Source organism: Quercus robur, chromosome 5, assembly GCF_932294415.1.
Source record: "Quercus robur chromosome 5, dhQueRobu3.1, whole genome shotgun sequence".
Taxonomy (NCBI): domain Eukaryota; kingdom Viridiplantae; phylum Streptophyta; class Magnoliopsida; order Fagales; family Fagaceae; genus Quercus; species Quercus robur.
In genome coordinates, this window is record NC_065538.1 from 47,003,732 (window position 1) to 47,075,820 (window position 72,089).

The window sequence follows — 72,089 nt, forward strand, 5'->3', positions numbered from 1 at the left end:
TGTGTTCCTGGCTGAGTACCAAAGGTTAATGTCAGCTAACATTTAGTGGGTGGTCAGCGCCTAAATTCGTTCTAGAGTTTTTAAATACTTTAAAGTGTCGTAGGGACAGCATAGGCCCACAAGATATTTTGCATGGGAATTGGCTTTCTTGGGAGCACTGCTGCATGTAGCTAGTGCTTCCCCCACGTCAATTTGCTAGTTCAGATTGACTTATACTTGTAATTCGGTCTTTTTCAGTTGAATAAAATTCTATCATCTTAGCTTCAAAAAAAAAAAAAAAAAAGGGTTTTGTATCGATTTCAGGAAATATGTTGACTAATCCAAATTTGATGCTGCCTTTTACGAGAAAATAGTCCATAAAGAACTTGCTAAATTTGTGGGAATTTGTTAGTTAGACATTTAGTGATCAACCCAACATGATTCTCATAGCTTAAGGAAATTAGGCCTAGATTGTGGGTAAATACAATAGATCAGTTAGGTACATATTTTTTCTTTTTGTGTTTGTGGCCAAGATGGTGCCAAGACTTTGAGTTAGGGAGTTGAAGTAGATACCACACAAAAAAAAAAAAAAAAAAAAAAAAAAAAAAAAAAAAAAAATCAAGACAATCCAAATAAGCATCAATTTTTTTTTTGCTAGAAAAAAGGGGGAGCGGGGGCGACCATTTGTGACTAACCCCCCAGGGCGTGACCTAATAGGGGCACCCCCGCTAGAAAATATTGGATTGAGCCATAGCTACTGTGATCGGGGCGCCACAGATCTCACCTTAGCACCCCAAGAGAGCCAAGAGGAGAGGCACAATGCAAGCTAGGAAACCCTCCTCCCACACGGTACCCGCCACGACTCGAACAAGGGACCTTGTGCTTGCATGTGGGATCTCTCCCAACTGGGCCACCCCTCTTGGGGCAAATAAGCATCAATTTAGTATTAACCATTTAGTGATAGCATTGTAAGTCAAAAGGACTATGGCCAAAAAACTATCAAGTGTGCTCTAGTAGATAGTAAGGGTCCATTTGGATACAGCTGAAAATTGAAAACTGAAACTGAAAACTGAAAAACACTGTAGCGAAATAATTTTTAAATGTGTGAATAGTATCGTGGGACCCATTTTTAATGAAAAAATTGCTGAAAAGTGAAATTTGTGGGTCCGTAAACAGTACACGATGTGCTGTGATTGGTCCAAAAAAATTTGAAAAGTCAAAGTTTGCGGCTACTGTTCATTGAACAGTGCATGAACAGTAGCCGCAACACCCAAAACGCTCCAAAACGCGTGAAAAAAAAAAAAAAAAAAAAAAAAAAAACAGACAAAACGCAAACGCAACAATTTTCAGCCGAATCCAAATGCGCTCTAAGTGTTTGTTGTTCGACTAGATCACACTTGTTAATTCCTTGGCCATAGTCCTTTTGAGTTAATGACATGAGTCTTGAAACTTAATCATCATTGCTTTTGCCATGTTGGTTACTTCAAATTGTCCATGCCTGAGAGCAGGGACGAAGCCACTGATAGAATGGAGGGAAGGGGGAGGGGGGGGGGGGGTGGCCTCCCTAATTTTTTTTTAAAAAAAATGTTATTATATATATGTGTATTAATTTTAGTATTTTTTTTATTATAAAATTACATTTTACTCCCCTTAAACAATATTATTGTTTCTTTCAAGAGCAATGCTATACTCACAAATTTTTTAACAAACTGTTTTGGTAGCAAATTTTTATTTGTTTACATATGGGCTCACCACTTACATCATTTTTTTACTTACCAACGACCACTTATGACATCAAAAATTTATAAAGAAATTTGTAACTTTAACATTTTTCTCATTTTAGTGACCATAAAAAAATGTATAGATCTAAAATCTAGAACAAAATATACAAGCCCAAAAAAAAATTAGCTCCACAACAAAAATTACTAATAGTAAAACTAAAAAAAAATTAAGCGCAATCAACTAATTTTATCCAAAATAAACAACCCTGCCCTATAAAAAATTCTAAACAAAAATAATTTTGTTCTTACCCATAAAAAAAAAATAAATAAAAAAAAAAAAAAAAAAAAACATTAGCGGCTAAGTAGTAGCATAGTCAAAGGTTGAAATTGCTGTACACAATCAACAGTAAAGTCAACTCCCTTAACTCAAAGTTCTGGCTCCGTCCTTGCTTGAGAGTAACCAGGAGATGAGTAATGACTCTTAATTCCCAATTATGAGCAAAATTCCCTAAACTGGCTGTTGTTGATTTGCTTCTTGTTATCAAAGACTATCCTATTTTACCTAAAATAAACAACCCTGCCCTATAAAAAATTCTAAACAAAAATAATTTTCTTCTTACCCACAAAAAAAAAAAAAAAAAAAACCTCAACGGCTAAGTCAAAGGTTGATGACTGTTAATTCCCAATTATGAGCAAAATTCCCTAAACTGGCTATTGTTGATTTGCTTCTTGTTATCAAAGACTATCCTATGTGGGATTCCATTTCTATATATGATGGATTTCCATATAAAATCATTCATATTCTACTCGATTATTGTTACTAAGGGTTTTGTCTCTACTAATTTTTATTTTAGAAAACATCATATGCATGCATATAAATTAAATGAAAAACTTTCTTTTTGTTTGTGGATGACATAGTAGAACATATGTCAAATCTTTAACCATAAAATTCATAAAATCTTTTCTTAATTTCAAAGTAATGCTACAAACACAATAATTTTCAAAATATATGAGTTTGTCAAATTTTATTGGTTTTTATTTGAATTGCTGCTAACATCGCTTAATTATTTGTAGTTACCAACTTTAAATCTTGCTAGTTGGACATATTTTGTGAAAATTGTGACTCTAGCAAGGGAAAAAAAAGTCCATGCATTCCTATATCTCTAACAATTTAAATGTAAAATGAAAAGGATTTTTAGTTGGAAAATAAAAAGACTTTTTACTTATATAGTTCGGGAACATATGTTTTAGGGATTGATAAAGTTAATGAATAAAATTAGGCAAAAAAGTGAATATTAAAAAAAATTTACATTAAATTATTTTTTATTGTTTTTAATATGAAAGGGGTTATTACCTAAAATTAAAAATTTTGGAAAACTAGACAAAAATTCCATAGTTTTTTATTTTTTATTCTTTTACATAGAACACAAAACCCCCCAACAAAATATATATATATATATATTTTAAATTGATCTATTGATTACTTTTTTTTTAAGTTTTATTTAAATTTTAATTGAACCAGTGGTTTGAATGGAGATCAATTGAATTAGTGACCCAAAATCTTTATCAAATCAATTCCGATATAGATTTAATGTGGGCATAAAAGTATAAAACATTACTATATAGGATTAAATACTCAAAATCTCAGAGGTTTAGGGAGATTAGTATATATTGTTTTTCTTAAAATTTTTAGAAAAGTAATATGTCTACAACATTTTTACAACAAATTCTAAATGACAGGTTGTTACTAATGGTTATTGTTGGGGTAAAAAAGTAATCTTAGTGTTAAGTTTAAATTTGAACTAATGATAACTAACCATCTATGATTTGTTGTAAAAATGGTGTGGATATAGTATCTCTCGAATTTTTATCTATAAATACAAAGCTCATTCAAACAGAACCCTTCCATTTCCTTCTCCACTTCATTCATTCCAAAAGCTTCCGTACTCGTTTTCCTTCAAATCAAACAGCCTTTCTTCTCAGTTCTCTTCTACTGCAAAACCAGGCAAGTCTCTCTCTCTCTCTGTGGAAACTACGGATGTGAAATACTTCATAATTTTGCAGTATTGATTGCGTATAATCTAGGTTTTTGGATCTTCAAGTGATCCATTGCTTTTCTGAACTGAGAAAATAAGAAAGAATTGAATTCGTTGTTGTTCATGTTCCTGTAATTGATTAATTTCTAGCGAATTTGCAGATCGACTTGATTCTTGAATGAAATTGATTTGATTTTGTTTTCCTTTAAAAATTTATACTTCTGTTGTGCCTAATATCGTGGATTTAGGTCATAGAGTTTGTGAATTGTTTGAAAATTGAGTTGTATGTTGATCATTTTTTACATCGGATTTCATTTGAAGCATTCTGTGGTTAGTGACATCTTTCTCATTTTCCATTTTTGTTTGGTTTTGTTAATTAAATCAGTTCGATTCCACAATAACTTACAGTTTGGTTTTGATCTAGAAATTCTCTGAACAGTAACTCTACATTGTGTATAAGGTAGATTATTTTTTGGTAAGTGAATTGAATTCTCTTTCACCTTTAACTTTGAAGCTATGATCAAAATGAGACCAGTTCCTTAAAATATTTGTAATTTTTGCGAATCTATTTAGTTCGTTTGTATATCATTTTGATGGTTCCTGAATAAATTGATTTATTCACCAATTTTTTAGAAACTATCTTAGTTTTTCTCATCGTTGAATTAAGCGTCACTGTTTGGATTTGAGGTCTCTGTCCTTTTCCCCTTTTTTTTTGGTTGTAAAAAATAATTTGAAAGCATGTGTAGCATCGGAATATATTTCACATGCAATACTTTGAGAGTGAACATGTAGAGAAATAGAAATAGAATACACTTGATTTGTTCTGAGAGTGAATTAGTTCTTGCGCATGCCTCTAAATTTCTTAACTGATTTAGCTCTTTGTTACTGCATATCCAAATATCTTTCAATTATGAACTTAATGCATCTTTTAAGATGGATTTGTTTCATAATTGATAAGTTATACCTAGTGGGTCTTAAACCCACAACCTCACCATTCGCCTTGCTCCTACAATATGACCTATAGCTAATTCGTATCATTTCAGATATATAAGACTATAATTAAAAAGAAAAAGAATATATATATATATATATATATATATATATTAATATGCCAACCTTTCATTGATAATATGCCTTCCCCTGGTTTTTATTGATGAATGTGGGTCTCACTAATGACTTTCGGGAATGCTTAATGCTTCACTGTGTGGTTTCTTTCAAGTAATATCTTTGTTATCAAATTTTGAGAGCTTTGTTGTGGTATCTTAAAATGGACAAATTTCGTCAATTTTTTTGGTTTTACCCTTTCTCATCTTTTATGCTCTTAATTATTTTTTTAAAACTTTGTTGGCTAGGTTGGATGGTCCTGTAGTTCTGCATTCTAATTGCCTCTTTTTCAATTGAATCCATATCTGAATGTTTCTGGCTGTTTTCAGACGTCAATCATACCTTTAGTTATCTTTTCAGATGGCAGAGTCACAGAAGGGAACTTCATCTATCAAATCAAAAGAGAAAACGTCACTGCTAGGTATCTCCTTGTCCTAACGTATGTAGTAAGATTTTCTAACTTAATGGATTTAGGCCCCTTATCACATAAATAATAGTGTACGAGAATTAGAAATTAAATGTTCTGTCATGTGCATGACTTAATTTTGTAATGAATTAGTTGGCGATTTTCAGACATCATGGTGTATGTAGAGGGTTCCAAATAAACAAGGCGGGATATAATGTAAGCGTAGGCTAGTGAAATCTGAATTAGCACAACCATGAGTTTTTGCTCCAAAGTGTGCCAGAAGACAAGGATCAGTGTGGCCAACCCTATATTTGGTTGCTTAAATCCTCAAGTTTTGACATCTTGTTACATATAAATTTACCTGAATTAGTTGTTTATTAATGACATGCTCATTTACACATTATAATGAGTCCAATATTCCTTTTTAAGCAGATGATGAAATTGGAAATGAGTTCCTCAGCTCCTGGAAATCAATGTCGGTTACAGAAGATGATGCTATGGATTTTAACTTTGACACAGTACCCAAAGGCAAAAAGAAGGCATTCAACTTTGAGAAAATGTGAGTACTGGAAAAACATTGTGGTTCATTTGGATGGAGGTGTTTGAAGGGAAGGATTTGAGTTTCAGTTTTTATTTTGAATGAATTGAATAAAGTGTAACTGGGAAAAGTTTTCTTTGGTAAAAAATTATAGATGGATTAAATCTTTATTAATATGTGGATTTGAAATGATTAGGTGTAAGATATTATATAAAACCCATATCATAACAAGTGTTTTTGTTTGCGCAAAATCCTCAAAGCTCAAATCCATCATGTGTTCTTAAATTCATACAAAGTAATTTATACTAGCAATTGGTTTTCAAATCACTTCATTTGAAATCCTCCATGCAAATTTAGTTGTTGCAAATTTAATGAAAGTAAAATATCAATTTAATGGTGATATCTTAATTGTGAACACCTTATTGATTTTCTAAACAGTGAATTGCATTCTGATTTTGAGTATTTATTTAAACTCCTTAAGCTTTGCTTAATGATTTCTTCTCATCTCTTCTTTTTTCTTATTTGTATTCTGCAGCATTATGCCCTTTTTGAGAATATCTGGTGAATTTTCTGTTTTATATTTACTAAATTGTATTTTTTTCAGAAATTCTGGCTCACGGAAATGTTTGTTTCTAAACCTGTAGATATATTACTGATAATTGCGGCTGCCCTTGCTGCATAATACTTTGAGGAATATTACTTAGAAGCAATGTTTTTTCTTTGGATATATTTCAGGGATATGGATTTCAATCTAGATGGTGATTTTGACAAGTTGTCATCATTCAAAGTAGACATGTCAGACCTTGATTTCTCATGTTCACCGAAAAAAACTGCAAAGCCCAAGGGAAGAACAGGAGAAGAACGTTCCAGTGGAAATAATAAAGGGAAAAAAGATGGCTTTAATTTCTCTTTTGATTTTAGTGAGTAAGTGGACAATTCTTCCAAGATGTCTTTGGACCTTTTTATTCTGTTCTATTATGTTTTTGAATTTTATACCAGTAATTCAATTGGACTTATGATTTCATTTTCAAAATTGCTTAACCTGGCACATTTCTGTTTGTATTTAGTTTGGATGGTTTCAATTTAGATTCAAGCTTAATGAAAGAAGATAAGAAATCTAACAAGGCCTCAGAAAGCAAAGGAATTGCTTCAGAGAGAAGTCAGTGTCAAGGTTCTAAATTAAACCTGACTGAAGGCAATGGTAGCTGTGACGAGTCAAGCTTAATGAATGAAGATAAGAATTCTTACAAAACCTCAGATAGCAAAGGAGTTGCTTTAGACCTGACTGAAGGTAATGGTAGGTATGATGATAGCTCTAGCATTAAAGTTCCAGCAACCAAAAGTGCAGTCACTTCAAAGGTTGAGACTTTAATTGGTGGTCAAGGGGAATTTAATTCCTTCAATGATGATTCTGCTTCAAAATCTGAAACCTTTGAAAATTTGGTTCTGACACATGGGGGAAGAACTTCTCCAGGGAAAACAATAATGATGAGTGCAGAAGAAACTGATCAACAAATTTGCTCATCTCAGAAGTCAATGTTCACAGAACCATCTTCTCAGCTGGTCAAAGATGATATACCTGTCAAACCTGTACATGACAATGAATCAAATCAACACACTCTTTTGGATTTTTCAAAAGTACAGACACAAATTTCTTCATTGGGCACAAAAGAAAAAACTGCTTCAGGGGGAGAGCAAACTGATGCTGACAAAATGATTTTTAGTATGGGATCTCATCATGAAGATTCAGCATGCAAGAATTCACCTCCAATGCACATCACTGCATCAGACAACAATGATGCTGAAAGGAATAAGACTGGTGGCAATGAACCAATCAGATTTATGGATGACATGGAACCAGCTGAATCAGCTGAACAAGATGTAGATATGGAAGACAACACCGTCACAAATATCTCAAGGCAAATGCCATATGACACCAAGGGGGTCAAAAAGAATGAGAGTTCAACTTCCAACTTTTCTTTGGCTCCATTGGACAGGTAAGAGAATTCAGAAATTTAGGAAAGTTCTTTTTTTAATGAATTAAGATAATGAGAAACCATTCAGCACTAATCTTCTAAGATGGCTTCAAGTGAAAATATCACAAAATGTACTACTTCTGTTAGAGAAACTGTATATGAAGCTTATAAATCTGGAAATTAGAAGGCCTTTTTGGTTTATGAGTTTATATCTATCTATCTATCTATATATATGTAAGTTCTTTGGATTTGTCACGTTTTCATGCATTCTGTTGAACAATATCTATTCCATTTTCATCCATTATGTTCATAATCTGTGATGATTAATCTTTGACACTGCATGTTAACTTTGAGGTTCCGTTTAGAGCACATGTTTTGTTTACTTGATGCAGGGTAGTTGATACGAGGACACTGGTGAAAGGAAAAGAAGATGGAGACATCCACTCTATTTCTTGTAAGAGGCCAGAGGAAACTGGACCTAAAGATCATCAGCCATCTGGGACAAAGTTTCCCTCAATTGGCAGCAAAAGAGTTGGGGCCATGCATCTATCTCCTTCCAGTGAAAAAGTGTGAGTAATGCTTTATGTAACAATTGCTATTATTGGCCTTCAAATGATCGTCTATTTGATATATTCTGCAACAGGGAGGGCTTGAATGCTAATGATGCACAGACTGGAAGCAAATTGGTTCATACTACAATTTCAGTTGCTAGAGAATTAACAAAAGACCGACCTCTTTTGTTGGGAAGTGAAAATAATGTTAAAAATCTTAGTAAAATCAGGTGAGGCATCTGTACCAGATAGTTCCATTTTCAGATAAAGCTTCTACACTTGGCATTATGTTAAACATTTGTCCCTCCAGATTAGATCATTTAAGAACTGTAAAAAGAAAAAGTTCCCCTATTGAAGATCAAATGACAATGCCCCTCACAATCTTTAACAGGGAGGGCATAAATTCTGATAATGTACCAATTGGGAGCAAGCTGATTGAGAATTTACGGCCACAAGACAAAGAAGTAAAAAAAGGTGAATTTGTTTTGCTAGGAAGTGAAAAGAGCGTTAAAGACCATCATTCTTTGAGGTAAGCTATCTATACTTTATTTAACTATTTTATATACATACATACATTCATATATATATATATATATATATATATATCATCTTGTAATTAAGCTTTGCTGTTTGACTTTATGTTGAAGTTCTTTATATCAGAGGTACATTACTTTGAGCTTTGAGTTGGGTTGTTTGGTCATTCAACAACTGAAATATCAATTGCTTCAAATAGGATTTTCCTAAGTGTTTTAGCTGAAATATCAATTTCTTTACATAGGATTTTCCTAAGTGATTTAGAGCTTTAAAAGTTCCCTTTGTTTGTCCCATCCATGTAACGTAAGAGAACTCTTTTGTTGGTTGTATTTCAGTCACTGTGGAAAGTAATATCAATTCATGCATAAATGCTTAAGAACCTTTGTGACAATGCCTATTCTAAAGATGAAATTTGGCATGCTTATACGATTATTATTGTCTATTGATGTCAACCTTGTGTTATTGATCTTAAATAGAGTTAAAAAAAAAAAAAAACTGTAAAGTGTTTGGATAAGAAGATGAGGATCCTAAATGTAAAATTGATGAAGTCAAATGATGGAAAACTAATTATGGGTGGAACTGACAATGCAATATATATGCATATTGGCATATTTTTTAGATGTTTGTACATCATCATTTTTTTGAAGGAATCTATGTTCAATACAAGTTTCCTCATTTAGTTGATTTTAGATAATGATTTTTCAAAAAGTTACCCTGTTTTTTGGGACATGTGCTAATTATACTTCAGTCACTCCTCACTATATTCAACAGATAAAGTTCTTTGAAAAGCCTTGTTACCATAGATTGTTTTTATTTTTTGGATTTTAATCTTCTGTTTTGAACATGACTGCTTAGTCTCCTAATCTCTTTATGATAATGCTACTGTAGTAAGTTCTCTCAGACATATATTCTGTTTTGTAATCTTTTCATAAGACCTTATAGGGAAATATTATATTGTTGAGAGAATTTTGTGAATCTTTCCAGCCTAACTGGTAAGACAACTGAATGTGGTGCCCGGACAAGCGTGAATTCTAAACTTGTGCTTTCGAGCATGGAGTCTATGCGGCACTTGAAGAACGTTTCGGCTGAAAGGAATAAACTTTGCTGCATAAAAGCTGGCAAGAGGACACCTGATCTCTCTAGCATTAAAACTTCAAGGTATTATTCCCATATAGGTATAAGTCTTCTTTAATGGCTGCCTTACTATCTGAAAATAGTTTACTAGTCTTTAAATGATGTATGTCTTCAATGTAGGATTACAGAGGCAAACAAAGTTCTATCAAGTTCTATAAGTCGGAGAGAAATTAACTCCTTGGAAAAGTCAGAGAAAAAAATGAAAGTACAGGGAAATATAGCATTGAAGACTGAGCGTTGTGTTGACAGTACTGAGAAACAGATGTCTCAGAGCCCATCCTTGAAAAGGAAAACATTTGAGGTTTTATATTATTAAGCCACTCCTTGTTATTCATAAAGATCTCTTGAAAATGATATCACAACAATAATGATCTCATATGAAGCTTCAGTAAGTTATAAGAAAATTATCATGACTTCCCATCAACAATATTGATAGGAAGCTACTTTGCAGGCATCAAATGCAGATTCAGTGTACTTAAAGCCTCTAAAACGCCTCTCTGCATCACCTAGTGAAAGCAGGTATGATTGTTCTATTGACAATAATATGTTCTAAACTTACTGGAATAACATGTGCTTTATCAAAAATCACCTGCAGCAATTCAAAATTACCTTTGGAAAGTGTCCTTGAAGAACAGGTAGATATCTATAGAGTTCGTTGGTTTATTTATCAACCCTAACTGCTGAACTTTATATGAAAACATATAGATGGTTGAAGCCTTATTAGGTGAACATAAGTTGCTTCACTTTCCTTTACATGTGCTCCAGGTTTGCATTCATGGGATTCAGGCAGAGAGTAGTGCAAAGCATGTCTTTACTGACCACCGGACCTCTGGACTTGAATGTGCTCGAGAGGTGAACATGATGGACTTGGAAATTCCTTTAGTTATGGAGAATGATGGAAATGTTGAGAAGGCTGAGGCATATACGAAGGATCTTGATGATGTGAGTAAACTAGGATTTATTTATTAGATATTAAGTGATTCATACAGGCTTCACACAATAGTTGCTCATCAAACCATGAACTTGACAGTCTCTCAAACCTGTATGTGACTTTGAAACTGTGAACCTGAAACTTGAAAAGGACTTGCAGTTGTTAAATTGTAGAGGTACACATCTTCATTTAGTGAAATGCTGACTTTGAGATTCCCAATGACCAAAAAATTCTTTCCAATTCAAACCAACATAGCACTAATGACTCTCCCTGGGTCAAAGTTTGGACTTTGTCTTTACAAGGAGGATGTAATCAGCCCAAAACTTGCAACTGATGCAGGAGACTTAAATAAATATTTAATTTAATTTTTCTAGTCGTATGTAGTTTATTTTTAGGTCCTAGTATTTAATTAGGTTTATTTTTATTTTTAATTTGTCCTTATGTTTTCTATCTTGCAGATTTGCAACATGCTGAGAAAGAAGCATGAGGAAGCCAAAGAAATATTAGTTCGAGCTATTGTCAACAATAACAATTTGCTGATGCTTAACCATCCCATCTATGACGAGAAGATATCCTTACTTTCTCTGATGTTAAGTTCTTTTTTTCTTTGTTCGGTTTTTATTGTGTTGGAAATTCCTTCATAATTGAGAACATCCGTAAGATTCAGAGTTTCGCTTCCCAACTGATGTCCAAGGAGCTTCAAGCATGATCAGTGGGTGGCAGCAACAGTTTTCATATTAAGGTTTGTGTAAGGCATTTTCTGGCTGACTTAGCCTAATTTTCTCATCCACCGGATTGCACATTTTTATTTTTGTATAGCTAAATTAAAGTAGACGAGTTTGTATTCTTGTGTTAATTTCAGGGAAAGGCTAGATGTTCTCTTTCATCATGGCTAAGTGGTGACGGCACGGTTGGACACTCACGTGTGATGCTTCATAGGTTGAATTGGATTTATCATTTGAACTGCCTACTTGCAAATATTCTCAAGCTGATTTCTTGTCAGCTCATGCATGAGCAATACCATTTCTGATAAATAAATAAGGCTAATTGTTAGTAAACACATTGTTGCACACACTGTACACAAATTATTTCTTGAACTGAAATTGTGTTTTGAAGTCAAGATTTGAGTTTTAAAATTTTTGAATTGAAATCGTGACTTCAAGACATGTTTTCAGTTCAAAAACTGAATTGTGTATTTTTTGTGTGTAATAGAGCAATGTGTGATAAATACTGCCCAATAGATAATAACCATGATTTGAATGCTTACAAGGTACCTATTCTTTGTCTCTCTCTCTTGTTTTTTGGTGGGTTTGTCACATGTTTTGCCTTGTGGTTGGGGCCAATTTGATCCAAGTTCAATTCTCCCTAAAATATAAAAATTTAAAATTTAACAAAAATGGCATGGAAGTGAACAGAAGCGAGCTGAGGTCCAGTTGGTTTGTAATTACTTGATAGCAATTTCAAGCAACCGCATAATTTGTTTTCTCGTGTACAAGACTGCAAGTTCATAAATGTTAAATCTCACATCGTGCAATTTATTACAACATTCATACAAGTTGATAGCGGTCACGTTCTGAAAACAATTTGTATGCAAAAACGAAGCATGTCATACAATACATATATATATATATATATATATATATATAATTTGAAACTTTAGTAAGAGTGTTTTTGGTTTCATTGAAATCACCCTGTTTTTTAGTTTTCATTTCTTGTTTTCTGTGGGTCCCACCACCTCAATGTTTGTTTGGTTTCAATTTTTGTTCCTAGTTTTTTTGGAACTCTTCACCCAAAAGAGTGAGAATGAGATTATGAGAACAAAAAAAGAGAATAACATTTTGGAGTTTTCAAAAATTTGAGAACCGACTTAAGTAAAATTTTCATAATAAAATGGACATAATGGTAAACCACACAACACGTGCCTTTAATTGAGCCCAATGACTCTTTTCTTCCTTTTTACTTCAATCTCTCTCTCTCTCATGCTAGATCGCTAGCTTGCTATGTTGGTGGTCGCACTAGATGATGGGTGTTTTTTTTTTTTTTTTGGTTGTGTGGCTGTTGGTGTTGTTGATGGTGGAGGGGGGTTCTGGGTTAGCTATTGGTGGTGATGCGTTATTAGTTGTTGCTGAATTTGCTACGTTGTCCTTGTAGATTATGCCAAAGTGATGAAGAAGCTCAATTTTTGTGGTTAAAACATTGGGCTTCCACAGTAGGTGATGCCAATTTCCTGGACTTTAAAGAGGGAAAAATTCACCTCCAACTTTTTGCCTTTTCGTGCTCTCCTCTTATTGCTTGCATTTCAATCCCGTAATCAAGTAGGTTGTAGAGTAGGGGTGGAGTTGTTTTTCGGTTGGTGTGGGTGTGGTTTTATATTCCTGCTATGATAGATGATATTGGTGTGGCGGTGAATTTTTAATTGGAAGATAACAGGGGTAAAAACACGCGAGACCAAAAGTTGATGCCAAGCGAATGTGAGTGGCTTTTTGAGTTGTGAAATGAGTTACGAGAACAAAGTTTTGAAAATGAAAATTGAGAATAAAACGTTGAGGAACCAAACAAAGGCCAACTTGTTAAGAAAGATGGTCATCAATGATGATTAAACACACTCCAACATTTTTTTTTTTTGTGAAACAATTTAGAATTGGCACACAATTTTAGGGGCTTTCTCGAGGGTGTGAGAAGGAGCAAGGAACCTATGCTGATTTTTTTCTTCCTTAAATTATTTCCTCTCGAGTGAATCTTTTATTAAGCTACAATTTTGGGTCCTTTTTAAATGGAGGCTTTGGGCTATAGCAAGTGACTAACCCTACTTTCGATTATAGGTGGATCCATCAAGGTGGTGTTAGAATTCTACAATTGTGTCAGTTTTCTCTATGTTCCCACGCGTGTCTAAAATACTAATTTTCACATGTTTTGTGAGCACAAATTCTTCGTTGATTTACAGACAACGATCTTGGAGACTTGTGAATTCTGAGGGCGAACTCAAACTAATGTTGGAAACCCTTACTTGATTTATTCCATTACAGTCAGCAGTGTGCTCTTTGGTTCTTATCACCATTAGTATTAATTTTGTTCCACCAAATTTCATGGCATTCATTTCACTTTTGGTGGCAACTATGAAACAAAAAAGTTCAGCTTAAAAAACATTAGGGGAAATGCATAGATTAAGAACTTTGTGATAAATGTAGGAGGGCACTGGGCACTACCGGTTCGCCAATCTTGTGAGCAACATTAGATTTTGAAGATCGCAAAAGCCAATAAGCACCGAAGCTGAACTTAAATAGACTAAAGGGAAGCATATTTGAGAGAATTTTCATTGGCTTAAAATATTCTAGGAATATATTGCTGAATTTTTAGGGATTGTTTGAATACTGCTTATTTTGCTGAAAACTGAAAACTTATTGCTGAAAACATTGTAGTAAAATAATTTTTAAAACACAAAACACTGTAGCAGTGAGTGATTACTGCATTTTTCATGGGTTTGGTGATCCATGAATAGTGTCGTGGGACCCCAAGAAAAACGTAAAACGCAACTTAATTGCTGGGCAAACGCGCACTTAGTATAATGGAATCACATTAGTAGAGATGGAGTTAGGACTTGAAGTTATGGCGGGCCGCTCTGACCGTTGGCTTTGCTGCTTCTTAGCTACCGAGGTTTTTATTTATTTATTTATTTTTTTTATTGAGTTTTTGATGTGTGCGTCTTCTGCTAGGTAAAGACAATTATTTTATTTAAATTTTTTTAAAGGGCTAGTTGTTTGTTTTGAGTAAAATTGGTTAATTAGGCTTAAATATTTTTACCTTTACTATTAATAATTTTTGTTATTCCTCTAATTTTTTTGGGCATGAATATTTTGTTTTAGATTTTAAATCTATAAATTTTTTTTAATGGCCTTTAAATGAGGAAAATCTTAGAATTACAAATTTTTTTACAAATTGCTAATATGGTGAGTGATTATTGACAAGTAAAAAAGTGATGTAAGAAGTAAGTTCAAATGTGAACCAATAAAAATTTGTACATAACAGTTTGTAATAGTGTTATAGATAAGTTAATAAAAACATTTGGTAGGGGGGGGGGGGGGTGTGGGGCGGTAGTCAATATATGCCTCCGTCCTGCACATTAGTGTTGCATCCTAACTGGTCACTATTTGTATTTTATGTGACTGGTGCATATATAGTGGTCTTAGTTTCGTACAAAATCGTGTTTAGTCCATTGTGTATTGGAAGTTCCATTTTTTCCACTTGAATTAATTAATATAAGAATGGTATCAGTATATACATATATAACACCGTGCAGGTTGTGTATCTACAACTACAAGCTAGCCTAGCAATTTCGAAACCTAGAGATTAAAAATGGTAAAAATGGATAGGTTGAGATTTTGCATGTGCCTTACACTGCTATTTCTTTTGTTTTTGAGGTCCGAAACTCGGTCTCTTAATCCAAACATGGATGGAAGCAATCAATCCAGGTCAATCCCAGCATTGGTCAAAGGTGCTAATAAGGAACTCCTTAACTGTGATATCAAAAATGAAGATCCTACCACAGATCGGCAGATTCCAGGAGGTCCTGATGCAAAACATCATTATGAACATCAAAAGTAAAGTACGTCAATGAGAGCTGGAGGCACTCATCGGTATCTCACTTCTTATGTAATAAAATGGGTAACTTTTACATTTTCTCATGACTCTAAACTGTGAGGTCAGTCCTAATGTCTTTTCTAAATTTAAATTTGAGCATTCAACTCTCAAATTTAAGTTTAGGAGGGATATTGAAAATGGTCTTATAAATGAGAATGAAAAAAAATGTAATTTATCCTTATTAAAAATGAATAAATTTCTATGTTCATGCGTGCATGTACTATGACTAAGAAGTTTGGCTACGTTTTCCTCGTGGAGGAGAGAATTGTTCTATATATAATGATATATGCTGAATATGGCTTTTTAATTTGATGAATGTAGTACCAACGGTTTAGTGATTAATAATTTGTTTTCCTAAATCGTATAAGTGTTGCAATTTTTATGCTTGTTTGGGGATAATTCTACTGAAAGGAGCGTACTAAATGTGCATTTTCCCAAGTTACAAAATAAAGAAAGGGGTAAAAGAGAATATCGTTTTCACGATGTGGTCTAAGTGCAAAGAAGAGATTTATATTGATTAGCTCATAACAAAATGTGTAATATAATATAGCCGCAAAAAATAGCTAAGCCGTGCTTAAGGAAGACTGAGGATAACATAAACAATGGTATAGGATAATATCTAACTTTCTCAATTGTGAATACTCGAGGAGGGTTATAAATATATAAGAACTAAAAGTTAATGGCTAATGATTGAGAGTAGTAGGGCTCCAGGAATTTTTTTAAGATTGTCATTAAAAAAAATTAAATTATACAAAATTTAATAAAAAGAGAACTTGATTATATTGATATCAAAAGGGAAATATATATATATATATGAACTTTTACAATTCTTTTTACTAACACAATTAAAAAGCAAAAATGACTTGATGAGAGATAAAGTAAGAACTACAAATGTTGAGATGAGAGTAAGAAAGTGAGTAATGATGATACATAAGAGGGAATATATATATATATATATATATATATATAGATAGAGAGAGAGAGAGAGAGAGAAAGCATCAGATAATACATGTTATGATTGCGAGCCAAGTTGTTAAGAAGAGCAGAGTTACAACTATTGCAAATTTGAGGAGAGCAAAGTTATTGGTGCTGTTGAGAAGAATTCATGGCCACATTATCTCTTTTGATACCATTTCTTTTTAGGAAAAATGAAATTATAAAATATTTTATGTAATGGGTTGAACGGGTTATGAATCCAAAGGAGTAGGGGTTTTTAACTTTTTTTTTTTAAATGAGATTTTTATTGAATATACATAAATATATATATATATATATATATATTCATTTGTTATTGTTTGAGCTAGTGGTGGCTCCATGATTTTATTTTTCTTTAGAGGGGTCATTCAAATTCGTGTTGAAGGAGTTAATAAGGACCTTTTTAAAAATAATATTTTCTTATTTCATCTTGATCATTAGGATGATAGGATGAGATATTGTCTCGTAACCCATGATCCAAAAGAAAATCAAGTTCTTTAAGAAGATGAATCATTGGGAGGAGAAGAATCTTAATACATGTGATTTCCTTATTAGAAATTTATCCATAGTAATAGCGTGGTGGGCCTTTTTGTACTCTGGGCTGGGCTATTCTTGTTATACTGCGGCCCAATAGTTCTAGGTTTGGAGACTCGGGACTGGCTCAACTGAAACCCACCTTAAGCCAGCTTGTGCACAAACTAGGACTCCTTTACTTAGATCTTTGATCACGTGCCCACGACAGAGGATGCTGTCACAGAAAAGTTATGGCAGGAGGGACATAATATAACTTGATAAAAAAGAAAAAGAAAAAAAAAAAGAGGCATTCTAACTAAAGTGTTTGCTGTCAATCAAAGATAACATTTAAATAACCTTGCAACAGGAAGACACGACAATATGAGTATGGCAGAAATAAATTAGCAACAATGAAATGTTAATGCTTAAACAACCATGATAAAAGAGGGAAAGGGGATTAATCTGTTGAACTTGGCTTCTTAACAGATTTGAGTCCAAGAAGGGAACCAATCTCCAATGTGGGCAATCTTATAGGGAAATCTTCCATAGAAATTGCCTACTTTGAAAGAATGGACCTAAGTGGCTTAATCTCAAATCCTTTAACTTGTTAGGGAGTAGGCTATTGAGAGGGAGAGAAGAGAGTAGCCTATTGGTGCATGCCCTATCACACCTCTTTGTTTTCTCACTTCGCTTCCTACTTTTTTTTTTTTTTTTTTCTTTTCTTATCCTCTCTGTTTTTTCTTTTGCTTTCTATTTCTCTCTTCTTTCTATGTTTCCTGCTGTTTTTCCCTTGTTCTCCGTTGTTGTTTACTTTGCATGGCTAAGGCCTTTTTATACTGTCTGCCGTGATAAGACTTATCATTTTACTCCTCAACTAATTTTGGCCTATTGCAGGGGTCCTTCCCGGGCCACCCACTGGTCTGCTGGTTGCTCAGCCTCCACCACTACCCTGTGCTGGCTACGCCATGTTCCATTCCCAGACAAATTGAGTTTGTTTTATTTTCTTACTTTTCATAGCACTCCCATTCGGATAAGGGTTGGGTATTCTCTCTTACTAACTCCTATGGTATGCACTTAGTGATTCTAGCTCAGCTTCCCCTATTTTAGGTGGTATGTCATCACAGCAGGACATTTCCCCTCAAAGAGCTTGAGCAGGAATCCTAAAATAGACTTCCCCCTTCTCCCCATCGCCAGACCATACCTTTTAACCCATGACCCACCGCCCCTATATTGGTTGGGTACAAGTGGGTGGTGTCTAAGCCTTATGCGTGCTCTACTTTCATGTGAGTCCATGGCTTGTCTGCTGTTCATGCGTTTGCCATCACCTGCGGGTTTTCAGGTCTTGCTGCTCGTTCTGCCGCTTATTTTTAACTCTTTATGGCATGGATGAGTCATTGGGTCTTCATTCTTTGCATCTCCTTTCTTCCCTGAGTTGGGTACTACTTGGGTATGGGCCTTTTCTTCCTTAATTCAACTCCTATCTCCTTTTACTTATGGTTTATGGGTTGACTAGTATTCCTGCCACGCCGCTCCATTACTTCTGCCATGTCATCACTAATTAACTCGTGCTTGCTGGGCCTCCTTTGGGCTTGCCAAGTACTTTTCCTTTACTCAGTTCACGTTGCCCAGTATTTTTGCTGGGTTAATTCTCATACCGTCTTAGGCTTCCTTAGCCCATTTTATTCTTTTGGGCATCCTTGGCCCACTTCATTCCTTTGGGCATCCTTGGCCCATTCCATTCTTACATTCCCATGGGTTTTTGCTAAATCTTTCGGGCTTCCCTAGCCCAATTACTATATCCTTTACTTTTGGGGTTTGTTAGCCTTTGCACCAACCCCATTTACTAATTCCTTTCTTTGGGCTTCTCTAGCCCATTTTTGCTTGTTTTCCATTTCTTATGATTCTTATGGGCTTACTACTTCCTTCTCTGGGCTCCCTTAAGCCCGTTTGCTTTCTTTGAGATCTTTTTTTTTACCATTTTATAGGCATGCAGACCATTATTTCTGCCATTTGGGTTTAATGGTTTTTTCTTACTTTGCTAATTCTTCTTCCTTCATCCCTTCTATATTGTTGAGCTTCTTCTTGTTATTGGGCCTTTTTACCAAAGTAGGCATCAACAAATAGCAAGAAAATAAATGATAAACTATAAATTCATTGGACATTTTGTTTCTAATATAATGACAATATTAATTATTATTATGAAGATTAAATATTGGAAATCATCTATTGTCTCTTACTATAATAAAATTATTAATTACTGTTTCTAAAATTAATTATTTATTATTGCTAAGTGAACTTTAATTTAACATTTATTTTGTCTTTATGCTTTTCAATTCTTTTATTGAATGATTCAACTCAGCTTTGACTATTTATTAGTTTTTGTAATCAAGGATGGACCCAAGGGGGCTCGAGCCCCCTGGCCCAAAAATATTTTTTTATTTATTATATTTTTCATTTTTGTAGTTGGACCATCTCTTAACAAAAACAATCAGCCTAGCTAGCCTAGTCTAACTAGTAACTATCCAACTTAAAAACTTAACAAAAACAATAAAAACATTCACAATGGTGATTGTATTTTAGCTAAAATAGCTTTTTTACCACCAAAAAACCATGTGTTATTTTATTTCTTTTGGAGAGATAATTACAATATGCTGCTAACCTTGCAACTCGAACCCTTTCCCCCCTAGAATCCTAAGCACTTTATGCATGGGGAGGTGCCAATTCTATTACAAGATCTTTGGCAAACCATGTGTTATTGGAAAAGCTAAAACTAAATTTTTTACACCAGTTGATTGTAGCAAGTATTTTATTAAGATTATCTCTCTTCCTTTAATTAGAAAACTCAAATTCTCTCTCTTCCTTTATTATTTTAATGAGTTATTTATTATTAATTTTAAATGAAGTGGAAAAACTTCATTTAAAACTTAATAATAAATAACTCATTAAATTAATAATGAAGTGGAAAAAAAATAGAACATTTGATGTTGGGTATATTGTAAAGTGATATGGAAAAATAGATAAAATAACTTTAAAAAAAAAAAATCCTAGCCAGCCTAGTATTAAATAAAAAATTATTTTGTATTTTTTTTATTTGTTGGTAGATAATTGCATTTTAATGTATTAAGAAAAAATGATTTTATGTATTAAGAAAAAATGATTTTATGTATTTATAATTTGTTAATACTGCATGGATGCCTATTTGAAAGTTTTTATTTTTTATTTTTTTAATTATTTTTTACTTATACTCCAGTCCCCTCTAGCTTGAAATCCTGAGTCCCTCCTTGTTTGTAATTTATTAAAATAATTATGCTATTAAGAATTCAATACAACATTGCAATCATTAAAAAAAAAAAAAAAATTGTCTTTACTCCCACTGTTCAACACCCCACTTCCACTACCTCACTTCATTCATGTTTACAATTTATCACCAACCTTTTTTTTTTTTTTTGAAGGGGCACTTTATCACCAACTTAATTGTCCTTGATCAACAAATTGCTATCAAATGGGTTATCGTTTGTTGTTGGGTTTATTCTTTTTGTTTATAAAGACCAAGATAAAGGTTGGTGTTAAATTGGTTAGTTGTTGGGCTTAAGTGTTCAAATTTTTATTTTAAAGTGGTCATAAAAAAAAAAAATAATAATAATAATAATTTTTTCCCAATTTAGGGTGGGCGGGTTCATTTGAACACTCTAGATATGCTGTGGCATTGCCGCTAGTTTGGGCTATGTCTGCTACTATTTGTGCCAAATTTTTTTTTGATCAGATTTGTGCCAATTTTTATTGTTGTATTTGAGGATTTAAAATTTATTCAGGGGCTAAGGATTATGTTTGATGGGCCAAGGTTATTTTATTGATAAATACTAAGGACACAACAAAATGTTCAATATATATATATATATATATATATATATATATATATATTTGGGGTAGACAAATTAAATAGATATAATTATATTTATTAAGGATGACAATTTTGCCCCTGTCCCGCTTAACCCGCCCTTCCCCACTTCACCTTGTGCGGATTTTCCCCACTCTGTAAAGGTAGTGGGGCGGGGATGGGGCAAGATTTTAGCCCTGCACCACGGGCGGGGCAGGGATGAGTTTAGACTTTTTAAACCCATCCTGCCCCCCTCCCTCCCCCCGCATTGCTAAGAGTTATAATTGTAAAATTTTCATACCCTAAAACCCTACTATTTAAACAAACATATTAATATTAGCTTATTTTATTATACCCAATGTGGTTCTCTACTTTTATTTTATTATGTGTTATACTATGAGTTTTTTTTTTTTTTTTTTTTTTGTGATTATTTTGTTAAACACTTGGATATATTATTCAATTTTTTCTAAAAATTGATTTGATTTTACGGGATAAATTTAGTTGTAATTTCAAGTATATTTTTATTAATGAAATAGGTTTCATTAAAAAAATTATACTAGTTATAGGGCAAGTTAACAAAAAGTAGAGTTTTACGGGGTGAGGCGGGGCTTTGTGGGGCCCCAAGGGGCAGAGAAGGGGTGAGAAAGTTTTCTCCGTCATGCAGGACGGGGTGGGGCAGGGTGGGGATGGTGTAAAACAAAACCATGCGGGACGGGGATGATGACCCCAACCTTCAGCCCTCCCCCCATTGCCATCCCTAATATTAATGCATGTAATTTTTTATATTTATTTATTGCAAATATGAATTGTTTTTTTTGGCAAGTGGTGTTCGTGTGAACATCCACCTTGGCTTCTATCTATGTAGAGCGACCCTTGATGGAGAGTCGTTGAACTAGAACCCATGGATAAGGGCGGATAATTAAAACTACTCATATTATTTTAGTCCAAAAATTCCTCATATAGGTTGTGGTTTGAGTAGTATGCATCACCACTCAAATGAACTGCCACTGGCTTGCTCAAGTCGGAGAAACCAGATACTTGGTTTAGGGTAAGGTATGCGTTGAAGGATGATTAATCCATGCAAGGAAAACGAGCATACAGTGAATAAAATGCCCTCTGCTACTGTGGGTCACTTGCGATGCAAAGAATTGTTATCCACTTTCAGGTGTATTATGCGTGGAGCACTATCAATATTTTTTTTAAACTTTAAAGTACTCTATCAGAACAAGTAAAAAAAAAAGTTTAAAGTAATCAAAGTGAATATAAAGCAAAGGCAACTATGATAATGTTTTCATTAACAGAGTCAACTGAAAAGAGAAAAAAAAAAAAAAGTTTAAAGTAATCAAAGTGATTATAAAGCAAAGGCAACTATGATAATGTTTTCATTAACAGAGTCAACTGAAAACTCTCTTTTGCACTTTTAAACTAGAGCACATTCAACCGACTACCGTCCAAAATGTCCTTTTGAAGACAAATGTTTTGACTATGAATTTTATATAAGTTCATTCAGTAATTAAAGATGTCCAATTAATAGAACTTAAGGATTTGAACAATTAATATAAAAGGCAAATAAGTCAGTATTGGCACAACCGTCTCAAATGCTAAATTTTTAGTATTAGACACATCAAACACTAAAAACCATACCTCATGAAATGTGTTAATTTTAACAATAGCACTTGTACGATACATGTTGTATTTATTTTTGGTGTATTTTTTAATCAACTTTCTATCTCATCAATTTAAAAGTGGTAAAAAGAAAAATATTTTATGTAGAGCGTATTGTAAAGTGGTGTAGTAAAAAATGATAAAATAATAAAATAATAATAAATAATAACAAAGAAAAAATATTTAAATAAATTAGTAAAAAAAAAAAAGAATATATAATGTAGGATATATTGTGTAGAGTGACTTGTTAAAATATATATATATATATAAAAAAAAAAACTTTCTGACTTGTTAAAATAACTCTCTTTTTTTTTTTAATTATTATTATTATTATTATTTTTAACAACACCTTATGCTAGTTAACACAAGAAGGCATGTGGTTTGGCAAACAACCTCAAGCTCTCTTACATAGCTTTCATAAAAGGTGATGGGACTAACGAACCCTTTTGCTTAGATAAACTAAACAGACATTTCCGTTCACCTCTCCACAATGGAGGAAAGCCATTTAATGTTTTAGACAATACGTTGAATGGTTACAAGACTAGCTGTATAGACCGTTGGAGGCTGATCAAAACCTACATTACTGAGTATAAAGGCGTTACCAAGAGAGGCATTAAAGCCACAATAAAAGCCACAACGGCTAGATGCTGCGGAATCATATATAAACACTCCACAGAACCAATATAAGGTACACACAATCGAAAATACAAAGATACACCGTAATTCTAGTCTTTGATACTTTTTTGAAACTTCCATACGCTGACTTTATCATCGGAGACTCTTTGGCAGGCACCATATCAGTGACCACCTAAAGAGGGCTTTGTGCGACATTTTAATTTTTCATCATTTAGGAGTTGAGACTTGCATGGTCCAATGGATCAAGGACAATATTTATTACATATAATTTATTATACACTTGTATCCATTTAAGATGAGCTAAAAAATTTAGTTTATTTACACTTTTAGCTTATTTTTGTTTTTATTTATGAATTTTACTACACTTTTTGATATTATTCATAGGCTCTACTGTACTATTCAGCTTATTTTTTAACCTATTTTTTACATTTTTAGTAAAAAAATTTCAATTTTGGCTAAATAAGTGGTCCCTGTATAGAAACCGTACGCACTATTTTTTTTTTCCCATGGATCAAAATAGTGTTAAATGTATTTTGATGCGGTAGCTACTAGCTAGTTACTATCTAGTAGTAACTAGTAACTGCTAATTGTTGAAGGCAATATGTAGGCAATAGTTTTCTTCCAACCTGTTGAGATTTTATTTATAATTATTTATTTTATTTGAAAAATGGTATAAAAATACATTTGTATTTAAAAAAATAACTCCACCTACTACGGCGAAAATAGAGTCACATGGATTGAGATGTGGTGGGTAGCTGGTAGCCAATAGTTAGTATAATATTTAGGACGATATAAAAAAGCACTTAGTGCACTCACAATAAATATGTTAAAATAACTCAAAAGTTATTTTAACATCTCAACCACACAAAAAAGCCCTCCAATAAAGCTACTATAACTAAATTATTTAGCTATATTTTACCTTCATGCTACAGTGAGCTACTATTGATAACAGCTCATTGTAGCACGAAGGTAAACATAAAATTCCTTTTTTTATTCCCTCCTTTCTCATAAAAATCTATAATGGCTCCTCTCTCTCCTCTCTGTTTTTGTTCTCTCTTTTCTCTCTTTCCCGTCGGTGGTTTCGTGGGTCAATTGGTTTGTGGGTATCAGCGTGGGTCGGAGTGGTTCATGGGTCGATTTGTGGGTCTGATTGGTTTGTGGGTATTAGCGTGGTTTGTGGGTTCATGGGTATCTGTGTGGTTGTGTGTGGGTTTCGACGTGGTTGTGTTGTGGTTCGCGGGTATCAGCATGGGTCAATTTGTTTGATTTTTGTTAAGTTTTGCTGTGGTTTGATTTCTAATTTGGTTCGTTTGTTTGTTTTTTTTTTTTTTTTTTTTTTTTCGTTTTTTTGTTTTTTTTTTTTTTTTTTTTTCTGTGGTTGGTGGTTGCAAGTTGAGAAGTGGAAGGTTGTTGGGAGCTTTTTTTTTTTTTTTTTTTTTTTTTTGTTGCTGTGATTTGGAGGTGGTTGTTGCTATTGTTTTGGTCTTTGTGGCGGATGTTTATCATTATTTTAATGAATTATTTATATTATTTTAAATGAGTTGCTATATATAGAGTCTTTGATGTTGAGTGTATTATAAAGTAGGTTGTTAAAATAAATAAGGTTGCTTTTTAAGTTGCTAAAAGCTATAATTTTTAGCTTGCTTACTGTAAATGCTCAACCAACAGTTTGTTTGGATTGCCATGTTTTTATTGGTTCATTTTATTTGAAAATTTTTAAAATTTTTTAAATGGTTATATGCTTGACTCAAAGAATGAATGCTTATAATCTATATCCATATATATATATATATAGAGGATTAATCCCTTCCAAATATTTTGAAAAATCAACTAAAAGATTGGTTTCTGTTAATGGTACTCAAATAAAAATTAAATATGAATTGAATAATGTTCATGTTTGCCATGATAATGTCTGTTTCAAGGTTCCTTCTATTCTTGTTAAAAACGTGACTGATAAAGTAATTCTTGGACTTCCATTTATAAATGCTTTGTATCCTTTTCATGTTGAACATGATGGAATTACTACTGATCCTTTTGAGCAGAAAGTAAAATTCAAATTTGCTTCAAAGTTTGAAATTGATACTGATGATGCTTTAAATTTGATTCATGCCAAAACCAAACATCTTAACTTCCTTAAGCAAAAAAGTTAGATACAAGAAATATATATATCGGTGCCTCAACTCTCGGCGGGTCTCTGGGTCCCAACAGACTCGTCCGATCCCACACCGGTTCGACCGAAACCCGAGTCGCCCCACGAGCCAACTCGGCCATAACGTTGAAGAACTGAGTCGCGCCGAGTCCATCACACAGCGAGTGGTGTATTGCGGCCCCGAGAGTAAACCCACCACACTTGAACACCGTGACCTGTAGCACGCACGGGTTCACAAGCCTCTCTTCCTGATCCGGGTCGGGCACCAACTGCTCCAGAAAGTGGGTATCCGGGTTGTCGTCGAGGTAGTTGAGAGATTCGAGGGTGGTGTCACCCACGGTGGCGTGGATGAGCGGGACGGTCAGGTTTTTAACACTGCAAAAGAGGTGGTTTTGCCGGAGAGTGGCAGCGAGAGGGTAGTAGCGGACGAGAGCGGCGGAGAGTGCGGCGGAAATGACTTGGAAAGGGTCGTTAACGACGGCGGCGGCGGCGGAGGTGGCGGTGTTGAGGTAGGTGCGGAGGTAACGGAAGGTGACGTGGAGGTTGGGGTCGGTGTCGAGATGGGAAAGAGGGAGGGTGTGGTCTTCGTGGAATGGTGGTGTGGTGGGAGATACTAAGGCGGTGTGTGAGATTTTGACTTGCATTGTTGCTGAGGAGTAGGAGGTGAATTCTTTTTAGTTGGTTGTTGGTGTGAGTGATGAGTGTGGTGTGAGAAATTTATATATGTGTTGTTGGTTGTCACGTTTTCAAACTCTCGAGATTTGGTGCGTTGAAGTTGGAGGTGTGATGTGGAACTTGCTGCGACTAACACCACCATTTATACGTAATCTCACCCATTTTTTTCTTTACTAAAAAAATTATACTCTGCGACGTTACCATTGTAGCAAGAAATTATAAAACATTTTGTGGTCTAGACTTTTCCAACGAGGCGGCTGGATATTAAAAAGGATGACCGAGTTTTGACGTTTTGGATGTCCAAAAGTCTGGACCCAACAACCACCGGGCGATTTTTCCTTATAATAGTGTTTGTTACCGTAATACTGTGATTTTACTTTTGGTTGCTTTTTTCGATGTTTGACGGTTTCAATTACTTTTTTTTTTCCTGTTAAACGTGGACGTCAGGACGTGATATTTTCATTTGACTTTTTTATTTAAAAAATAAAGGTATAAAATAAGATTTTTTTTAGCTAGTTTGGGATTTGCAGAAATTTTCAATTTATTTGTAATTTTAGTTTATTTTTACTATTATTTATAAATTTTATTATATTTTTTGATATTATTTATGGATTTAATTATACTGTTCAACTTATTTTTTTAACTTTTTTTTCTATATTTTCAACAAAAAAAATTTTCTATTTCAACTATATAAGTTGTTCCTAAATAAATCCTTAGCCTTGATAATATTCTTAATTGATGAACAATTTTTACATAAATTTTCTATTATTTTATTTTAATTTTTCATCATTTCGGAGTTGAGACTTGCATGATCCAATGGATCAAGGACAATATTTATTACATATAATTTATTGTACACTATGTATCCGTTTAAGATGAGCTAAAAAATTCAGTTTATTTACACTTTTAACTTATTTTTTTATTATTTATGAGTCTTACTATATTTATTGATATTACTTATAGGCTCTACTGTACTATTCAGCTTATTTTTAATCTAATTTCTACATTTTTAATAAAAAAATTTTAATTTTAACTAAATAAGTGGTTCCTATACAAAAACCGTACTTACTAATTTTTTTTTCCCATGGATCAAAATAGAGTTAAATGTATTTTGATGCCGTGGCTACTAGCTAGTCTAGTAACTGCTAATTGTTGAAAGCAATATGTAGGCAATAGTTTTCTTCCAACCTGTTGAGTTTTTATTTATTTATTTTATTTGAAAAATGGTATAAAAATACATTTGTATTTAAAAAAATAACTCCACCTACTACGGTGAAAATAGAGTCACATGGATTGAGATGTGGGGGGTAGCTGGTAGCTAATAATTAGTATAATATTTAGGACAATATAAAGAAGCACTTAGTGCACTCACAATAAATATGCTAAATAACTCAAAAGTTATTTTAGCATCTCAACCACACAAAAAAGCCCTCCAATAAAGATGCTATAGCTAAATTATTTAGCTATATTTTACCTTCATGCTACAATGAGCTGCTATCAATAACAGCTCACTATAGCACGAAGGTAAACATAAAATTTCTTTTTTTATTCAAGGTTTTCAAATCCGGACCGTTCATTGAACCGTAAAAGAGAGAGGTTCAAGATTTTTGAGGTCGAATCGAGGTCGAACCGGGGTCAAACCAAGATGACGTCATAATTAATTTAATAATTATTTAAATATAAATAAATATATTAAATTTGTAAATATTAGCAAAATTTACTAAAAATATCTTAAAAATTGAAACAAAATACATAAAATAGTACATTATAAGGTTAATAAAAAATAGTACAACATAAATAAGCATAAAAAGAAATTTTTATAATAATCCTTTAAGAGAAATCATTTCAATTAACTAAAAATGACTTTTAAAATAAATTCATAAATTGCATAGGTATTATTCTTAAATAAAAATTTAATTTAGTAATATTTAATATGTTGAGAAAGATGACATAGAAGTTTAGAAACTATAAATCATGTAAATTTAATATAAATTTAATAATATTGCATATTAGCTCCCAAGAAGAGCACTTCGTCCGTTGGTCATAGCTTTAGTCTTACTTACAAGGTGTGAGAGCTTAGGTTCGAATCCTGGGAGCCGCATTTTTCTTTAATTTTTCCCTATTCCATGATTGGTTAAACCAGCCTACAATTTGTCCGGTACCCGGTTCTCTAGGCTTAAAAAACCAGATTTCAGTCCGATTCCCAATTTTTCTGGTAGAACCGCTCGGTCCAGTCCAGGTTTCAAAACCTTGTTTTTATTCCCTCCTTTCTTATAAAAATCTATAATGGCTCCTCTCTCACTTCTCTGTTTCTGTTCTCTCTTTTCTCTCTCTCTCTCGTCATTGGTTTCGTGGGTCGATTGGTTCTTGGGTATAAGTGTGGGTCGAAGTGGTTCGCGGGTCGATTTGTGGGTCTAATTGGTTCATGGGTATCAGCGTGGTTTGTGGGTCCGTGGGTATCAGCTTGGTTTGTGGGTATCAGTGTGGTTGTGCTGTGGGTATTAGCGTGGTTGTCTGTGGGTTTCAGCGTGGGTCAATTTGTTTGATTTCTATTAAGTTTTGCTGTGGTTTGATTTCTGATTTGGTCCAATTGTTTTTTTTTTTTTTTTTTTTTGCTGCTGTGATTTGTGGTTGTGGTTGGTGGGGCAACGATGGAGGTGGTGGAGGTGGTTGTTGCTATTGTGTTGGTTTTTGTGGCGGATGTATATTATTATTTTAATGAGTTATTTATATTATTTTAAATGAGTTGCCATATATAGAGTCTTTGATGTTGGGTGTATTATAAAGTAGGTTGTTAAAATAGATAAAGTTGCTTTTTAAGTTGCTAAAAGCTATAATTTTTAGCTTGCTTACTGTAAATGCTCAGTCAACAATTTGTTTGGATTGCCATGTTTTATTGGTTTATTTTATTTGAAATTTTTTTTAAATGAATTAAATGGTTATATGCTTGACTCGAAGAATGAATGCTTATAATCTATATCCATATATATAGAGAGAGAGAGGATTAATCCCTTCCAAATATTTTGAAAAATCAACTGAAAGATTGGTTTCTGCTAATGGTACTCAAATGAAAATTAAATATGAATTAAATAATTCTCATGTTTGCCATGATAATGTCTGTTTCAAGGTTCTTTCTGTTCTTGTTAAAAACATGATTGATAAAGTAATTCTTGGACTTCCATTTATAAATGCTTTGTATCCTTTTCTTGTTGAACATGATGGAATTACTACTTATCCTTTTGGACAAAAAGTAAAATTCAAATTTGCTTCAAAGTTTGAAATTGATACTGATGATGCTTTAAATCTGATTCATGCCAAAATCAAACATCTTAACTTCCTTAAGCAAGAAGTTAGATACAAGAAATATATATATATATATATATATATATATATATATATCTAAAAACACATTTATTGTTGCTACTTTATTATTGAGCCACATAAGCATCACGTTATTATTTTTTTCCCATCTTTAGAGCATCCACAGTAATGCTCTTAAAATAGCTTTTTAGTTATTTTATAGCTCCAAACAAACAAAAACACCACACAACAATGTTGCTAAACTTAAAATATTTTACCAACTTGCTACAGTGAACTATTAGTAATAGGTTAGTAGCAACTCACTGTAGCAAGTTACTACAAATATTAAATTATTTTATCTTTCTTCTCTCATTATTAAATTAGTTTCTCTCTCTCTCTCTCTCTCAAGTGTATCCATGTGTAGTGTTTATTATATTTATTTTATTTGTTTGTTTATATTATTTTAATGTGTTGTTTGTTAAAATAAAACTTTTGATGTTAGGTGTATTGTAAAGTAAGTTGTTAAAATAGATAAAGTAAATTTTTAAGTTGCTAAAAGTTAAATTTTTTTTTTTTAATAACCTTGTTGTGAATATTGAGTATTGCAAAATTAATTATGTTTGGCCAACGTGATGCACTACACACCATCATAAACTCTAATCGTCTATTGTTTACATTGAAAACTCCTTTCAACATTGAATGTTATTTTCTTTCCATCATTATATATGTGTGTGTGGGTGTGTACGCGTGCGTGCGCGATACATTTTGTTACACAATTATTGGGCCACATCATCCACTTATTTTCTACTTCTTCTTTTCTCTTTTAAAACTTTCTTCTCACTACTCCAAAAAAAAAAAAAAAAAAAAAAAAAAAAAACAAAACAAAACAAAAACCTTTTCTACTCCCTATTAGTCCACACCTATGGTTACACTTACTCCAACCTTTCACTTCCCCCTTTGCCTCTTTACCTCCCCTGCTACTCTCTACTTCATCGTTACACTTCATTCACCATTTTCTCTTTCTTATAATTTGTTTCTTTTCCTTCCCATTTTATTTTGTATAAATTTGATATCATTCCCTCCATTCAATCCATATTTTTCCCATACAAAAACTATGAGTACTCTCTCTCTCTCTCTCTCTCTACTTTCTTTTGGTGAATTTTTGTTCTTTCTTATAATGCTAATTAAGGTTGATTTTTTAAAAATTTGTGTTTTGGTATTGTGTTTCAATTTTCCATCACAAAATCTTCCCTCTCCCTTTTATAACTTTGGTTGAATTTTGGTTTGGGTTAATACTAGTTATTTTTTGAAAACACAATCTTGAGCACTTTTCAAGGAGACTAGAATCTTATTGAGCACTTTTCAATAATATAAGCATTTGTTTTGTTAAAGCTGTGACCCTATAATAATAGTATTTGTCTTGTAGATGTATAATAATATAAGTGTACCGTAAAAAGTAACTTTAGCAAATTTTTTTTTTTTGTGCTAAACTTAATAGAAGAAAATGTTTAATAATTAACTTATTTAGTGTATTTTTTTCATGTAACCAAGAAAAGAGTGATAGAAACAAAAGAAATCACAAAGAAAATCAAGCTATCATTACGACTACAGGTTTTGTACCAATGGCTTGATTTTCTTTGCGATTTCTTTTGTTTCTATCACTCTTTTCCTAGTTACATGAAAAAAAAAATACACTAAATGAGTTAATTATTAAACATTTGCTTCTATTAAGTTTAGCACAAAAAAAAAAAAAATTGGTAAAGTTACTTTTTACAGTACACTTATATTATTATACATTCACCTGTTACGTAGTTAAAAAGAAAGCCACATCTTTGATAAGTTGTAATTATTTAGTCAACAAAAACATAATTAAAACCAAGGACCATATTACAAATATCAATATAAAGATTAAAAAAATTTGTGATAGATAAACTTATTATAAAAGTTAAAAACTAAAAAACTAACTTAACAACACCACCTCAGAATATATTGTAAACTAACTAACATGAAAAGCTTAATCAAATTTTAGAGATCCACTAATTTAATTAAATAATTATATACAAAAAACATGCATAGCTTCGACAAATTGCTAAAGTTTAGCACACAAAATAAAAATGCTAAAGTTACTTTTTACGGTACACTTATATTATTATACATCTACAAGACAAATACTATTATTATAGGGTCATAGCTTTAACAAAACAAAATGCTTATATTATTGAAAAGTGCTCAATAAGATTCTAGTCTCCTTGCAGTTTTACACAATCTACATGACTATGAATTTGAATATGCTTACCCATTGTTTGAAATTTTGAATAATAAATTATTATAAAGTCTATCTTTTATTCATTCGGTTTCATTTTAATTTTGGTTAAGATAACATTGTAATTTTGTAATGAGTTTTGATTATTATGATAATTTTCTTATTCCTTAATAAGAGATGAGAAATTTGAATAATAAATTTGAAAATTATAAAATTTAGTTGTATATTAGGCAAATATAACATTTTTTTTGAGGAAATAGGCAAATATAACATAGTACAACAAAAGTTAGAAGGATATGGTTCACATTAAAAAATATTAATTAAACACACACAAAAATAATAGCATGATATATTTGTAAAGATAAAAAGATATAAAAAAATACTTGTAGATTTTTTTTTTAAAAAAAATTGACAATACTTGAAGTAATTGTTCATTTTTATATATTACACCATATTACATAATATTTATATATATTTTCACGCAGCGTGTGGGTATGTGGCCAGTAATATTAAAATACCTCCCAATAGAGCACAAATTTTACAAGAAAATTAATATATAAAGCATTCTCAAATTTCACAAAATCAAAATTTAGAGGGAACAAAAAAAGGTGGACAAATTAAGGGGGGTAAAAATGAAAATCGGACAAATAAAACTAATTTATTTATAAATTAAAAATGATGGAAGTAAAAGAAACAATTCATTTGAGTGTTTGAAAGAAACAATTCATCCGACAAACATCTCACATTAGCATCCATCCAAATCCAATGACTTCTATCTTCTTACTTTGGCTCATTTTGTTGTTATTAGAATATTACCCCAACTTATAAGGAAAAGACCATGTACACTGGGGATCTATCTACCAGTGGAAATTGGGTGTACGGTTTCGCACAACAAATTAGAATATTTCCTTTGTGTCCTCTGAAATTTTCGCTTCTTTTTTGAGTTGGATACACTTTTGGTGGTTTTTTTTTTTTTTTTTCACCACTAGTGCGGATGCCTTGGCTTCTCTGGGGAGATCACAGTTTTAAGTATTTTTCTTTGTTTGAAACTCCCCTTACTTCTATGTTTAATATTGCCGTTTTTGATAATCAGAAGATTATACCATCAGCTTTATTCCTACTATTTAGTTTACGTATCTCCTAAATTACGAGAGAGAGAGATCAAAGTTACTAGTAAAAGACTTGAAGAAGGCCAAGTACAAAAAATAAAAAAAGACTTTGAAATGACTCAATGCCCGACAGTATTTACCTTATTAATGACAAGGGCCAATACATTATCAATGGAGCAATGGGTATTTAACTATAAGTTGTACCTGCCTGTGTATGAATTAGAGTCTGGCCATTCAGTGCAGAACCCAAAAAGAAAAATTGAATATTAAAACTTGGCTCATATGCCTAATGCTAATGCTTAAACTCACAAGTCACATCCACTAGCTTAATGGAGCATGCAAATTAGCTCACATAAACCTTTCAAGGGACTCAAAAGCTAGAATTGTTTAGGTCACATTCCTATCAATTTCAGCCAAGCAAGCCAGATAGCTCAAATTGGAAAATGCTAGAAAATTTGGGTGTGTTCTTGTGTTTGATATTTTTTGGGTTTGTGTTAATGTTAATGCTGTGACCAGATCTTAATTCATGTGTTTTTTAGTCTTTAATTTTTTTTTCTTTTGTTAAAATTGATAATTTTTTTTTAAAAAATTAGATGCTAATGTGACATTTTTTATTATAATTTTATTAATTATGTCAATGTCTAATATTGATTACCAACCGACCTCTAGTCGAAATGGTACCTCTAGTCAGTATTAACTCCCTTTTAATGTAGTCCAACATTTAGTATAGCTAAAGGAAAAAGTTTGATAATATCAATTATCACATACTCCATCCAAGTAAATTTGGAGTATTAGTAAATAGTAATGTAAAAAAAAAAAAAAAAAAACAAAAAACAACATGTCTCTTAAGATTTATTGTAAAAATATTGTAGCATAATTTTTTTTATTGGATTATATTTGGGGCCTAATTATTAATATTATTTTTTTTTTGGTAAACCGGGAAAGTAATATTAATTAAGAAGTGCTATTACAAGAACCAAAAGGGACCATCCTAGTCCGAGCTGTCCCCAGTGAATCAGCTAACAAAAAGGGGATTACAACAGGGGGAGGGGAATTAAAACGATTACAAACAGAGGATATATTAGCTCCTAACTTGGCTAAGGCATCAGCACAACAATTTGCCTCTCTATAGCAGTGAGTCATCCTAGCTTGAGGCAGCTGCAGAAGAAACTCACTGCAATCATCAACAAGAACCGAAAGATCCCTAATTATTAATATTATTATTGGTATGAAAATATGTTAAATTATTAGTATATGTGTGTGTGTGAGGCCATACACTTTGTATTGAATATTTGTGTATTTTATTAAAATAAAAAAGCAAATAAAGTGGGTAAATTTTGAAAATAAATGATAGGTGGGCCGGATGTCCTGGCCCATAAAAAAGAAAGGGCTAGTTGCCTAGTTGGAACCCGATTGCGTTGGGGAATTTGAAAAAAAAAAAAAAAATGAAAAAAGAAAAAAGTGACCGTTGGAAAATAGTCGGTGTGGTGTCAAATAAATAGGACCAGGTTCAGAAGTTTCTCTCTCTGTTCTCACAGACACTCTGAAACAAAGAAACACAGACAGAATACACTCAGCGTTTTGAATTTAGGGAGAAAGAGAAAGAAGTGAAAGATTTTGCTTTTGAATCTGAAGTGTGTTCATCTCGAACGCACGCACGCTCGCTCGCTCGCTCTCTGTGTGGAAGAAGCAACTCCAATTCTCTCTTTTCCAGTAAGCCTAACCCTAACCCTAACCCTAACCCTAATACTAACCCATACCCGTGTTTGTGTTTGTGTTTGTGTTACCGTTTCAGTTTCCGTACACCAAACCCTAACCCTAACATAGAAAAGTACAAGCATCACATTTTAATCTTAATCTGTTAAATTTAGGAAAGAGCATCCATTGTTAAATGACAATTAACTCTCTTGTCCTAAAATGGAAAAGGGAATACGAAAGCATGCATGGTTCCAAGGCTAGTCCTATTTCTTTAGAAAAATAAAAAGAAAGAAAAGAAGGCAGGGCCAAAGAAAAGAGGATGATATGATAAAATAGACATGTGGTAGTTGATCTCGCTGCACATACGTTTTCAATTTTTTTAATTTTTTATTATTAGTTCTATTATAGGTTTGGCGAATATAGATGTTCTGCAGGACAGAGATGGATTTCAGTCCTAGTCCTCGGTCAAATGTAGTTGGTTTCAAATTTGACCCCAGAGACCATGAGTTGCTCTCATACTTCCTCTACAAGAAGGTTAATGGACAGTCATTGGATCTCTACTGTGGTTTTATCTCTGATTTTGATCTCTACGGAGCCCATCAGCCTGATCAGATTTGGGATCTTTTTGGCGGTTCCTTTTTGCGAGAAGATGAGGACCTCTATTTCTTTACCACTTTGAATTTTAAGGGTAAGGGTAAGGCCAAGGGTAGCCGTGGCAGCCGCATTTGTCGCACAATCAGCTCCGGAGGAACTTGGAGTAATGAGGGCTCTAAGGTTATATATGACGCCCACAGCAGCCTACCTATTGGATTAAAGCGTTGGTTTCACTATGAGAACGCTCAGTCGCCACAGAATGGCTGTTGGATCATGCACGAGTTCACCCTTGATGTTGAGGGTTCCTCACTGCGGTTGCCTTCTTCTGATCAGGCTGTTGTTGCCTCCTCTGTATTGTGCCGGCTACGTAGAAACGATCAAGCCAAGACTGCTTCTAGGAAGAGGAAAGTTCAGCCACAGCCCCTCCCTCAACAAGATTGTCCAAGAAAGAAGCAGCGGGCTGCCGAGCATGCTACTACCACTGATGCATCTGATGACACTCTTCTGCCCCTGATTATTCCCGTTTCTAACCAGCATTCTGTCATTCACATTGATGCCATTGCTTCCCCTGCTGCTGCTACTGCATCTGAGCAGACTCTTCCACCGATGGTTACTATATCTGATCCTGTTTCAGAATCAGAATTTGGGCCTGATATATTCAATACTAATTTTGAGGATGAAGATTTCTGCTCGGATGATCTGGATCAATTTTTGACTGAGTTTTTGGGGGATCTTACCGATTGTGACGACACCCCACTCTTATAGTACATTCTTGTATTTTTATTTTTTTATTTTTGGTGGACTAGCAAAGCCAAACTCCCACTGGCTCATTGTTTTTTGTGCCATTAGATTAGATTTACTTATGACTTAGAATAGTTCAAAGTGAGTGCAATTGTAAATTCCTTTTCTTAAGTTGGAATCACTCTACTCTTTATCTTTTTTTTTTTCTTCTTTACAGGTGTCAAATATCTTTACTTGAATTAAACCCCTATCTTGAATGTTATTGGTTCAATATTTACAAATTTTTTTCATTAGCTGAGATATTTTGTGCTATTTTGATGACTGGCTCTTGGAATCTATTCCAAAATTGGCTTGTTTTGCAACCATATTTTCTAATAATTTCTAAACTTCTGTGCTGGCTCTTTTATTTATAGAAGTTTTCAAATGACCTATTTATTCGCCTAAACATTTTTTTTCCATCATCTATGACATTATTCTATTCCCATTTCCCGCAAATTTGGTGAGCATATAGGTCATAAATAAACCAGTGCCTATCAACTTTAAAATAAAATAAAAACTATTTATTAATGTGCAGGTTTAGAAGGAAACTTCTTAAACTTGAAATAACAGGGCATGGACCTATTCAGTCTACACTGCTACTGTGTTAAATGTTTGTTCAATCTCTGAAGGAATCTAGAAGATTGAGTGGTTTATTTACCATCTGAGCTATGCGTTGAATACTTTTTGCATTGGTTCTGTGTTCAATCTACATTGTTACTTTGTAAAATATTTATTCAATCTACATTGCTATCGTGTAAAATGTTTGTCCAATCTCTGAAGTGTTCACAACCAAGAGGGTAACTTGAATTGCTATCATAGGAGCTTCAATACTTTTTGCATTGGTTCTGTGTCTTTGTGTGTTTAGATGTGTGAAAGGACAGGTGTATATAAGGCCTCTAGAGAAAAACCTAAATACAGTAAATCATTGGCACAGCAGAATTCTCCAATGGAGAAAGGTATGTCTTTTATTGTCCATTCATCTTTTTCAAACTTGTTAAAATTTCCTTATCTCTTTCATTTTGGTCTACTTGAAAATTGTCTTATTAAATATCGTTAGCTGCACCAAGAAGGGGGAGTTGCAAAACCACCAGATGGTTATGTTGAAGACAATGGAAGAACAGATGTATTTCCAAAGCTTCAGAATGCACAGGAGGTAGATGTGAAAACAACACCTGCAGTATCACTGCCCAAGATGTATCACGATTCAGACATGAGCAGCATGGATATGGAATTCTTGCCAACACCACCTCCTCCATTTTTTTCCTTTTGAGAAGGTCTTTTGGGAACCGATGGTACCTTTCAATGTAATTACAAGTAGATATCCCTTCTAAGAGTCCGAATGTAATTTCTGCAAAAGCTTTCACTGTTGCGTTGCTTCAACAGCATACAAATAGCATTTCACATGAGCTAACTGATGGAAAGGTAAGATTCTTTTAGCTTAATAAGAACTAATTACCAGGATGACAATGTGGCTGTTTGATTGTGTGGCTTCTACTTCAGAAACAGTCTCATGTTGTTGTTGTTGTTGTTTTTTTTTTTTGTTTTTTTTTCATCTTTGTCATCCTCATTAGGAAAATTAGTTTTGAAGTCTTAATCACATTTACCTCCAAGTGTGAAAATAAAGTACATTCACTATTTCCCCAAAACAATAATGATGAGTGCAGATGAAACTGATCAACAAAGTTGCTCATCTCAGAATTCAATGTTCACAGAACCATCTTCTCAGCTGTTCAAAGATGATTTACCTGTCAAACCTGTACATGAATCAACAGTGTTTCAGATTTTTCAAAAGTACAGACATGAACTTGTTCATTGGGCACAGAAGAAAAAACCACTTCAGGCGGAGAGCAAACTGATGCTGACAAAATGATGTCTAGTATGGGATCTCATCATGAAGACTCAGCATGCAAGAATTCACCTGCGATGCACATCACTGCATCAGACAGCAATGATGCTGAAAGGAATAAGACAGGTGGCAATGAACCAATCAGATTTATGGATGACTGAACCAGCTGAGTCAGCTGAACATGATTTAGATATGGAAGACAATCCCATCACAGATATCTCAAGGCAAATGCGGTATGACACCAAGGGGTTCAAAAAGAACCAGAGTTCATCTTCCAAGCTTTCTTTGGCCCCATTGGACAGGTAAGAGTATTCAGACACTTTACAAAATTTCTTTTTGAAATGATCTAAGGTAATGAGAAACTGATAATCGTGAAGTTAAATACTTATCTGCTTAAATGGCTTCAAGTGAAAATGAAGAAATATCACAAAATTTACTACATAATCTGTGATGATATAATCTTTGACACAGCATGTTAACTTTGAGGTTCAGTTTAGTGCACATGTTTTGTTTACTTGATGCGGGGTAGTTGATACAAGGACACTGGTGAAAGGAAAAGAAGCTGGGGAGGGCTTAAATTAAACATTTGGCATTAAGTTAAACATTTGTCATTAAGTTAAACATTAAGAAGCTGGTGAAAGGACACTACCTAGTAGTTTCACTTTCAGATAAAGCTTCTACACTTGGCATTAAGTTAAACATTTGTCCCTCAAGATTAGATCATGTAAGAACTGTAAAACGAAAAGTTCCCATATTGAAGCTCAAATGACAATGCCCCTCACAATCTTCAACAGGGAGGGCTTAAATTCTGATAATGTACCAATTGGGAGCAAGCTGATTGAGAATTTACTGCCACATGACAAAGTAAAAAAAGGTGAATTTGTTTTGCTTGGAAGTGAAAAGAATGTTAAAGACCATCATACTAAATATTTTTTTAGTTGGATGAGAATTTTAACAAATCCACGGTTAGATTAGATGCTCTTCTTATATTCTACATGCTTACAAAATTTCAAGATTATATGAGATCGATAACTATGTCATCGATCATTTGTTTAAATTTCAAGTTTTTGTACTTGAGCTTTGTTGTTTGACTTTGTGTTGAAGTTCTTTATATCAGATTTACATCATTTTGAGCTTTGAGTTGGGTTGTTTGGTCATTCAACAACTGAAATATCAATTGCTTTACATAGGATTTTCCTAAGTGATGTAGAGATTTAAAAGTTCCCTTTGTTTGTCCCATCCATGTGAGGTAAGACATGTAAGGTTATAGCCAAAATAATAATTACTGGCAGAGTAGGCTTTAACTCTTTTGTTGATTGTATTTCAGTCACTGTAGAAAGAAATATCAATTCTTGCATAAATGTTTAAGAACCTTTGTGACAATGTCTATTTTAAAGTTGACATTTGGCATGCTTATACGATTATTATTGTATATCGATGCCAACCTTGTGTTATTGATCTTAAATAGTGAAAAAAAACTGCCAATTGTTTGGATAAGCAGATAAGGATCCTAAATATAAAATTGATGAAGTCAGATGTAGGAACTAATTAAGGGTGGAACTTAAAGACAATGCAATATATATATATATGCATATTGGAATTTTTTTTTAGATTTTTATGCATCATCATTTTTTTGGAAAGAATCTATGTTCAATACAAGTTTCCTCACTTAGTTGATTTTAGATAATGAGTTCTCAAAACGTTACCCTGTTTTTTGGGACGTGCTAATTATACTTCAGTCACTCCTACTATATTCAACAGGTAAATTTCTTTCAGAAGTCTTGTTACCATAGATTGTTTTGATTTTTTGGATGTTAATCTTCTGAGTTGAACATGACTGCTTAGTCTCTAATCTCTATATGATAATGCTCCTATGGTAAGTTCTCTCAGACATATAATCAGGCTTGTAATCTTCTCATAAGACCTTCTAGGGAAATATTATATTGTTGATTCAAGTTTTGCAACACTCAGAGAATTTCTTGAATCTTTCCAGCCTAACTGGTAAGACAACTGAATGTGGTGCCCAGACAAGTGTGAATTCTAAAACTTGTGCTTTCGAGCATGGAGTATATGCAGAACTTGAAGACCATTTTGGCTGAAAGGAATAAACTTTGCTTCATAAAAGCTGGCAAGAGGACACCTGATCTCTCAGGCATTAAAACTTCAAGGTATGATGTCCATTTAGAGATAAGTCTTCTTCAATGGTTGCCTTCCTATCTGAAAATTGTTTACTAATCTTTAACTGATGTATATCTTCAATGTAGGATTACAGAGGCAAACAATGGAAGTACAGGGAAATATAGCATTGAAGATTGAGCGTTGTGTTGACAGTACTGAGAAAGAAATGTCTCAAAGCCCATCCTTGAAAAGGAAAGCATTTGAGGTTTTATATTATCAAACCACTTCTTGTTATTCATAAATATCTCTTCCAAATGATATCACAACAATAGTGATCTCATATGGAGTTTCCGTAAGTTATAAGAAAATTATCATGACTTCTCATCACCAATATTGATAGGATGCTACTTTGCAGGCATCATATTCAGATTCAGTGTACTTAAATCCTCTAAAACACCTCTCTGCATCATCTAGTGAAATCAGGTCTGATTGTTCTATTGACTATAATATGTTCTAAACTTACTGGAATAACATGTGCCTCATCAAAAATCACTTTCAGCAATTCAAAAGTACCTTTGGAAAGAGTCCTTGAAGAACAGGTAAATATCTACAAAATCTGTCGGTCTATTTATCAACCCCGACTGCTGATCTTTATATGAATAATATAGATGGTTGAAGCCTTATTTGGTGAACATAACTTGCTTCACTTTCATTTACATTTGCTCCAGGTCTGCATTCATGGGATTCGGGGAGAGAGTAGTGCCAAGCATGTCTTTACTGACCATGGGACCTCCAACTTGAATGTGTTTGAGAGGTGAACATGATGGACTTGGAAATTCCTTTAGTTATGGAAAATGATGGAAATGTTGAGAAGGCTGAGGCATATACGAAGGATCATGATGATGTGAGTGAACTAGGATTTATTTATTAGCTATTAAGTGATTCATATAGTCTTAACTTGATAGTTGCTCATCAAACCATGAACTTGACGAAGTCTCAAACCTGTAAGTGACTTTGAAACTGTGAACCTGAAACCTAAAAAAGGACTTGCAGTTTTTCAATTGTAGAGGAACACATGTTCATTAATTCATTTAATAAAATGCTGACTTTGAGATTCCCAATTACCAAAAACCTCTTTGTCAACTAAACCCAACATAGCTTTAATGAACCTTCCTGGGTCAAAGTTTGGACTTTGTCATTCCAAGGAGGATGTAATGAGAGCCCAAAAATTGCAACTGATGCAGGAGACTCAAAGAACTATTTATTTTAATTTAGGATTATTTAATTTTTGTAGTCATATTTAGTTTATTTTTAGACCCTATTGAAATTATTAAATAGTCCTTTTGTTTTCTCTCCTGCAGGTTTGCAACTTGCTGAGAAAGAAGCATGGGGAAGCCAAAGAAATATTAGTTTGAGCTATTGTCAACAATAACAATTTGCCAAAAAAAAAAAAAAAAAAATTTGCTGATGCTTAACCATCCCATCAATGAAGAGAAGATATCCTTACTGTCTTTGATATTAAATTCTTTTTTTCTTTGTTCAGTTTTTATTGTGTTGGAAATTCCTTCATAATTGAGAACAACATAAGATTCAGAATTTTGCTTCCCAACTGTGTCCAAGAAGCTTTGAGCATGATCAGTGGGTGGGAGAAACAGTTTTTATATTAAGGTATGTGCAAGGCATTTTCTGGCTGACTTGACCTAAATTTCTTATCCGCCTGATTGCACCTTTATATTTTTGTATGGCTAAATTAAAGTAGTTTGTCATCTTGTGTAAATTAAAGCTGAGTAAGATGTTTATCTTAATAAATGATTGAACATTTATATTTTTGTATGGCTAAATTAAAGTAGGTTGAATTAGAGTTTTATCTTTTGAACTGCCTACTTGGCAAATATTCTCAAGCTGATTTCTTGTCAGCTCATGCATGAGTACCATTTCTAATAAATAAATGATAACGATGACTTAAACTTTTACAAGGTATCTTCTTTTTTTTTTTTCTTGCTCTTTTTTGTGGGTTTATCACATGTTTTTCCTTGGGCTTGGGACCAATTTGATCCAAGTTCAGTTCTCCTTGAAATACAAAAATTAAACAAAAATGGCATGGAAGTGAATAGAAACAATGCAAGCTGAGGTCCAGTTGGTTTGTAATAGCAATTTTAAGCAACCGCATGGCATGGAAGTGAATAGAACCAATGCAAGCTGAGGTCCAGTTGGTTTGTAATAGCAATTTTAAGCAACCGCATAATTTATTTTCTCTTGTTTACAAGTTCATAAAATGTTAAATCTCACTGTTTGCTGTTCATTACAACTTATTGGTACTGGTCATGCTATAATTTTGTTCTGAAACAAATTTTAAGCAAAAAAGAAGCATGTAATACAACATATATATATTTCTGAATGAAAAGAATAGTGTATTTCATTTCTATGAATGTAATACATCAGAAATATATCTTTCAATGAAGAGAGGAGTTCCTCAACCAAAGTTTTGCTATCTAGTGGGTTTCGGCTCCTATCCTAAAGCTGAAGTATTTGCTGCTTTGTTACAGTCTTTACTTGTACATTTGACACCACCCACCTGAAAATTTTGGCTTACTCTTTTGCTTCCTCGAGCAAGTGATTGACACTGGAAAGATTGGGAATTTTTTTTTTTTTTTTTTTTTGAAGAGGGAAAGATTGGGAATTGTTGAACTGAGGGTTGGAATCATAAATGATAAATCCCCTTCAACAATCATATTTTGCAGTCCTATTTCTCTAGTATAATTTGTTACCATCACTACTGACAATGCTTTCCCTTCCTCACAATCATCCCCACTAGTATTTTCTCACTCAAAGCAGCTATGGTCACGTACTTGTACCTTGATCCCAACTGAGCTTGTTCATTGGAGCTTCACACCATCAAATTTACTTTGTAACAGTCCAAAAGTGACGCCGTCCACATGACTGTCTCTCTGGTTTGCATGCCATATTCTTGGTCCGGATTTTCGTCAGGCTTAATAGCATATTCAACAGCTCTTTGTGTTAGCAGAGGAGCCTCTATCCTTCCTCCAGTCCACCTGATTCATTTCTCATCCACCAAAGCATCTATATAACTGGGAAGAAAAATCTCTACCTCTACAAAACCACTTTGTACCAATTTGACTTTTTTTTTTTTGGTTATACATTTTAAGTGGGGGAGGGGATTCAAATCATGGATGTTTACATTAAAAACACTAGGACTTAGTAAATTATAATGCCAAAATATTGGGATTGGTTATCTTACGGAAGTCACCGAGATTGTTTTATTAGGAGATCCATATTCCAACTTCTCAAATTAGATTTAGAAAGTGAATCGTTTCTCTAATAAGGGAAAGTATCTTTACTTGATGTTTGACTTCAAACATTGTATAAAAGGTTCGCCCTCCAAATCATGACGAGAACCTTCACTTGAAAAGGTTTGTAGCACAAAAGATGCTGCATTTGCCTCCTTAACTCAGCCATTTCAACGTTACAGAGGTCTCTTTTGTGAGCTGGAGGTGTTTCAACGTTAGGCATGATTGTGTTTTGTGATTTTAATCTTATTTACAAATTTCTTAATCAATTAATCAGTTTTTGAAATAAAATCTATTGTTCCTCTAAATTTTATATTGTTAGTTTAAATAACAAATTTTTTGACACTAGTAAAGCAAATCAATCAATAGGTGGAAACCAATTCTAGGATAAAAAATTATAAATATGAATTAAGATGATTGAGCTTCTAAGCGTTCAACAATGGTGTGGGAAAGCCACATATTCCAATTGCTTTCTTTCCTACATCCAAGTTCTTCCCCCTCAAAATCAAGGATTCCTCTTTTTCTTCTTTGTGACTCTAATATAATATTTCTTTCAAACACACGACAACATTTTATTGGTTGGGGGACCACTAGACATTATTGACATGGCCCCCCAATTGTATTGACAAATTTTTCCCACAATTGAAAGTTACTTTCTTACCTCACGCATAAAAAATGGCATGTAGAAACATTTTACAAAAATTGCGGGTGTAAAAGGCATTGGATTTCTTTAATTAGATGGTGCACAATCAACATTTTGTCTTTAGGTTAAATTTTTTTTTCTATATCATACTAATTAGTTAAGTGATGTAATTTGTGACAAGTTTAAAAAAAAAACATTTATGAGAAAAAAAGAAAAAGAAAAGAAAACTTAGATGTGGAGTTTTACTTTTTACCAATTGTATGCAAAAAATCATAGTTTCAAGTGAGCATGAGATTCTACCATGTGACGTTCTCTTTGACAAGATTTTTTTTTTTTTTTTTCCACATAAATTCTTTACTCAAGTGCCACATCATAGATAAGGACTATTTATTTTCTTAGATTCATTGAATCAGGATATTTCTCAAGTGCCACATTAGAGATAAGGACTAATTAAAATTTAAAAGATAAGGACTCTTCATTTTCTTAGGTTTACCGTTACAGGACTTTCCTCTCTCACATTCTACTCACCATTTTCAATTCTTGCACTTTGCTACTTTATATAGCATTACTCATCAATTAATCAATCAAATATAAGGAGAGTCCTCTTGTGAGAGAGCAAAAGTTTCTGTCATGTGGCACTCTCTTTGAGGATTTGCTTGCAATAAAAGATATGAACTTTTAGTTTTATTTGGTTCATCGTTTCAAGAATATTTATCTATCCCTCACAAAGATAAGGAATCTTTGTTTACTAAATAGATACCAATTAAAAGATAAAGACTCTTTATTTTCTTAGGTACATTGTTTTAAGACTTTTTTTCCCCTCTCTCTTTTACTTTGGATTTTCTTCTCTTGCACTTCTGCTTCTTTATATACACTTGCTCATACCCCTTTACGTCATCCCAATTGAAATACACATATGAGATTCTCCAAACTAGGAACAATGTCCTTTAGTTTCAACCCATCAACTACACGTTTCTAACCCTATCATGATATCCCATCTCACACTAACATTAATGAGTTAGCTACAACTAGAGAATATGTATTGCGGTTTTGATTTTGAGTGACAATGACTTGTAGTTTTGATGTGGAGGTTAGAGGTCATTGTGGGTTTTGTAAGGGTTGTGATTGGATATGGGAAGAACCTTTTATGGGTTTTGGGAGTTTTGATTTGATGTCACTTTGGTAACATATATACTATTTTGTCAACCTTCAACCCTTAGTCCATGTTTTTTACCTATTCTTTGTTACTCTTTTTGTATTTTTACCTTTAGCTACTAATGTGTCGTATTGCTCACGCATAAATGAAATAAAAAATTTTCTCTTATTAGCTTGAACTATAAGAATTGTATTTGAAATTTTGAATGTGAGGCTTATAACTTAATAGAATTGAGAAAAAAATGTTATTAGTTAACATAAAGTTATTTGATATAAATTTTAAAAATAATACGAGATCTTTAGAAGTTTATCTTTGCGATTTTCCTTATACAATATTTGGGCGCTTGGGAGTTTATTTCAATTTTTGCAATAGTAGGAAAAATTATTGCTATTTAGTGTGCGTTTGGCTCCAAATTGAAAATCCAGTTTATTTTACCATTCGACTTACTTTTGCTACTATTCATAGGCCCCACTGCACTTTTTGGTACTATTTATGGGGCCCATTGTACTATTTCAACTAACTTTTACCTTTATTTACAGTACTTTTAATAAAAACTTTTCAATTTCAGCAAAATAAGCAGATCCCAAACAGACCTTTAGTGTATTGGTGTGAGCCTTGACCATAAAAGTAAAAAAATGATGATTATTTTTTAGTTTTCTTTGTTGTGAATCAAGATTACCTCAGTTTTAGTTGCAACCTCTAATTTAATTGCAGTTATTCAAGAGTACTGTGCAGATAGTGTACAGACTACAGTTGTATTGTTAGTTCTCTCTAGCAAGGCTACAATTAAGCAATTTTTCACAAAGGTTCTCTGACCTGGATCGACCAGTCTGACCAGGTTAATTGTGAACCGATCACTAAACCAATTTTTTCAATGTAAGAACTAATCACTTAAACATTTTAAGAGATCCTCTTGAACCGGGGTTCGACCTGAAAAATCGTCCAAACTGTGAATCGGTTCAACTGGGTCAAAGAGTTTACTTTAATTTTTAAAAATAGAGAATAGAGAGCTATGGGGCATAGAATCGGAGGCCTTATGCTTTATTTAAGAACCATGACTAAAACTGTGGGGTACAGAAATTTAATAAGGTAATCATGCCACTTATCATACCCAAGGCCGAGGAGGTCAATACAGTTCTGAGCATTGTTATTAATACCGTTCCGTTCCAACTGGAACGGCCGAAATTTTTCGTGCCGGTATGCAAACCGGTACCGGAAACCCCCCCTGTTCCACCTCGGGTCAGATTTCGGGAAGTTTCGGTCTGTTCTGGCTGTTCCGGTGAATTTCGGCCAATTTCGGCCGGTATGCAAATTTCAGCCGGTACGGGATTCGGAGTTTAAAAAAAAAAAAAAAAAAACAGTAACGTCCAAACGACACCGTTTTGGACTTGACTAAAAGACCTAACTCAGACCCTTTTTCTTTCATTCGTTCACTTTCACTTTCACTTTCACTCTCAAATCCCTCACTCACTGCCGTCGTTCTTGTGCCCACTGCCGTCATGCTCGTGCTCACTGCCGTTGCTCAGTGCTGTGCTCTCTCAATCACTTGACTCTCTCATACTCATCTGTCTTTGACTCTCTCACAGTCTCACTCTCTCAGATTGAACAGCCAAATCAGGTATTCTTTCTCTACTCTCACTCTCTCGGATTCAAGCTTCAGTTCAGCCAAATCATTTTTTTTTCTTATGATTTGTTTGTGGTTAAGATTTAAGAACTTACTAAGATATTAGATATGTGATTTGTTTGTTAAGATATGTGATTGAACAAATTGGGTAAACTGTGTTTAGTTTTACTCTCACTCTCTCGGATTCAAGCTTCAGCCAAACTGTGTTTAGTTTTTTTCTTAACTTGATTTGTTTGTTCATTAACTATATATGGCTGTTCATGCATTTGATTGAATTTCATTTCATTTCATTGAACAGTAAATTATGGCTCATCATAGTTCAGGGGATCTCGCATGGGCTCATGCCCGTGCAGGTGCTTCCTCTGCTTCTGTGGCCTCTGCCCCTGCAAGATCAGATGATCCTGCATGGGCTCATGCTCGTGCAGTGCCTAATGCAAAAAATAACACTATATGTTTGCATTGTAATAAGTTGATTAAAGGGGGTGGTATTACTAGACTTAAGTATCATCTTGCTGGGATTAGAGGTCAAGTTGAACCATGTAAAAAGGTTTCATCTGATATTAGGTTTCAAATGAAACAAATGATTGAAGACTTGAAAAAAATCTAAACAAACTAAAAAGAGGATTCAATTAGAAATTGGGAACCCATATGATGTTGATGAGGAGGAGGAGGAGGAGGAGGAGGAGGATGAGGTTAGGGTTGTTGAAAAGAGTCCCCCTTAAACATTAGGTAAATGAAAATCTAGGGGAAAGGATGTTGACAATGATATGGGTCAAATAAGAGGAAAGAAGAAAATTAAGAGTTATTTTGCTCCTAGAACAACCCCCGGTGCTCAACCCTCTATAAGAAGTGCTTTGGCTACAAAAGCAATGATTGATAATGCAAAAATGAATGTGGCAAGATGGTGGTATCGTTCTAATGTACCCTTTTATGCATCTCAGTCACCCTATTATCAACCTATGATTGATTCCATTGCTGCTATTGGGCCGGGATTTAAGGGGCCTTCTTTTTATGAGTTGAGGGGACCCCTTTTGAAAAATGTTGTCCATGAAGTTAATGATTTTTTGTTAGATATAAAAAATGATTGGAAAGTATATGGCTGTTCACTAATGTCTGATGGGTGGACAAATCAAAAGCAGCAACCAATAATGAATTTTTTGGTGTATTGTCCAAGGGGAGCCATGTTCTTGAAATCTATTGACACTTCAGGCCTTACAAAGGATGCTGAAACTTTGTTTAATATATTTGATTCTGTTGTTCAAGAAATTGGTGTGGAATATATTGTGCAATTGATTACAGATAATGCTTCTGCCTATAAAAAAGCTGGAAAAAAATTACAGCAGAAGTATGGTACTTTATTTTGGTCTCCTTGTGCAGCTCATTGCATAGACTTGATGTTGGAGAATATTGCTAATCCTAGGTGGTTCCCTCTTATTGATGAAGCAATTAAGAAGGCAAAAAAGATAACAAAGTTCATTTACAACCATGGAGTTGTTTTAGACTTGATGAGGCAAGATTTTACAAATGGAAGAGAGTTATGTCGTCCTGCAATTACAAGGTTTGCCACTAACTTCTTAAGTCTACAAAGCATGCTAAGGTTCAAAAAAGAGCTTAGACAAATGTTCACTTGTGATAAATGGCTTTCATGCCCCCGTGCTAAGACTGCCGTTGGGAAGGAGATAAGTAAAATTGTTTTGGAAGATTATGCGTTTTAGTCTCAATGCAAGCACATAGTGAAAGTTAGTGAGCCTTTAGTTAGAGTACTTCGTCTTGTTGATGGGTATGAGAAACCTGCTATGGGGCACTTGTATGAAGCAATGGACAAAGCAAAAGAGGAAATAAAAAGAAGGTTGAAGAACAAAGTTTCTTTGTATGGACATTATGTTAGAGTTATTGATACTAGATGGGACAAACAACTTCATAGTCCTCTGCATGTAGCAGGTTGCTTTCTTAACCCTGCAATATACTTTAGGCCTTCATTTAAAAGGCAAAATGAAGTTCAAAGAGGGTTGCTAAGCACTCTAATGAGGTTGGTTCCCGATCCTGACATTCAAGACAAAATAAGTTCACAACTTGATGAGTACAAAAAATCAATTGGTGACTTTGGCACATCACTAGCAATCCGCCAACGAGAGAGACTAAATCCAGGTAAACATTAACAATTTAATAGTATTTCCTTTCAATATGTCTATTTATCCTTTACAGTTGTTATTGTAAGATTACACGAGCAATGCTTATTTTACATTTTTATATGTTATTGTAGTTTCATGGTGGGAGCAATTTGGACTTGGAGCTCCAGACTTACAATCATTTTCCATTCGTGTGCTAAGTCAATGTTGTAGTGCAACTGGTTGTGAGAGAAATTGGAGCACATTTGAATATGTTCACTCAAAGAAGAGAAATAGATTGGAACATAAACGAGTAAATGATTTGGTCTTTGTCCATTATAATTTGAGGCTTCGAGAAAGGTAAATTTATAATCGTTACTCATATGTAAATGAAATGTACTTTCAAATAATTATAATTTATAAAATGACATTAATGTTTAATATTTTCATTGGTAGGAACATTCAAAGGAATAAGTATGGAATGGATCCTATAAGCTTGGATAACATTGACTTGATGGGAGATTGGGTGGCTGAAGAACCTGCACTTCTTAATCCAGATGACATAAATTGGGATTGTCTTAATGAACTAGCAACCCTAGTGAATGTGGAAGAGGATGCTGAACTTGAAACTATTGATGTTGATGACGATGATGATGATGACAACAACAATGAACATGTCTTGACAAATCTTCCAATGGGTGCTAGTAGTTCTTATGGGATTTCTTTTGATGATGAGTTTGATCCTTTTTTCATGGATGATGATGAGGAGGAGTAGGAATATTATGTTAAATTAATGTTAAATGTTTTTATTGTGTGATGTTATATTGATGTTTAAGACTTAAAGACTTAAGACTAAGTGTATGTTGAATTGATGTTTAAGACTTAAGATTTAAGACTTAAGACTATGTGTATGTTAAATTGATGTTATGTTGAATTGATGTTATGTTGATGTTTAAGACAAGAGTTAAGACTAAATGATTTGTATTATTTGATATTTAGTTATTTATTTATTAGAATTGACAATTTTTATGTTCTACAAGAATATATATAAATTATTTTTTAGGAACCCTGAAACACCCTGAAACGGTATGCCGAAATCGGCTGGTACCGAAATATTCCATTCCACTGGGCAAACCGAAACAGGCTCCGAAATGGTATTAATAACTTTGGTTCTGAGAAGTCCATACACTCGGATGGTAAGGCCGGAGAGGCGGGCCATGGCCACGTCAATAGCACATTACCAGAGGGGGCCACACTGTAGAGGAAGAGCTTCAGAGAGGGGGTTAGCCCTGATGTGATTGGAGTGATGGTAGCTGCCACCACATTTAATGCACCTCACCAAACACCCTGACCTTATTTATGTGAAGAAAACCCTTGAACAGTGCTGTCTTGGTTGTCACAACTCACAGAAGACTTGAGAGGGCGTCTGATGGGACAAGCACTCGAGTAGTGGCCTGCAAAATCAACAAATAGAGGGCCAAGATAAGCCAAAATAGGCTATATAATGTGAGAGATACTCCAGGGATAGAGGGGGGAGTTCATCTAAAAATCTAAAAAAGAATGTAATACAAAGAACTGAAATTGTAATCAGATTTAAGAAGAATATACTCCAGAGCTACTCTCCTCGGACTTTGTTGAGGAAGGATTTCTTCGCATAAAACCTGTTTTCCTTTATTTTATTTCAATCTTAAATTCATTAGGGGCGTTGTCTAACTAACCAAAACCTAGTTTTTAGCCCACTCTATAAAAATTCATTGTGTTGGGCTCTTTGGGCCTGAATCCTTCTACCTTTTGGGCTTAGGAACCAAAACCTACCCTTACAAGTACTATGACCAACGTACCACTTAGGTTCCTTGAGAACAAATATGAAGTATTAATATATTTATTTTAGACTTAGGTGATTTATAATTTTTCAACTTATTCTATTACCTCTCTCTCAATTTATTAAATTTGTTTTCTTTGATAACTTTACTTGTGATTTAAGAATAATGCCTTTGCATGGGAATATACTAAAATAATTAAAAGTGATTTTTTTATTTATTTAATCAAATGATTTAGACTTGATGGACTATTATAAGTTTTTTTTTTTTTTTTTTTTTTTAATTTATGTTGTACTATTTTCTATTAACCTTAAAATATCATGAAATTTTATTATAAATTTTGTTTCAATTATTTTTAGATATTTTTAGTCAATTTTGATAATATTTATAAATTTAATATACCTTTATTTGTATTTTAATTAATTACTAAATTAATTATGGTATCATCACGGTTTGACCTCGGTTCGTCCTTAAAAACCTTGAACCTCTCCCTTTTCCAGTTCTTTGAACGGTTTGGATCTGAAAACCATGATTTTCACATAACTTTTTTGTTCTATTTTCTCATGTGTCTTTCACATTTAGTACTTATCTACCTGTATCTCTTTGGTTATTTAGCCGTTAGTGCTATTAATTATAGTTAATGTGGTTTGTTCGAATTAGTTTCAAATATTTTAATTTAATGTTACAGTTTTGATATACAACTGTGGTTAATTAGTAGTGTGCTCTACATCTCTAATAAAAACAAAGCTCCTTTGTAAACCAATAATACAAGACCAGTTCAGTCAATTTTATCTTAGGCTTTTCTTGAATTTTAGCATTCTCTTTGTTTTTGTTTTGTTTTGTTTTTTAATTTTTTTTTTAAAAGGGATATAGACGCCCTATTAGAGACAATTAAATTGATGGACATATTTAGCCAATTTTTCTTTGTTTGATTACGTTCTATTTATGTTAGTATACAAATGATTTTGTTTCATTTAGATTATGAACAAGGTGTTTGAGATTGGGGTCTTGGGATTTGGTGGTGAGAATGGAGTGGAAGTGTACATTTTATTTAAATGTTATTTTAATACTTTAAATATTAAATTTATAATAGGGTATGGACTCCTAGAAATGTCTAATAATTATGTAATTCCAATCGTATATATATCGATTAGTAAAGAAAACAAACTCAATAGTCAAAAACTGCTTCTAGGATAAGGAAAAATTATAAAATACGAATTAAGAAGATTAAACTTCAAAGCATTCGGTAATATTGTGGGGAAACATCATAAATACTATATAACAAAATGAGTATTATATAAGGGTCAAAAAATAAAAATTATTCATTTGAGATATCGCAGCATGTTGAGGTGAATTCACAAGTCCTGAATTCCTACCTAGAATAATCCATTATCTTCCTACCTAATCTTGCCTCTTTTTTCCCCTCAAATCTTTTGCTCTTTAGATTTTTGACACAAAACACATAAAAAAGTCCATGGACACACAATTTGTCCCATGTGTAAGTGATGTAAACTAATTACAAGTTGACAAATGTGCAAGTTGTGGTAAATTGTGGCTAATTATGTCCCTAGAATAGTTGCACAAACCATCCTAAACCAACCTGCTTGTTATATATATATATAAAAGGGATCAGATGGACAATGGCTCCAAAATTTATGGATCAATATAGTATTTTTAAATTGACTGCAAGTAAAAAAAAAAAAAAAAAAAAAAAAAAAAACAATTTTGCTGCTACCAAAATATAGGGACCAAATTGATAATTTTTGTGTGTGTGTGTGTGTTGATAATCTGGACCTAATTGATAGTGATCCAAAAATGTAGGGATTAAAGTGATATTTTTGGGAAAAAAAAAAAAAAAAAAACTAGTGCACCTCTATCCAGAGTACCAAGGTCAAGAGATGAAAAACCTCCCAAAAAACTGGAAAAAATAAATAAATAAAAATAAATAAAAAATAAAAACCATGCTTGATGGTTGTGCAATGAAGTACTTAAAAGGAAAAAATGCCCTACACCCCTTGAGCTTTGGAGTAGTGGCCAAAGCACCTCCTAAAATTTTATTTTGACCAATTTACTCTTTTAACTTTATACACTTGCCAAATCAGTACATTTGTTAGTTTGGTGTTAAAAAACTAACGGAAAACTCATGTGAGAGGAAACTGACATTATAAATGATTTATCAGCTCAGTTGAGGGAGGTAGAAAGCTACGTTTAGAGAGAGATGAACTAGAAGTGTAGAACCACTACAACACAACCTTCTCTTCGGTGTTGGAGTCTTTGTCCCACCGTCGCCTTGCCGCTGGTTATTATTATTATTATTATTATTTTTTCATGCTCTCTGCTATTCCAATCCTCCATCTGCAAGTTTCTGTTGCAATGTTTTGGTTAGGTTTAGTTTTCGGGTTTACCCTTTACACTTACCCAAGTGTTTCAAGGCTACCATGAATTCATATATCATTGAGTGTTTACAAATGGTAAATTGTTTCACAAAATATAACCCAATGAATCAATAATTGCACTTTCAGTAGTATTAAATATATATATACACACACACACATGGCCTATCACTATAAGTTATACAAATTTGGGATCATCATTCTTCTCAACTAACATTGACAATATCAATTTATTAGACCCCTTTCATGTACATTAAGAGATGAAATACAAAACCAATGAATTGAAATACCCAATAAATCAATAATTACACTTTTCCAACGAGTCTCTAAGAAAAGTGAAATACTACAATCCACATTGCGGTTGCAAGCATGCTGAGACAGAGCCTATACATGATTTACCTAATCTATATGTTGATTGAAGAAGAAGAAGAAGAAACTTCAATGAGGCTGGCAGTTTGAGTTTTCCAAATATATATTAATGAAAACACAGATGAGACAAGAAGGTTAAACAAAAGATTAATACATTTAATAGATCCCTTTGATCAATATTCCCAATCACTAAATATACACTTTCTGCCGTGACTTGACCTAATCCAACTTCCATTTTGCAGTATTAAGATGCCTAGAAAGAGAGCCCCAAAAGTTGTTTTATGCGGCTTTGTGCTTTTCCTTTCTCATGCACGAGAAACAATCAAAAGTGTCATCAATGCCCTCTCATGTTTCATGCTGCGTTGCTACCTGAACTGTTAGCCTTTGTGAATCATAACCTTTGACTAGAGTACATGTTCCTTAAGTATCTTGAAGGATTGAAGCTGCTCAAAATCACTGCAATGAAAAGGAACTGAATTTAGATGCAATAGAAATAGAATCCAAAGCAAAAACACAATCAGGAGTCACATTCAACATTTACTGATAGGAGAAAGGACAATAACAGCACCAATGGGATGTAGGAAGAAAGTGGTCCTCTCCAGAAAATGCAATACTGCAAAAGAAAATATATCTGCACACCTCAATTTACACAGGTGATATAGTCTCCATGTGTGAAACTAAAAGCCAAATCCAGGCAAACAAGTTGATACAACATGTTTCAGCCACAAGAAATTCAAATTAATTAATTTTGTTTACAGAATAAAATAAAGAATTCACTATAATTTGCCAGCACCAAGTGCTTGAATAGTTTTTTTAAAATTAAATGAATATTCCATGGAACCACATAAACCCGACCATGAAAACTATTGCCAAGAAATTGTAAACTCATCTAAAATCCTAACGAACAACCAAAACCCATCAGAGCACTACTCATATCTCTCTCAGGCATTTTATCAAACAACTCAATTGCTACTCAAAACCAGTTTTGATGGAATGGAAATTTTACCACAAACAACTCTACCCAATCCACCACAGGCCTTGAAACACTTGGTTAAGTGTAAAGGGTAAGCCCGAAAATTAAACTAAACCAAACCAAAACATTGCAACAGAAACTCGAGGATGGAGGATTGGAAAAATAGAGAGCAGGAAAAAAAAGAAAAAAAGAAAAGAAAAAGGCATACCAACGGCAAGACGATGACAGGACAAAGACTCCGGCACCGGAGAGCAGGTTGTTGCGGCAGTTTTAGAATTCAGGTTCGTCTCTCTCTAAACGTAGCTTTTTCTCTCCCTCTCAACTGAGCCGATTCACCCTTGGTAATGTCAGTTGCCTCTCACGTGAGTCTCCCGTTAGTTTTTTAACACCTAACTGACAGAAGTACTGATTTAGAAGTTGTACAAACTACAAACTATAAAGTTGAAGGACCAAATTGGCCAAAATAAGAATTCAGGGGTGCTTGGTCATTACATTAAAGTTGGGTGTATAACTATTTTTCCATCCTTAAAATGAGGCAAAAATGTAAATATGCAAAAAGAGAAAATGCTCACATCTATAATTTTATATAAAAAAAGACGGTTGAGGTTTTTGTGTTTGACAAAACGACAAAGAAATGGGTTAAACGGCACCCTCAATTTATAGAGCTTAAATTATAGTAAAGTGCATGTATGAGCTAAAAAATCTGTGTGGCCCTTTTTGGTCTTTTCGTCATCAGCTCTAGAGTTTTGGCTGCTCTTTATTTTGCTGCCACACATGATGAAAGACTTTATGGAGAAACTTTATTTCACATATTCTAGCAGAATGAGATATATAGAATCATGATAGATTTTGAAATTTTTTTGAATTCTACTCACTCTGACAGACTTCATCATGGCTACTCAAATACCACTACTACTTAGCAAGAGCACGAAAGTGTACAGGAACAAATTTGTTTTATTATATATACTTTAAATTTAAAAAATGATTTTCTTATAAAGCATTTTAAAGAAACTTCACGGAAAGACATTGGTGAAAGGATTTTAAAAATGAATTTGAAAGAAGCTTTGCATGAAAATGTTTATTCTCAAAATAATATTTCAAGACATAATCCTTTTCCCAAAACCCAATTGTAGACTACTATGAGTAAAAGAACCTCCCAGGCAAGCATGAAAGGAAAGGGCAAAGCACCAGCGGTGCAACCCAAATAATTCTGAAAGCCTTCAGTAAGGATTTCGGATAGGCATGAAGGTGTCTTGATAGAGACAATATCTCTTTAGGATACGTTGCTAGCAGAGGCAATGTATTTATGTGGTGAAAAAAGTGAAATTTTGCAAGAAGTGCTTCACACTAACCTCATTTTTCGAGACGGAGAATTTATAGACCTTCCCCTTCATATTAAATTACTTCTTGATAATTTACAAGCAGCCTTCACCCTCAGACAGAAACCCTTATTCCAAAAGACCCTTAAGGTTTTGGAATTACATCTTGTTAGCACCAATGCATTCATTAAAGCATCTGGTTGTGAACTCCCTGGCAAGGAGGATGGAGATTCAAGCTCCACAAAGACAGAATCACAATCTCCAAAAAGCTATCTTATGGGAACAAGCTTTTCAAAGCTCCACCCTAAGATTCAGCAAAAGATGAGACTTGCCATTAGAACCCTATCCTCTAAAATCCAACAGAATATACTAACCCATAAAGCCATAACAAGTTCTTACGATAGATGGATGCATACATTCATGGTTATTTGAAATGCTAGAAGCAGGGTTTATTAAAAAACTAATCATAACTTCTGGAATTCAGATTAGTTTATTTCCAAAAGTCATCCAAGAAGTGGCCGCACAAATTGGAGGACTTAATTATATGAAGATTACTATCTGGAGCACTCTCCTAGCTTGGGACACTAGCTATTATATGGAAGCACGACCAGTACACATTTTGGTCCTTATCCATGATTGGGGGTGTATCCCCGAATACAATTTGTATACTGGAGATACTTATTTATCACTTGATGATCCAGACACCCTGGCTTAAGAATGGTCTAATTTCATGAGTAACAAGATTTATGAAATACAAAAAGAATTAGACAGAGGCTTCCACTTATATGGCTACACCAATAGGATAGTCGTATATGGTCCAAGACCTTCAGCAAGAAGGCTTTTTGGAAAAAGAAAGATTACTAAGGATCCTAGAATGATGATGGCAAAGGATCGTGTCCCTATTTATCTTCCTATTTCATACTGCATGCTATATAGTAATTATGGAGTAATTCATGAGCATGAGCAGTATAAGGATTACTTTAATTTGCTAGATTATGATAACTACATGGATACAGATTGACAGATGGATAGATATGCCAAGCAAGACAGAATGCTCTTCCAGACAGACAACTGCGACAGACTACTATTCACCGACGACATATCACTATTCACCAGCGATAGAACACTATTCACCAAGACAGATCACTATTCACCAGCATGCGTGAATAGCTTCTAAACAGATCCAAGATAGTCCAGATGGATATAGACAGATCCAAGATAGTCTAGACGGATACAGACAAATCCAAGATAGTCCATACAGATATAGACAGATGTTCATAAATCATTATTGTTTACTAGCATGCGTTTACTGTTTACTAGCATGTGTAAAAAGAGACCTGACAGATTCCCAGACAGACTATTGCTTATCAATAGTAATATTCTTCAAGTTTCCACTGACAGACTAACTTGAGTTAACTTTACTAACTTAGGTTACTTTTGAAGACTTACTATGGTTCACTTCATCTATAAATAGACAGACTTCGAAGACAGAAGACAGGTTCAAGTTCTAGGTTCAAAACTAAGGTCCAACTTTCAGAAAGAAGATAGCCATCTCTCCCTTAGAAAGACTTTTGTAATCCTTCTCTTATAATCTTGTAACCCTTCCCTTCAGACAGAACCTTGTAACCTTTTAGTTTCAAAGACAGTTTTTACTTTGTAATCTTGTAACTTTTCAGACAGTTTTATTTTCAAAGCTTGTATCAAAGACAAAAGTTTGTTTTCAAGTTTTATCAAAGATAGAAGTTTTATTCAAGTAAGGTTTTACTAGTTTCTGTTTTCATATTCCATATTCCGTTTTAACTTATTTTGAACATATCTATTTTGCTATTTTCTTCTTTATCATCTATTTTATCATTTTTTATGCTTCCATATTACCGTTGTGCTCTCTCCTGGGTAGTTATGGTATGTTATGGTATCAGAGTGGGTACCCATAATCCCTTGTACGGAACTCTGACTTCCCATACAGGGTAAAGGAGGGCTCTCCGAAGTACGACGTCTCTTTATGCTGATAGCCTGGCTTTGTGTTTCCCTGTTGAGTGTAAATCGTGGCAGCACCTTGCTAGCGTAAGTCTGGATCTGGCAGCATGCAGGTGATCCTAATATGCATGTGACTCTGATAGTTACTGCTTGTGTCCTTATGTTTCAGGCTAAGTGCAACATCTTAAAGCCTGGGCACGGTTGTCCAGTTGCGATTAGAAGTCCCGCTTTGGGTAATTCTGTCTTGGGTGAGAAGTCCCTAGGGTATGTTATGTGGAGATCACGCCCCACCTCGTCAGGTGTAAGTGGGAGGCATTTAGACCTACCACCACCATTTAAAGGGAGTAGCAAGGTACCTATCAGAGTCACATGTCTTCAAGGGAACTAATTTCTTTCAGGATTAGGGGTGAGGTGAATCTAAAAACTAGCACATTAATTTTAATTCCTTCATCTATCATCAAAAGGGAATAAACAAAGCCATAAAGGGATTTCTTAAAATAACTTTGGAAGAAAGGTCATTAACAAGGACATTTTCGAAACATATTCCATCATTACATATGTGAACATTAGGTAATTTATAATTAAATATCTGAGTTAATCTTTCAGATGATCTTTCATAATACTTTAAAGGTATTAATTTTTCTTGTATACAATTCATGTTATCATCACTTGAGTCTGTCAATGTGACTTCTGTCAAAGAAAACTCTTTATTAATAATTTCTGTATCCCAAATTAAACTCAAATAATTCTGTCTATCATTATCAATTCTATTATTATTTGAAATATTAATATTTGTAACCTCTTTATCTGTAGAAGGATTAGGGGGATTTGTCATTATTATGCTTGTCATAGGAGAATCTGTCAATGGTCTAGGAAAATATTTCAAGTTTGCTATTTCTGCAATATTTTGTTTATTTATCTCTATGGAATTATCTTTTTTAATTTCTTGTTTTACAATTTTTGCTTCTGTCATTAAGTCTTGTAGAGTTACTTGTTTTATATCTACTCCATCTTGTTTCATTTTTGTCTTTTCTTTCTTATCTTTTTCTCCTTTTGCACATTTCGTAGCATGGTGTCCATATTTCCTACAATTAATACAAGCAATATGTATATCTATAGAATCTTTTAGTTTTATTAAATATTCTTTTTTGTCTTTTAAATGATTAGGTAAATTATCTATCAATTTCATTATTATGTCTTTTTGTTTTCTTTTTCTTTTATTGACTTTAAGTGGGTTGGTTGATTTTAGTTCTTTCTTTTTCTTTACTTGGTCTATCTCTTTTTGCTTAACATCAAACATTTCCATTAATTCATTTATTACATCTTTCTCAAATTCTAATTTACTAATTTGTTTAACAATTTTATTATGTCTATCACATTGTTTCTTAGTATGTCCATATTGTTTACATTTATGACAAATAATATTTCTGATATGTCTGTTAGTTCTCTCATTATCTGATAACTCAGTATTATTTAAGATTGTTATGTCTCTTTTTCTGTCTATATCTAAAGGTGAATTTAACATTCTTATCTTTTTAGCTAATTCTGCTAAACCATTATCTTGAGTATATATAATGAATGAAATATTTACACCTTTTACAGAATTTTCAATTGTCTATATAGATGATGTTTTAATATTTTCCAAATCAATTGATGACCATTGGAAACATTTAGATATATTTGTCAAAGTAATTAAAAACAATGGATAGTTGTCTCAGCCACTAAGATAAACTTGTTTCAAGATAAAATCAGATTTTTGGGACATAATATTTATAAGGGAACCTTAAGTCCCATTGATAGAGCCATTCAATTTGTAGATAAATTTTCAGATGAAATAAAAGATAAAAATCAGTTACAAAGATTTCTTGATAGTCTAAATTATGTTTCAGACTATTTTTAAGGATTAAGAAAAATATGTAGACCCTTATATAAAAGGTTAGAAAAAAATCCTCCTGCATGGACAAACAAACATACTATGATAGTTTGACAGATTAAAAAATATGTTATACTACTCCCTTGTATTGTTATTTCTTCACCCCATGCTTTCAAGATTGTTAAGACAAATGCTTCTGATATAAGCTATGGTGGAATTCTAAAACAGGTAGCAAAAGATAATGCTAAAGAACAAATTGTTAGATTTCATTCTAGCTCCTGGTCAGCTACCCAACAGAATTACAAAACCATTAAAAAAGAAATTTTATCTATTATATTATGTGTTTCAAAATTCCAAAATGATCTTTTTAATCAAAATTTTTTAATCAGGGTCGATTGTAAAAGCGCTAAAGAAGTTTTACAAAAAGATGTTCAAAATCTTGTTTCCAAACAAAGTTTTGCTAGATAGCAATCTATTTTAAGTGTTTTTGATTTTGATATTGAATATATTAAAGGAGAAACTAATTCGATTCCTGATTTCCTAACTCGTGAATTCCTGTAGGGAAGATAAATTTCCTTGCAGATAAGAGCAACTCCCCAAAACCCAGAACCAGACAATCTTATGCTACTCCTCCCATTCCTCCTAGCAGATTTCTCCCTTGTCCCTCTTTCACTTCTCCCACCTTCTCTTCGAATAGACCTCAAGAAAGATCCCCATTAACATGTAACCCAAACCCCTTTGAACCGCTCTCTCCAAACCCCACTCTAACAACAAAACAGACTTATGCCTCACCCTCAACTCCTCCCTTAAAAACACCATTTAACATTGTTGCATCCTCTTTTCCCCTTTTACCCTCTACCTCTCAAGAAGCCCCAGGCCCGAAAGAAGATCACAATATTGAACTCCTAAAAGATTCCTGGAATTTTATTCTATGAATTGAACCAGAATTTCAGCACATAACAGATACCCTCTCCCTAGTCAGACAGCTTGTACCCCCAGGATGGGAACACCCTAAGACAGAAACTTTAAAGACCCAGAAATTTTATGAGTTTATCTTAGTTGATACAGACTCAATCTTGGTAACACATATGCCTTGCTCTCAAGACCCAAACAGAATTGGCTACTCTAAAGTAGTCATAAAACAGATCCCTACCCCTTCCCAATGGAGAGCATAACCTTGGATTGCTAAGAACTTTTCCCAACCCTTTGACCCTCAGTTTTATAATTATTATGATTATATGGAAGCTTGGGATAGGTTCCTTCTACTCCAAAATAATATTTACAGACATACTTGGTTTTTCCGGTTTGATATGTATAGATAGAAAGATATGATGATACCAAGATGGTTTATTGAATGGAGGAATTCCTATGGTCCTGAAGTTATGATTCTCCCTTCTGATCTCTTAAAGGCCTATGAGACTCTCAAGAAAGAGCCGGAAATACCGCATCTTAAGAACTTCCCACATCTTTTGCAATTCTTTTACAGGTTTCCAGACCTCCCATGAATCATTAGATGGGAATACAAGATAGAAAAGCATTCCCAGTATCCTTTTCCCATGCTCACCAAAAAGTTTAAATTAAAGTGGTGGAATAAGTTTAATTTTGATCATATTTGCCAAGAATTATAGAAAAAGACCTCTTCTTCCAAGACAGAAAGTTCTAATTTCCTTTTAGAGAAAAGCCAAGTCCAGTGTCAGCTTGCCTTCGTCTCAGACAAAAAACAGCTTAAGAAATAGCTCCTTGAAGCTACATCACAAATTTCAGATGATGAAGATGGCACAATAATGGAACCCTCCTCTTCAAATTGTAGGACTCACCCAGAAGCATTTCAAGATTCTTAAGATCCCTATGACATATGACAAAAAAAATAGAATGATAGTGTAACGACCCAAGGAAAAGCGCTAGCCACATCTGCGCTATACCTCAAAAGGACTAGTCACAATTGAGGCTCCTTGCAGTTGTTAATAAAGCCCAGTTTAACCCAGTAAATACCCGATGTGGGACTCATCACACACCCACACACATCACACAATCAATCAATTTGGGGCATCACAGATAGCCTTCAAGGACAATTATGACAGACTACTATCTAGACGGATCCAGAAAGATCAGACAGATATTCTTGACAGAATACTATTCAATTGCACGTGTCAGACATATTATCCAGACAGATCCAGAAAGATCAGATAGATATTCCTGATAGAACACTATTCATTGCATGCAACAGAGAGTATCCTGACAGATTCTGATTCTCAGAATATATGGTTCTATAAGTTCCTACCGACAGTTTAACTTGAGTTAACTTTACCTACTCAGGTTAATTTATCATGGTTAACTGCATCTATAAAAGAGATGGACTACGAAGACAGAGGACGGCTTTTGAAGTTCCAAGTTTTAGAAGCCTTTAGAAAAGTCTTTGTAATAGCCTTCCCTCTCCTCTCCCTCAGAAAGACTTCCCCTCTTGTAATCTTGTAACCTTTCTCTTCAGATAGTTTTATTTTGTAATATTGTAACTCTTTAGACAGTGTTTTATTTTCAAGCTTGTATCAAAGACAGCAGTTTTCAGTTTTAATCAAAGACATGAGTCTTTATTCAAGTAAGATTTTACTAGTTTCTGTTTTCATATTCCATATTCCGTTTTAACCTTATTTTGAATATATCTATTTTGCTATTTTCTTCTTTATCATCTATTTTATCATTGTCTATGCTTCCATATTATTGCCGTGCTCTCTTCTGGGTAGTCATTGTCTCTAATACCATAACATACCCAAGAGAGAGCACAACAGTAATATGAAAGCATAAACAATGATAAAATAGATGATAAAGAAGAAAATAGCAAAATAGATATATTCAAAATAAGGTTAAAACGGAATATGGAATATGAAAACTGAAACAAATAAAATCTTACTTGAATAAAAACTTCTATCTTTGATAAAACTTGAAAAAAAACTTCTGTCTTTGATACAGGCCTTGAAAATAAAACTGTCTGAAGAGTTACAAGATTACAAAATAAAACTGTCTAAAAGGTTACAAGATTGTCTGTCTGAAGGGAAGGGTTACAAGATTACAAAAGAGGAAAGGTTACAAAAGTCTTTCTAAGAGAGAGAGGGCTATCTTCTTTTTGAGAGTTGGACCTTAGTTTTGAACCTAGGACTTCAACCAGAGAATTGGAACCTTAGAACTTGAACCTGTCTTCTGTCTTCGAAGTCTGTCTATTTATAGATGAAGTGAACCATAGTAAGTCTTCAAAAGTAACCTGAGTTAGTAAAGTTAACTCAAGTTAGTCTATTAGTGGAAACTTGAAGAATATTACTATTGATGAGCAATAGTCTATCTAGGAATCTGTCAGGTCTCTTTTTACACATGCTAGTAAACAATAGACGCATGCTAGTAAATAGTAATGATTTATGAACATCTATCTATGTTCGTTTGGACTACCTTGGATTTGACTAGAAGCTATTCACGCATGCTGGTAATAGTAATCTGTCTTGGTCAATAGTGTTCTGTCGTTGGTGAATAGTGATTTGTCGTTGGTGAATAGTAGACTGTCACAGTTGTCTGTCTGGAAGAGCATTCTGTCTTGCTTGGCATATCTGTCTGTCTGTCAATCTGTATCTGCGTAGTTATCATAATCTAATGGATCAGAGTTATCCTCATACTGCTCATGCTCATGGACTACTCCATAATTACTACATAGCACGTAGTATGAAATAGGAAGATAAATAGGGACACGATCCTTTGCCGTCATCATTCTAGGATCCTTAGTAATCTTTCTTTTTCCAAAAAGCCTTCTTGCTAAAGGTCTTGGACCATATATGGCTATCCTGTTGGTGTAGCCATATAAGTGGAAGCCTCTGTCTAATTCTTTCTATATTTCATAAATCTTGTTACTCATGAAATTAGACCATTCTTGAGCCAAGGTGTCTGGATCATCAAGTGATAAATAAGTATCTCCAATATACCAATTGTATTCGAGGATACACCCCCAATCATGGATAAGGACCAAAATGTGTACTGGCCGTGCTTCAATATAATAGCTAGTGTCCCAAGTTGGGAGAGTGCTCCAGATAGTAATCTTCATATAATTAAGTCCTCCAATCTGTGCGGCAACTTCTTGGATGACTTTGGGAAATAAACTAATCTGAATTCTAGAAGTTATGATTAATTTGCTAATAAACCCTGCTTCTAGCATTTAAGATAACCATAAAGGATCACAAATTACTAGATTTTCTATCTCTGTGTTGATAAGTAATCTCGGATAGGGATTGTATTTGTCAAAAGTTCCTTCATAAACTCTGTCTGCTTCTCCAAAGCTCTCATACCATGTAGCTTTATGAGATAGACATACGTCGTCTATCATGTCTTTTGTTCTAATAAATGCCGTAGAGACTAAAACTTTTAAAAGATGCATCCATCTGTTGTAAGAACTTGTTATGGCTTTATGGGTTAGTATATTCTGTTGGATTTTAAGGGGTAGGGTTCTAATGGCAAGTCTCATCTTTTGCTGAATCTTAGGGTGGTGCTTTGAAAAGCTTGTTCCCATAAGATAGCTTTTTGGAGATTGTGATTCTGTCTTTGTGGAGCTTGAATCTCCATCCTCCTTGCCAGGGAGTTGACAACCAAATGCTTTAATGAATGCATTGGTGCTAACAAGATGTAATTCCAAAGCCTTAAGGGTCTTTTGGAATAAGGGTTTCTGTCTGAGGGTGAAGGCTGCTTGTAAATTATCAAGAAGTAATTTAATATGAAGGGGAAGATCTGTAAAATTCTCCGTCTCAAAAAATGAGGTCAGTGTGAAGCACTTCTTGCAGAATTTCACTTTTTTCACCACATGAATACATTGCCTCTGCTAGCAACGTATCCTGAATGGATATTGTCTCCATCGAGACGCCTTCATGCCTAGCCGAAATCCTTACCGAAGGCTTTCAGAATTGTTTAGGTTGCACCACTGGTGCTTTGCCCTTTCCTTTCATGTCTGCCTGGGAGGTTCTTTTACTCATAGTAGTCTGCAATTGGGCTTTTAGAGAAGGATTATGTCTTGAAATATTATTTTGAGAATAAACATTTTCATACAAAGCTTCTTTCAAATTCATTTTTAAAATCCTTTCACCAATGTCTTTCCGTGAAGTTTCTTTAAAATGCTTTATAAGAAAATCATTTTTAAAATTTAAAGTATATATAATAAAACAAACTTTTTCCTATACACTTTTGTGCTCTTGCTGAGTAGTAGTGGTATTAGAGTAGTCATGATGAAATATGTCAGAGTGAGTAGAATTCAAAATTTTTTCAAAATCTGCCATGATTCTATATATTTCATTCTGTGAGAATATATGAAATAAAGTTTCTCCATAAAGTCTTTCATCAACTATTGTAATAGTCTGGGGAAAATCTGTCGAAAGCTTATGATTAACTTTTCTTGTGAAGAGATTAAATCTATCTTTGTTCGAGAAATTACCACAATTAATGTTTTCTTTAATGATCAATAAAGGAGAATCTGTCAAGGCTTCTTTTATTAAAAAATCTGTTATATGAGTATTTGAGGATACTATTAAGGGTGTAAGTATATCCTTTATTATAATTTTGTTTGGTACAGCTGTCAGACTGTCAGTCCATTCATATTGACTAGAAGAGATTATAAGCATAGTTCCATTTTTTGTCTCTTTTCCATTAGATTCTTTTTCACAAGGTGTTTGGACTATATGTCGGTGCCTATGCAAAAAAGCAATGGGAGAATAAGAACAAATCTCTGTTTCTATATCTTGTTTAGATTTCTTTATATCCTTTTCTATCAATTGGCCATCTAGTAATATTTCTATCTTTAAAGATGACAAACTTTTTTCAGTTCCATAGATTCTCTCATTGTTAGTATCTTTTAAGATTGTGACATTATCAAGGGAACTAATTTCTTTCAGGATTAGGGGTGTGTTGAATCTAAAAACTAGCACATTAATTTTAATTCCTTCATCTGTCATCAAAAGGGAATAAAACAAAGCCATAAAGGGATTTCTTAAAATAACTTTGGAAAAAAGGTCTTTAACAAGGACAGTTTCAAAACATATTCCATCGTTACATATGTGAACATTAGGTAATTTATAATTAAATATCTAAGTTAATCTTTCAGATGATCTTTCATAATACTTTAAAGGTATTAATCTTTCTTGTATACAATTCATGTTATTATCACTTGAGTCTGTCAATGTGACTTCTGTCAAAGAAAACTCTTTATTAATAATTTATGTATCCCAAATTAAACTCAAATAATTCTGTCTATTGTTATCAATTCTATTATTATTTGAAATATTAATATTTGTAACCTCTTTATCTGTAGGAGGATCTGGGGGATCTGTCATTATTATGCCTGTTATAGGAGAATCTGTCAATGGTCTAGGAAAATATTTCAAGTTTGCTATTTCTGCAATATTTTGTTTATTTATCTCTATGGAATTATCTTTTTTAATTTCTTTAATTTCTTATTTTACTATTTTTGCTTCTGTCAATAAATCTTGTAGAGTTACTTGTTTTATATCTACTCCATCTTGTTTCATTTTTGTCTTTTCTTTCTTATCTTTTTTTCCTTTCGCACATTCCGTAGCATGGTGTCCATATTTCCTACACTTAATACAAGCAATAGGTATATCTATAGAATCTTTTAGTTTTATTAAATATACTTTTTTGTCTTTTAAACGATTAGGTAAATTATCTATCAATTTCATTATTATGTCTTTTTGTTTTCTTTTTCTTTTATTGACTTTAAGTGGGTTGGTTGATTTTAGTTCTTTCTTTTTCTTTACTTGATCTATCTCTTTTTGCTTAACATCAAACATTTCCATTAATTCATTTATTACATCTTTCTCAAATTCTAATTTACTAATTTGTTTAACAATTTTATTATGTATATCACATTGTTTCTTAGTATGTCCATATTGTTTACATTTATGACAAATAGTATTTCTAATATGTCTGTCAGTTCTTTCATTATCTGATAACTTAGTATTATTTAAGACTATTATGTCTCTTTTTCTGTCTATATCTAAAGGTGAATTTAACATTCTTATCTTTTTAGCTAATTCTGCTAAACCATATATCATGGATCTTTCAATTGATTTTAGTTTCTCATCAATTTTTTCTTTCAAACTATAATTATTTCTAGGACTATTATTTATCCTTTCTTTGTTGACTAGACTATCATCTTCTTTCTCTTTCCTTATCATGTTTCTTTCTTTTACTATGTCTTTTTCTATATCTAACTCTTTACGTAGAGTTATGAATGAGTTAGCAAGAATACTATTATCTTGTTGTCTTTCTATCCTTCTTTCTTTGTCTTCATCAATTATATCTATCTTCTTCTTTTGTATTATAGCACCAGGATTCTTTTGTATTGTTTCTATTATGTCTTCTTTCCTATTATTATTTTCTTGTCTTTCTATTGAACTTCTTACTTTTACTACGTCTATAATCTTTTGCATCTCTTGATTGTAGTCTTTTCTTTCATCAAAGTTTTTCTTATTGTTTTCTTTATATTGTATTATTTCTATAAAGCTATTTTGTTTCTTTTTTGTCGGAATTGTTTTTAATTCTCTATTATCTTTTCTACTTCTATTTATATGCCAGTTTTCTATTACATTATTCCTTTCATTATGCCAATTAGCTATCATGGTCTTTTGTTAAAGGTGATCTATGATTTGGTTCAAATTCTCTTTCAGAATTTAAAGCTTTTAATTTTTCACAGAGGTTCAAAAAACTATCATTTTTCCTTTTTGCTGCAATGGATCTTTCAATATTTTCTAAAGATTCTAATTTTTTATTAATTATGTCTAAAAAATTACTATTGTGTCTATTAGTCTGTCGGTTGATTTTATCTTCTGTTAATGTAGTCCAGTTATTTGTGCTATTCCAATTATTTGTGTTATTATTATAGTTATAATTATAATCATCCATATCACTGTCGAAATCAGAGTCTGTTTCATAATCCATATTACCATTTAATCAATTATTGTCTATATCTCTCATGCTATATCCTTCATCATAATCTATATCATCATAGTCTATGTTTCAAATTAGTGTTTGCCTAACCTAAGTGTGAACTAGCAAACAATTGATGAAATGATAAACGTATTTATTCTATTTCTAGGCAATTAATAATTACTGGCGGAAGTATTACTAACCACTAGTATCCTTGCTATCGGGACCACCTTCTCGGGAAACTCCATTGCGAGACCACCCAAACACATGCCTGTCCGTCGACTAACAAAAAACGGGCTAACCAACGTGAAACTATGGTTTGCCAACGAGTCTTGAGGCTAACCAACGCTAACAAGGAGCAAGTATTGGCTATATAGTAATATATGTTCCTAGTAACTTCTTAATTGCAAAAAAATAAAACTCATACATCTACCATCCATGGCTTTAATACCAAAACATATCCAGTGGAGATCACGCCCCACCTCGTCAGGTGTAAGTGGGAGGCATTTAGACCTACCACCACCTTTTAAAAGGAGTAGCAAGGTACCTATCAGAGTCATGTGTCTTTATGCACCCTAGATGTGTCGCACCTGCTTATTGTTGCGCCATCACACCTACCTTTTTGCTGCCAGATTTGGACTTACGCTAGCAAGGTACTGGCACGACTTACACTCAACAGGGAAACATAAAGCTTGGCTGTCAGCATGAAGAGATGTTGTACGGCGGAAAGCCCTCCTTTACCCTCGTATGGGAAGTGAGAGTTCCGTACAAGGGATTATAGGTCTCCGCTCTGATACCATAACATACCCAAGGGACTTTTCACCTAAGGCAAAATTACTCAGAACAGGACTTCTCACTGTAGCTGGACAACCCTACCCAGGCTTTTGGACATTGTACTTAGCCTGAAACATAGGGACACGGGCGGTACCTATCAGAGTCACATGCGTATCGAGATCACCTACATGCTGCCAGATCCGGACTTACGCCACCGGGGCCCACGCATGGCGTACGGCGGAGATGCTTTTTTTTGAAATTACTATGTTTGATCCTAAGTGCATGGGTAGGCTAAAAGTCTCTGGGTTTTTTTTTTTTTTTTTTTTTTTTTTTTTTTGTCTTTTTGTCTATCAACTCTAGAATCTGGATGGTATCACTCCTTCATTAGAAATATCCCAACTCCTTTTGGCTTTATCTTATCTCATCTAATCTCTGTTGATAGACACAAACACAGAACCCGGTGAAGGATACATATAAGATTAGAGATGTTTATGAAATTTAGGAGAAGTGCTATTATTCAAGAACACCACTATATTTATCATTATTGAAAGTATATTTATCGTTATTTAAAGTATATTTATCTCACTTAGGTGTAGCTTCTCCACATGGGTTCAACGTGCATGTGGATTATTACTTTGTTTATTTCTGGTTTGTTTTAATTTGTTATGTAGTCATTTTGTTTCTCTTGCTCATGTTATTGTGCTAAGATATCATGACACTCACTTAATTCCTTTGGTTTTGATATGGGTGGGCAAGTTTTGGTGATTTGAAAGGAATTGATTGAGTTTTATGTTTTTGTATTTTGATTGTGGGTCGTTGTCATGCTTTCTTGGCTACTGGCAAGTCTATAAGACCTTTGCAAGAGAGGGCTTGGTCGTGGGCTTTGAGGGTGGTTTTGTAAAATTAGTATTTCGTTTCATTTTTTTTTTCCGAAAGGATTTCATTTTGTTATTTAATGTATTCACCTAATTATTTCGAAGTAATCTAAGATAAAGATTGTGAATTTGAATGTAGAAATATAATTTGGTTGATTTACTAATGGTCTATTCATGAAATGTTATATGATTTAGAAAGAACTATATTAGTGTTTTGCATTTTGGTGAATCTTAGATGGGTTTGGGAAACTGGAGAATTTCATTGTGATTGCTTGGACTTAGTGTTTAGTGTTGTTGGTCTAATTAAATCATCAAATAAACAAAGCACGTGACTTGCACGTGCCACCAACACTAGTTATTGTAAGTTGCCACCTGCTCAACAAAGCAAAATTCTCACATTATTGTAAGTTGCCACCTGCTCAACAAAGCAAAATTCTCACATTATTGTAAGTTTACCACGTGCTCAACAAAACAAAATTCTCACATTATTGTAAGTTTGCCACATGTTCAACAAAGCAAAATGCTCAACAAAGAAACCGTAGGCCAATCTGCTCTTTTGTTATTAGGTAATACAAACACTGACATGGCAAATGGTGATAGACAATTTGTGTTTACAATGATTTTTTTTTTTTTTTTGTGACATTTTACAAATGCCACCTAAACTTAGATTTCTTGTAGTAGTATTAAATTTCTCTTATCACTATTATAAAAAATAAAAAATCCCCCATAAAAAAAGGAGAAAAAGATTTCCCTTAGTACAACTACACCATATCCCAAGATATCCACGGAATAACATGCAAACACTATTATATGCCTACTTTCTTATCTCTGGCTTTTTATCGTCTTCTTCTTGTTCTTTTCTCTAGTGTTAAGTGTTAGCATCTTTTTTTTTTGTTATTTTCTCTTAGTGTTATCAGGTGTTAGCATCTTCTTTCAGAATCCTCAATCTTCATCTTCATCTTCATCTACAACTAGTCGCTAACCCGTGCGATGCACGGGAAAACTATTGTGTATAAAGATGTAAACTATTTTTTTTCCCTCTTCCTCTTTGATTGTACATTAGGATTCCAGTCTTATAGTTTCTTATCATAGATATGAAATATTAATCTTGATATGAAACATTAAATTACATAATAAAAAATAGAAATCAAACTTTGGTGCATATGACAAAATGATACCTGTCCACTACTTTAAACCAATAGTATAAAATGTATTTTCTACAGTCAAAACTAAAAGGGAAAACCATGAACTACTACATAAACTAAAAGACAGTACCAAGATTTTTACTTGATGGATTTTAAAAGCCAATCCTATCAGGTCTTATATGCATGGACTCCAATTAGCCATGATTTTATTAGGCAGCTATGAACTTTGCAGGCCCAAGGGTAGGCTTTATTGTATGAACCTGGTTGCACTAGTTGTTTACTTTTTCCTATAAGGTTTTCCACATGTTATAATTCAATCCAATCAATGTCAATTGAACGCGTTCTGGTCTGGTAATATATCTAACTGCCATTGGTGTATTTACTCTCATTTCACATAAGAGTGGACTCTATGTACATGGATCCAGCTCATTATTATGTGAGAACTTGAGAGCAGGAGGATATAGTATATGTATAAATAAAACTAAATAGCAAAAACATATATTACAAATTAACAGTTATATGATCTATTGATGAGGGTAATCTTTATCTTCACTTTGTGATCATGATGAAGATGCAACAACCAACAACCTATTATGATATAGCACATCAATGGAAAGAATCAATAAATCAACCAAAGAATTAAACATACTAAGGACACAAACACTAAAGTGTTTGACTTCCTTAAAAAATGTGGCTCAAGTCACAACAAACCTTGAAATGTAATTTAATGGGAATAAAAACCCAAACACTATGACAATATTTCAGTGCTAGTTTTTGATTAATATCCTTTTGTATTCTAATAAAACATTGAAGAAACACAATGAAACTTGGAATATTATGACAATTTGAAGTTTCAGTAGCTTTTTTAAGATCTTAAGTTACTTTTCTTACCAAGTCTGAATTATCAAATAGCTTACTTATTGTCCTAGCACTGGAAAAAAAGATAAAGAAAAAAAAAAAGAGGATCTAATAATCTTTTTTGACGCTATATCCAAGTTCATCAGCCAATTTAGTTGAACTTTATAGTATGTACTCATTTCATATTGTCAGACTGTTCCTGTTCCTAACAGTTGGTGGAGCCACTCCTTTTCTTTCTTTCCACTACTTTTCAAACTTGTCTTCTAGTTGATGAGAGAGATCCTTCCAAGCTGAATTAATTGTGTTGTAGAGATGCCAACAACTTTTCCATTCAAAATATGTAACTGAGACACTCCTAAGTTGGTACTTATATAAAATTGATACAGAATGTTTAGAAACAGTTGTCGTGATGCATGATATGCAATGCCAGTTATGTAATGCTAAAAATGGAGTATTACACAACCAATGATAAAAAAGAATTCTAACTAAATAGTTGAACTTTTTCTTTTTCCTGATAAGTCTTCATAGTTAACAGCCATAGCAAATTCATGTTCATTTGTAAGTGAATTTAATATCAGGGTCTGAATTGTAATTTGTGAGCTTGATTGAATAATTTAAAAATGGAAAATAAATTGAATATAAATTAAGTCAAATCAATGTCAAGACCATGTAAGAAAACATTTTTTTTTTCACATTAAATTTAGTAAAGAAAATTAAGTATAGCACATACACAGTAAACTGAATTAGTGAAAAAACCTTCAACTGATCCAAGTTCAATCAAACATAAACTCTATCAATTTATATAAAATAAAAATCAGACATAGTGACTTCATTTTTTTGCTTAGCATCAAGGTAAAACAATTTACTATTAAATTCCCATGTTACTATCATAGTATTTGATGGTCCTGATCATATCCTCGTCCATAGAAAGACACGAGGACGAGGATAATTCCAAGAACTGTCCAGCCAGTGGTAATCATCAGGCGAGGATGGACTCGTCCGTCCTTAATCATTGATGAAGCGTTACAAAGCAATGATTAATTTCTATACCATTGGGGAGATAACCCACCATTAACGCCTTACAAAGGCATTACTGATACGAGAATGAAATCACCATTAAGGCAGCACCAATGGCTAGAAGGAAGAGGTAAACACCTATATAAATA

At 33.4% G+C, this 72,089-nt stretch overlaps 4 protein-coding genes and 1 long non-coding RNA gene across 9 annotated transcripts; 3 read left to right on the top strand and 2 right to left on the bottom strand.

Moving 5' to 3' along the window:
- Positions 1–3,601: 3,601 nt before the first annotated feature.
- Positions 3,602–12,183, top strand: LOC126726140 (uncharacterized protein At4g18490-like). Of its 2 annotated transcripts, XM_050431266.1 has the most exons (16): positions 3,602–3,705; positions 5,201–5,261; positions 5,679–5,805; positions 6,520–6,708; positions 6,852–7,781; positions 8,153–8,329; positions 8,404–8,541; positions 8,703–8,840; positions 9,830–10,003; positions 10,100–10,280; positions 10,431–10,498; positions 10,575–10,614; positions 10,745–10,921; positions 11,369–11,479; positions 11,563–11,652; positions 11,773–12,183. In XM_050431266.1, the coding sequence occupies exons 2-15, from the start codon at positions 5,201–5,203 to the stop codon at positions 11,617–11,619; spliced, it is 2,568 nt and encodes an 855-aa protein (XP_050287223.1). In that variant the 5' UTR covers positions 3,602–3,705; the 3' UTR covers positions 11,620–11,652; positions 11,773–12,183. The 2 variants fall into 2 exon arrangements, 1 of the variants encoding a protein (XP_050287223.1); XR_007655723.1 differs by lacking the exons at positions 10,575–10,614; positions 11,563–11,652; positions 11,773–12,183.
- Positions 12,184–25,347: 13,164 nt separating this feature from the next.
- On the bottom strand, positions 25,348–26,007 carry LOC126728267 (10-deacetylbaccatin III 10-O-acetyltransferase-like). Its single transcript, XM_050434120.1, has one exon. It carries the CDS (start codon positions 26,005–26,007, stop codon positions 25,348–25,350), a length of 660 nt encoding a protein of 219 aa, XP_050290077.1.
- Positions 26,008–34,226: 8,219 nt separating this feature from the next.
- Positions 34,227–35,857, top strand: LOC126726141 (NAC domain-containing protein 89-like). Of its 3 annotated transcripts, none has more exons than XM_050431267.1 (2): positions 34,227–34,423; positions 34,806–35,857. In XM_050431267.1, the coding sequence occupies exon 2, from the start codon at positions 34,832–34,834 to the stop codon at positions 35,765–35,767; it is 936 nt and encodes a 311-aa protein (XP_050287224.1). In that variant the 5' UTR covers positions 34,227–34,423; positions 34,806–34,831; the 3' UTR covers positions 35,768–35,857. The 3 variants fall into 3 exon arrangements, with proteins under 3 accessions (XP_050287224.1, XP_050287225.1, XP_050287226.1); XM_050431268.1 differs by having other exon boundaries at positions 34,817–35,857; XM_050431269.1 differs by having other exon boundaries at positions 34,843–35,857.
- Positions 35,858–46,781: 10,924 nt separating this feature from the next.
- On the top strand, positions 46,782–48,192 carry LOC126728268 (uncharacterized). Its single transcript, XM_050434121.1, has 2 exons — positions 46,782–47,041; positions 47,223–48,192. The coding sequence occupies exons 1-2, from the start codon at positions 46,782–46,784 to the stop codon at positions 48,190–48,192; spliced, it is 1,230 nt and encodes a 409-aa protein (XP_050290078.1).
- Positions 48,193–53,252: 5,060 nt separating this feature from the next.
- On the bottom strand, positions 53,253–54,633 carry LOC126726143 (uncharacterized). 2 transcript variants are annotated; one of them, XR_007655725.1, is made up of 3 exons: positions 54,349–54,622; positions 53,736–53,780; positions 53,253–53,623 (listed from the first exon to the last, which is right to left on the bottom strand). It is a non-coding gene; the product is annotated as an uncharacterized LOC126726143 (long non-coding RNA). The 2 variants fall into 2 exon arrangements; XR_007655724.1 differs by lacking the exon at positions 53,736–53,780 and having other exon boundaries at positions 54,349–54,633.
- Positions 54,634–72,089: the final 17,456 nt, after the last annotated feature.

Excerpts from the sequence above, each read along its gene's own strand:
- LOC126728267 (XM_050434120.1), bottom strand. The coding sequence starts at position 26,007 with ATGCAAGTCAAAATCTCACACACCGCCTTAGTATCTCCCACCACACCA.
- LOC126726140 (XM_050431266.1), top strand. The coding sequence starts at position 5,201 with ATGGCAGAGTCACAGAAGGGAACTTCATCTATCAAATCAAAAGAGAAA. Across the intron at positions 10,499-10,574 it reads GCATCACCTAGTGAAAGCAG|CAATTCAAAATTACCTTTGG; the intron begins GTATGATTGTTC and ends AATCACCTGCAG. Across the intron at positions 10,615-10,744 it reads AAAGTGTCCTTGAAGAACAG|GTTTGCATTCATGGGATTCA; the intron begins GTAGATATCTAT and ends CATGTGCTCCAG.
- LOC126726141 (XM_050431267.1), top strand. The coding sequence starts at position 34,832 with ATGTTCTGCAGGACAGAGATGGATTTCAGTCCTAGTCCTCGGTCAAAT.
- LOC126728268 (XM_050434121.1), top strand. The coding sequence starts at position 46,782 with ATGGCTCATCATAGTTCAGGGGATCTCGCATGGGCTCATGCCCGTGCA. Across the intron at positions 47,042-47,222 it reads AAGGTTTCATCTGATATTAG|GGGAAAGGATGTTGACAATG; the intron begins GTTTCAAATGAA and ends ATGAAAATCTAG.